General features: G+C 40.5%; 3 protein-coding genes and 1 long non-coding RNA gene across 5 annotated transcripts; 1 reads left to right on the top strand and 3 right to left on the bottom strand.

Annotated features, from left to right (window-relative positions):
* Window positions 1-10,990: 10,990 nt before the first annotated feature.
* LOC122038875 lies at window positions 10,991-18,210 on the top strand. Its single transcript, XM_042598837.1, has 9 exons — window positions 10,991-11,141; window positions 11,225-11,277; window positions 11,455-11,614; window positions 11,758-12,776; window positions 14,571-14,744; window positions 14,821-14,937; window positions 16,657-16,836; window positions 17,556-17,602; window positions 17,761-18,210. The coding sequence occupies exons 2-9, from the start codon at window positions 11,230-11,232 to the stop codon at window positions 18,026-18,028; spliced, it is 2,013 nt and encodes a 670-aa protein (XP_042454771.1). The 5' UTR covers window positions 10,991-11,141; window positions 11,225-11,229; the 3' UTR covers window positions 18,029-18,210.
* Window positions 18,211-18,349: 139 nt separating this feature from the next.
* LOC122038876 (annexin-like protein RJ4) lies at window positions 18,350-20,928 on the bottom strand. Its single transcript, XM_042598838.1, has 6 exons — window positions 20,772-20,928; window positions 19,768-19,913; window positions 19,288-19,503; window positions 19,005-19,217; window positions 18,826-18,915; window positions 18,350-18,739 (listed from the first exon to the last, which is right to left on the bottom strand). The coding sequence occupies exons 1-6, from the start codon at window positions 20,845-20,847 to the stop codon at window positions 18,548-18,550; spliced, it is 933 nt and encodes a 310-aa protein (XP_042454772.1). The 5' UTR covers window positions 20,848-20,928; the 3' UTR covers window positions 18,350-18,547.
* A 2,759-nt stretch (window positions 20,929-23,687) lies between these two features.
* Window positions 23,688-24,350, bottom strand: LOC122013792. Of its 2 annotated transcripts, none has more exons than XR_006120600.1 (2): window positions 24,061-24,350; window positions 23,688-23,956 (listed from the first exon to the last, which is right to left on the bottom strand). It is a non-coding gene; the product is annotated as an uncharacterized LOC122013792 (long non-coding RNA). The 2 variants fall into 2 exon arrangements; XR_006120601.1 differs by having other exon boundaries at window positions 23,688-23,952.
* A 26,918-nt stretch (window positions 24,351-51,268) lies between these two features.
* LOC122038874 (annexin-like protein RJ4) lies at window positions 51,269-54,519 on the bottom strand. Its single transcript, XM_042598836.1, has 6 exons — window positions 54,230-54,519; window positions 52,678-52,823; window positions 52,277-52,492; window positions 51,993-52,205; window positions 51,816-51,905; window positions 51,269-51,707 (listed from the first exon to the last, which is right to left on the bottom strand). The coding sequence occupies exons 1-6, from the start codon at window positions 54,303-54,305 to the stop codon at window positions 51,516-51,518; spliced, it is 933 nt and encodes a 310-aa protein (XP_042454770.1). The 5' UTR covers window positions 54,306-54,519; the 3' UTR covers window positions 51,269-51,515.
* Between the last annotated feature and the right edge of the window lie 16,230 nt (window positions 54,520-70,749).

Genomic DNA, 70,749 nt, shown 5'->3' with positions numbered 1-70,749 from the left:
TCAGCTTAAAAACACGATCTTTCATGGAAAAAAAAGCAGGTCAAGGCCAGTTTCCATGACGACCAACCAGACAAAAAAAAAATCCCAAAATCTTGCTATTAATCAAATATATACGTGTGAAGAATGCCGCTAGGGTTCTCCCCAATCGCGAGTCGGGAAAGCTACGCCTTCGCGAGTGAAACACCACTAGGGTTCTTCGCGAAGCCTTCGAATGCCTTTGTATGTCAAAGTAGGTTTCACCGGATGACAATGGCTCTGCTAGGGTTTCGCGAGTTCGACGCTCATAGCGTGTGGTTTATTATTATATATTATCAATTCATCGTGCTGCCAGTGGCTTAACATAGTCAGCTTTTCTTGAACACTCTCTATTGCCAATTCTAAGCCACAAGAAGGTGATTATAATTTTTATGAGTTAAGGCCAAATCCATGTTATGAGAGTGCTTGAGGTTTTACAAATCTATTTGTCTGTTTTTTTTATTTAGTTGAGTGGTGTGACTTTAGAATAAATTATGAAATTTAAATTCTATATTTAACTTAGTGTCTTTTTTCGATTTTTTTTATTTTTTCCTTAGCAAGTACCCAAAAAATAAATGTGGGGATGTCACGAGTTCGATCCGGTCGCCCAATCGGCGCTTAAGAGTTATCGGCGCCGATCCCCTTCTCCCGACCGGCGACACGAGCAGCATCGGCCCGATCGACGAGAAGAAGCAAGGCGGCTTCATCGGAGAAGTACGGAGTCGACGAGAGCCAAGCACGAGAGGAGCAAGCCGTTCGCTCAGGAGGAGGAAATCCCGGAGCAACACCGCTCGAGGCGAGATCAACATCATAGCTAGCGGGCCAATCGGCGGGATTCCAACCGGGCCCGGAAGTCACACGCCTGGCGGTTAGAAATCCATGCGGTGGGCTACAGTCGGGAGCAGGCCAGCGGACCCGAGATCAGCTTTGGTCCCCGTGATCTCGAGGGAGTTGAAGTGCCGCACGATGACACACTCATCATTCGAGCGGTAATCGCCAATTACACTATTCATCGTATATTCGTTGACACAGACAACTCGGTCAATATCATTTTCAAGAAGGCGTTCGACCAGCTCTAAATTGACAGAGACGAACTGTTGCCAATGACGACCCCTCTATACGGGTTCACCGACAATGAAGTCTTGCCGATCAACCAAATCAAGATGGTCATCTCGCTCGGGGAGGAACCACTCCGGAGGACCAGGGCCACCAACTTCATCGTAGTAGATGCCCCCTCAGCCTACAATGTCATTTTGGGCCGTCCGACCCTCAATGAATTCCGAGCGGTCGTTTCAACTTTCTGCCAGAAGATTAAGTTCCCGGTAGAAGATCGAGTTGGTAAAGTAAAAGGGGATCAGCTGGCTGATCAAAGATGCTATGTTGAGATGGTCAAGACCGAGGCCAAGACCGCTCGGAAGGCAACTCGGATGGAGGTAAGCACCATAACCGAGAAGCCTCCTACTTTGATTTATGAAGAGAAAGAAGAGGTGCAGATACATCCGGGCCGAGCGGAGGCAACGACCTTCATAGCGTCTGGCCTAGAAGCCGAGCTGATCAGTTGTCTTCAGTTGAACCATGATGTCGTCGCATGGTCAACACATGAGCTGCCTGGCATTTCCCTGAGCGTCGCGCAACATGAACTCCACGTCCGACCAGATGCTCGGTCGGTGAAGCAGAGGAAGAGAGACTTCAGTGCTGAGCAGAATCTAATCATCCGGGCGAAGATTGAGAAGCTGCTGGAGGCTGACCACATACGAGAAGTTCAGTTCCCGAGCTGGCTCGCCAATGTGGTGCTAGTCTCCAAGCCGGGCAATAAATGGAGGGTCTGCATCGACTTCCGGGATCTCAACAAGGCATGCCTGAAGGACTTCTATCCCTTGCCCCGGATAGATCAGATGGTAAACTCTACGATCGGGTGCGAGCTGATATGCATGCTGGACGCATATCAGGGGTATCATCAAGTGCCGCTCACCCGTGAAGACCAAGAGAAAGTCAGCTTCATCACCGCCGACGGTACGTACTGCTACAACGTAATGTCGTTCGACTTGAAGAACGCAGGAGTCACCTACCAAAGGTTGATGAACAGAGTCTTCCGACGGCAGATCGGCCGCAACATGGAGGTATACGTCGACGATATATTAATTAAATCCCTCCGAGTCGCCGATCTCTGTGAGATATCGAGGAGACCTGCCAGACCCTACGGGCGTACGGGATCAAGTTGAATCCCCAGAAGTGGATGTTCGCTGTTAAAAGTGGGTGTTTCCTGGGGTATATCGTCACTGAACGGGACATTGAGGCAAACCCCAGCAAGGTGAAAGCACTCCAAGACATGCCACCACTAAGAAACCTGAAAGAAGCGTAATGCCTTACTGGTCGGATAGCAGCATTGTCGCGATCCATCTCCAAGTCTTCCGATCGGAGTCTTCCTTTCTTCAAAATCCTGCGCCGAGCCACCAAGTTCCAGTGGGACGAGGAGTGTAACCAAGCCTTTGAGGAGCTTAAAGCATATATGAACTCACTACCTGTACTAGCTAAGCCTACTGCTGGTGAGCCGTTCCGAATCTATTTGTCTTCAACTGAGCACGCTATCGGCTCGGCGTTGTTTCGGCAGAACGACAAAGAACAACCAGTATACTTCTTGAGTCATATATTAAAGGACGCTGAATCTCGCTACACTGGTCTTGAGAAGCTCACATTTGCATTGGTACTCGCCGCTCGGAGGCTCCGTCCTTACTTCCTCACTCACACTATCATTGTGATGACTAACAATCCTTTGGGAAGAGTCTTACTTAACCCAGAGGTGTCTGGTCGATTGATCAAATGGACAATGAAACTCAATGAGTTTGATATCCAATATCATCCCCGAATGCCCATCAAAGCGCAAGCCTTAGCTGACTTTGTCATGGAGGTGCAAAACCCTGAGCCCGACTCAGTATGGAAAATATATGTGGATGGGTCGTCCACCCGGCAAGGTAGCGGGATCGACATACTGCTTATCTCCCCACAAGAAGAGCGGGTGCAGTTGTCCGTTCGACTAGAGTACCGAGCAACTAACAATGAAGCTTAGTACGAGGCTCTTATAGCCGGCTTGCAAGCCGCTCGGTACGTCGACGCGGGCAGAATTCTTATCCACTCCGATTCTCAATTAGCCGCTCAGCAGCTGGTTGGAACATTCGAAATCAGTAACACGTGACTCAAGTTGTACGGTGAAGCCTTCGAAAAGCTGAAGACAAGCTTTCAGGAGGTAATCATCCAGAAGATCCCCCGAGCGGAGAACCAAACAGCGGACGAGCTGGCCAAATTGGCGAGCTCACTCTTGCCGATCATCATTACTCAGCTGATCGAGCAAGTATCTCTGGTGGCGCATGTCAATCGGATGGAGGGGCTCACTTTCCCCAGCGATTGGAGAACGACTATAATAGAGTTTCTACGATCGGGAGCTACGCCTTCCGATCGGGAAGAAGCTCGCTTATTAAGAAGAAGGGTCGGTCGCTTCACCTTAGTCGGGGACCAACTCTACAAGAAGGCCTTCTCCAGGCCATTGCTTAAATGCGTCGGGTCGAAAGACGCCGACTATATACTGCAAGAAGTACACCAAGGCTCCTGTGGAGGACATCCGGATGGCCGGTCGCTAGCAAGGAAGATTCTGTTGGCCGGGTATTTCTAGCCGACTCTACAGGAGGATGCCGCTCGGATAGTAGATAATTGCCTATCTTGCCAAAAGTATCACCATCTCTCCCATCGGCCGACCGAAGAGATGAAGGCTTCCACTGTGTCGTGCTCGTTCGACCAATGTGCCATGGACATTGTGGGACCCCTCCCCATGGCGATCGAGCAACGAAAGTTTTTGCTCTTTGCAGTATACTACTTCTTCAAGTGGGTTGAAGCCGAGCCGCTGGCGAAAATAATCGAGCAGATGGTCCAAAAGTTCATCTGGCAGCATATCATCTGTCGGTTTGACATTCCGCGTCGACTCGTCTCGGACAATGGTAGATAATTTGTCGAACGGAAACTCAAGAAGTGGTGCAAGGAGTATGACATCCAATAGGTCTTCACCTCCGTGGCGTACCCTCAGAGCAACAGACAGGTTGAAGTCGCCAATCGGGAGATCTTGTGGATTTTGCGAGTTCGGCTCGACCATATCGGAGGGAGCTGGGTGGACAAGCTCCCCAGCGTGTTGTGGGTCATCCGCACGCCCCCTAAGGAAGGAACGGGTGTAACCCCGTTCCACCTTGTATACGACGGTGAAGCGGTCATCCCGGTCGAGGTCGGAGTCGAATCCAATCGAATACAACACTATAGCGAAGACAACGCCGAGCGGAGGCTTCTGGAGCTGGTCTTTGTGGATGAGACACGGGACAAAGCATTCGTTAGGCTGATGGCTTATAGACAAAGAATGAGACAAAATTACAATCGACGTGTGATCCCGAGGTCGTTCCAGGTCGACGATCTCGTATGGAAGAAAGTGAAGCCGGTCGGCGATGTCACTAAATTGGAAGCTCCGTGGGTCGAACCGTTCAAAGTCGTGGAGAAACTCCGCTCTGGCGCTTACTACCTAGAAGATGAAGACAGGCGGCGATTAGAACACTCTTGGAGCACGAACCACCTCCAGCCGTACCAAGTTGGATGAAAAGTGCACCGATACTCTCCATTTTGCTTGTTTCCCTTGAGTGCAGGATCTGAATGAAAAACGAAAGGTTATCAGAATTCTCGTCGAGTGGCGACGTTAAACCCATGTCTCCATCGACGGTCGAGCGACGACCTTAAACCTGTATCTTCACCAAATCGTCGAGCGACGACGTTAAACCCATGTCTCCATCGACGGTCGAGCGGCGACCTTAAACCTGTTGGTGCGGTTACCACTAACGGTCTAACCCATATTTTGATGAATGACAAAATAAGTTAAGTTAGTTTTGTTGTTAGTTTAACACTCTGACCGAGTGTGCAGGAAAAGTCCAGACAGGTCGACGGGCTGACCTGATGTCTGGCACGAAGCCCAACTAGGTCGACGGGTCGACTGGATAGCTGGCACGAAGTCCAAACGGGTCAACGGGCTAACCGGATGTTTGGCACGAAGCCTAGCTAGGTCGATGGACCAACCAGATAGCTGGTACGAAGTCCAAACAGATCAACGGGCTGACCAGACGTTTGACACGAAGCCCAGCTAGGTCGACAGGCCGACCGGATAGCTGGCACGAAGTCCAAACGGGTCGAAGGGCTGACCTAACATCTGGCAGGTAAGTAAAGGTAAGTCACTGGAGGAGAGTGACTGTGAGGACGCATTCTCGGGAAGGGAACTTAGGCGCCGATCCGACTTAGAACCATTTCGAAACTCTAAGTCGAGATCTTGACTAGATTCCGGTCTCGGAAAGACGGAATCTAATTAATATTATTTCTGTTTATTATAACTGTGCTAATAATCTGTTTTGCAGGAGATATAAGTGCCTCGGACTAACGTTTTCTTGCAGGTAGGAAATCGCTTGAAAATAGGGTCCGAGCGCCCGGGAGGTACCCGGGCGCCCGGAGGCAAAAATATATCCACTTCGTGATGTCGACACGTGGAGTTCGCTGGTTGGCTCGGCTACGTCACAACCAGGGCACCCTGAAGGTTCCAGGTGCCCCGAACCTCATATATAAGGAGGGTCAAGGCTGGAGTTAGAACAACAACTCAGAATCCGCTCTCCTGTGCTCCTGCGACGCTGCGAAGCTTCGACAATGCACTACTCTTAGTTTCTTTCTCTGTTAGTATTGCTTTAATTTTTCAGTGGCATTCATGTACTTAGTTTGTAATAATTTTCCGAATTGCTAGTGAATTGTCCATTGAAAGCACCCTTGTGTGCGGGCATTGGAGTAGGAGTCGTCAAATGCTCCGAACCAAGTAAATTGACTTTGTTAGCCGTGCTCTCTCTTTTTGTTTTCTGGTACGTACTCGTATTTGAAAAAAATTTTTGATATTCACCGTCCTCTATCGACTCTTCACGATCCAACAAAACCCCGGTCTTCACCAAATCGTCGAGCGGCGACGTTAAACCCATGTCTCCATTGACAGTCGAGCGACGACCTTAAACCCCGGTCTTCACCAAATCGTCGAGCGGTGACGTTAAACCCATGTCTCCATCGATAGTCGAGCAGCGACCTTAAACCCCAGTCTTCACCAAATCGTCGAGCGGCGACGTTAAACTCATGTCTCCATCGACGGTCGAGCGGCGACCTTAAACCCCGGTCTTCACCAAATCGTCGAGCGGCGACGCTAAACTCATATCTCCATCGACGGTCGAGCAACGACCGTAAACCCTGGTCTTCACCAAATCGTCGAGCGACGATGTTAAACCCATGTCTCCATCGATGGTCGAGCGACGACCTTAAACTCCTTCCTTTGAAGATCGTCTAGCGGAGACGTTAAAACCTAGAGTCGAGCGGCGACTATAAACCCCGGGGCATGATCCTAGCGAACATTTTAATAACGAGGATACGATCATAATAGTCGATCGGAACTATACAACCGAATACTTAATCGAAAAGATACCATATGGGGAAAGAGCACAAAAAGATTTCATTGATGATAAATTAATCACTACCGAACGACAGGAGTACAATCAAAGCTTACAAAAAGTATGCTCTCTATAAGCCCCACTCACTCAATATAATCAAATGCTTCGTCGGGAATAGACTCGAGAAGCTGGACGCGATCGACATCCTTGTCGGACAGAGTTTCAGAAATGTGGGCGTTCGTCCTAAGCTGGAGGAGCGTAGCTTCGATTGCCAACTCAAACGAGTGGACAATCCGGTTGGTCGCCTTCTCCAAGAATTGATCCGAGCGGAGGTATTGTTGCTTCAAGACCGCAAAGCGACTCGGCTCAACCTCCTGATAGGCATTCAGGGCAGTATGGGAGGCCTCCAACTCCTCTTCGAGGCGCTTCACTTGGTCTTTAAGTTCAACCTCTATAGCCGAGCGACTCTCTCGCTTGGCAGTCAGCAGACCATCCGTGTTTTTGAGCTTCTCGGCTAGCTGCCGAGCATCCTGATTCTTTTGCTCCATGTCGGCGATAGATCGTTGTTTCCTTTTAGTAGCCAGCTCGAGTTTATGATCATGTGTCTTCAATTGCGCCTCGATCTGACCCATCTTACTAGCATGTTCGGCCGACTTCTGCTGCTCTTCGGTGAGAAGTTGTTGGGCCTTCTCTAGCTTGACCTTCGTACGGGCGACCGACGGTCCCTGGGAGGAGGAGGTTCCAGAAATTTTGAGCTTCTTCAGCTCGTCCTCCACTTGTGCCAACCGCTGGCACATGGTGATGTTCTCCACCCAGAACTTCAATCAAACATTAGTGCTAATTGGAGGTAAAACATAAATTGATAAAGTTAAGAATACTAACCCCGGTGGATATTTCCAGATGGTTGTCAGCGAGCGCGTCGGGAGGTTTCACCGTCGCTCGTGCCCTTGCTTCCTCCCAGACGCGGGTGAGCCAACCTCGAATGCAAACTTGATGCTGGGGGGGGGGGGGGGGGGGGGGGGCTGGGCTGGTCGCCCGGTGCCAAGAAGTCCTCTGTCGACAGGCGGAGTGTAGCAGTGATGGATTGTCGCCCGCTTGGCGCCGATTGAGTGGAGGCCGACGGGTCGGAAGCTTGAGCAGGAGGGACCGGTAGAATAGCGGACCGTGTCACCTTCCGCTTAGCTAGCGGCAAGACAATGATCGGCTGAACGACAAGCGACTCCGATAGTTCAGCCAAGGATGGAGTCCGCTCGGAGGAAGTGACCTCCACTATTACGGGAGCAGCTGGAAACAGGGTGCCCCCCTGCAAAGGCTTGGATGGCCAAGGTGGCGAAACGGGAAGACGCGCCCGTCTGGCGTCTCTTGCGGGTGAGCGACACATCATCGCCTGAGGACCCCGAGCCCTCAACAAGGACGACAGGTGGCACTTCTGGGGTCGGGCGTGGGTTAGCCGTCCCTCCTACGCTGGGCGTCCGCTCGGCTGTCCCTTCACCCATAGTCGGGGTTTCCCCAACTGTACCTTCCTGCGAGCCAACAGGAGTCAAGCCGAGTCGCTCCATCTCCTTGGCAGCAGCTGCTTCAATCTCAGCTTGCTTCGCTTTCATTATGCCGGTCGCCCGAGCGCACATCATGACATCGGCTGCAAAAGAAGAATAGAATCAATTAGACTCAAAGGAAGAAGACTAAGAAATTTCATATCTATGCTGCTCGGGAGTCTTGCTCGGATCGGACTCAGCCCGAACGCATACATCACACTCTTCGACAATAATTTGTGAATGTCGAATTTCAACCCGACCATCATATTAGTAGCGTGGAGATAGTCAGGTTGAGTCTTGTACTTCTTCAGATTAGGTTTAGTAGGGAGCCCGACCTGCCATTTGGTCTGGAAGCTCGGCCGTTCGGGGAGTCTCAAATAGAAGAAGTACTCCTTCCAGTGTTTGTTGGAGGAGGACATCTTGTTGAAGAAGACCAAACTGATGCGGGATTGGAATAGGTAAGTTCCCAGCTCGGATTGTTTGGGGTAGTAAAAATAGTGGAAGACTCGGGGGGTCAATGGGATGTTGTGCACTCGGAACAACACCACCACGCCGCACAGTAGGCGGAAGGAATTGGGGACGAGCTAGGCGAGCGGGACGCGAAAGTAGTTGCAAACTTCAATTATGAAGGGGTGGATGAGAAACTGAAAACTGACCACAAATTGGCTACGGAAGAAACAAACTATGTCGGTCGGCGGGTCATTGGGCCGGTCGGACGGGGAGGCTAAGATTATTTCATGGTCGGACGGGAGGTCAAAAGTGTTTATCAGATGCGCGACGTCGCCCACATCGAACCTAGTGTCCATGGTAGTGTACCAGGGACTGGGAGCGGGGTTGGACGGCTGCGAAGAGCTCGCCATCGCCGAAAAATGAAAAGGCAGAAAGTTTGACTGGAAAAATGACCGGAAAAACGCAGGAAAATGGAAGTGGTGGAGGGAACAGTGGAAAAAGCAGCAATGGAGAGGGAAAAGGAGAGCTTACAAGAGGGGGAAGATCGCTGGAGCACTGAACACAGAAGAATCGTCGGAGTAGAAACAAAGATCACTGGAGCAATGGACGCAGAGGAACCGTCGGGAAGCACGAAGAAGGCGTAGAAGGGAAGGCGGTGCTGAGTCTTTATAAAGGTGGGCGCGGCTAGCCGGAGCTGTCCGATCTAGGGCACGAGACTTGGAGCGCACATCTGACCGTTGACTTCAAACTGCCAAACGTCACATCAGCAGCTGTCACCTCGGACGTGCGGTGGTTGCGCCGGTGACACGTGGCGTCTTCCCATAGGGTAGCATTTAATTGGCGTAGGCATGTGCTCAGCCTTAATGGGGATGATTTACGCGTATTCTGAGGAGATTCGGGCGGCGTCGACATTAACCGCCCGGCTCGCGCCCCCCAGGGGCGCTAAGGAAAAAAAATACAAGTACAAAGGCTCAACGCGCAGATCGGTATAGAGAGATCAATTTTGCATGGGCCAACCGGAATCCAACCAGCTTATTGGCTGATTAGCCAATTGGCCACCAGACTACTGTCCAGTCAGTCGGACTTGCAGCCTCCTTCGACTAGACTTGAGGGGGAGGCATGTGATCTGGTGGTAAGGTAGGGCCCGACCGACGGGAGGTCAAAATGGTCAACGTCCAAGGCAGGTGCCCGAGCGGGAGAACTACCTTCCCGCTCGGCAGGGGGAGTAGCCGGTCCGACACTTCGGTAGCTCGGTCAGACACCGAGCTTCCGACGCTCATGAAGCTCAATTAGGGGAGGCACGAAGGTCGAGCGTCTGTCCCGCTCGACCAAACAATGCAGCCTTGACCCGACAGGCAGGACTCCCTCGCCCGATGGGGTGTAGCCGGCAGCAGCTCATCAACTAAGCGGACGCTCGACCCGGCCGTCGCATCGCCCAGACGACAGACTTGTCGAGTGGCTCTCCCGCTCGGCTCAATAACAGACAAAGAGAGTAGTTGACAATATCTTTCTAGGGACCAGTGTCACCGACAGGCGACATGGTCGGCGACGTGGTCAGATAGAGGATCGTACGGTGGGAGCTTCCACTGTCACGTCAGGGATATGCTCCGGCTATTAAGGTATGACGTCAGACACACTTTTCTGATACGTCATTTCTAGGTATGCTTTGAGAAGTGTGCATGTCTCGGGAAGCGTGTGCGCGCCTCTCAGGAGCCCTATATAAAGACCCCCAGACTTCGACGGAGGGTATGCGTTTCACTACTGTAGCTACAGTTACGCTGCTACTTCTTCTTCTACTTCATTCTTCATTCATCGTTGTCTGTCTTGAGCGTCGGAGGGTCATCGCCAGGAAACCCCTCCCTGGCTCGACACTAACGACTTTGTGGTTGCTTGCTTAGCTCGTCGGAGGTCCGCATCGCCTTCAGACGACATCCAGTCAACGTGAGCTTCATTTTTCCAGCGTCCGTCTACTCGCATTCGGACAAGATAGATATATATATATATATATGATATGTGGATGCCATGCTTTTTTGAATATGATAATGGATATTATAATTCCCATCAATACAAATGTCGTCCTTAGGAAGTGGGAATAAATTTTTCATGACGAATAGAATTTGGGGTAGTGTAAGATCGAATTAAACATCTAGTAAATTTAAATTAACAATTATTATAATTCCCTTTTCAGTTTAGTACGAGTTAAAATAATCACTTTTTAATATATATCTAATTTATCTCAATTATTCAAACAAAAATTTAAGAGAAATATTTTTCATTTATCTATGTCTATGAAATTATCGATTTCAACTGAATTTGTTAAAAATAAAATAGATTTTTTTAATCTTTTATATATTTTTCCAATTGAGTTAGAAAACTTATTTATTTTATTTGCCCTACAATTATGAAGTATTTATAGATATAAATGGAACTAATAAAGACGGTCTTTTTAATATAAAAAATTATTTATTTATCTTTTTCTCTCTTACCTCCACTGCTTTGATAAACACAACAAAACAAACAAAATTGAATCCATTAGTCGTCGAGGATTACCAAAAAGAAAAAGGAAAATACAAAGCAGAAGTCGCTCAACGCCAGGTTATCCCCAATCTCGATGATCTTCTCTGTCTTCTGGGTCTAACGATTTCCGCTGGTTAGTTTTCCCCTTTCGATCGACCAGTGACGATCGGAGTCCGTCGATTTCAATTAATTTATCGCCCAATTGTTCGTATGCAGAAACCATGACTCTCAAATCAGTGCTTCGTGTGCTGCAAGATATCTTCCCTCAGGTGAGAAGACGTTTATGGTCAACCTATGATTATATCTGGTTTTTAGGCTACGAAAAATTTTCGCTTTCCCGGGAATATTGTATTGATGCTGCTTAGTCTGACTGAAGGAACTCATCTGGTGTACTTACTTTGTGACGATTTCCTAGTGTCTTCAGTCGATCTTTTGCTGCACTGCAGATTGATCTTCGGATACTTCGGGCCGTTGCAGTAGAATTTTTTCAAGATGTTGATGGTGCAGTGGAGTTCGTTCTGACTGATGTCTTACCAATCATAGATGAACCAACGGAACCACCTTATGATCCTTGTATCGCTTTTGATGTCTTGCAGCCACCAAATCGTAGGTGTCGTTCTTTTCATTTCACGAGCGAGAAGGAACTTAAAGAGGCACATCTACATTGTGCTGTCATTGTGACTCTTCCTCGTTCTATTTTTGTTGTTCTTTTTCTCGCTTCTAAAGTTTTTTTTTTTTTCATTATAAAGAAGTAGGTGGGCACTCACACGTTGAAGGTGCTAACGAGGTGAATTGTCATAGTGACACTGCTGCAGAAACCAAAAATCTTCTACTTTCTGAACCAAAAACTGAGTTTGAAATGGATCTTGTTACTAAGCACAAAAATAATGCTCAAGCAGTCCCAGATATGCACTTATCACTACTTTCTGAACCAAATACTGTAGTATTGGAAATGGATCTTGTTACTAAGCACAGCAGAAATAGTCAACCAGATATGCTCTCCTTGGATGTAATGCTCTTTGGTAATTCTTCTGATGTTAACACCCTCCCAATGGATGAAGTGTTGGAAGCAAAAATGGATGAGCACAAAAGTAATGCTCATGCAGGGGTTCACTCACTTGACTTATTCTCTATAAATTCTTCTCATATTCTATACAAGGATGAAATGCTGGACAGAGAACTGAATCAAATAGGTAAGTCGTTGGAAACAAACTTTTTGCAGAACTCTGGGACCAAGTGTCAGTTTCTGGATGCTACTAGTGTTCAAGGACATTTCAACACAAATGTGGATGGCACTATAAGAGCTTCAGAATGTACATCTGTAGTTTCATCTGGAGCCTTTCAACACATCCAAGATGCAACTGAGTGTGAATCAGAAACGAAGAATGATTTAAACAGCTGCTGTATGCATTATGAAGAACAGTCATTTGGATCATACAATTGTGAGGTGAAAATCAAAGATAAATCCATCTGTGAAGATAATAATTCACTGCCTGCTGCTTTTGCCAATGTTAAGAAATTCCCATCAACTCATGAAATTTCCCAAGATCTGTTATGTAGAATCTCAGGAGTTCAATGTAGTCCATTGTCCCCAGATGATTTTGAAGTACACGAATCTGAGCACCTAAGTGTGAATGGTGTTGGTGTGTTGCCTTGTGACAATAAGAATTTATCTGCTATTGATGAGCTCCAAGCAAAGGTGGCTACAGTAGAAGATACTTTCAACATAGACTTCCTTAACGGTGTTCTTGAAGCTCAAAACAAAAATGTAGGTAACGTGCAAAGTATGGTGCTACTCTTTGGATTTATTCACTATCATTCTTCTGATTTCATTCTCATTTATCCAAATTACATTTTTCTTTTGATCTTTAAAAAATCTTGCTAGTGATGTAACATGAAATAAAGATGTCCTCGCATGAATCTTTTAGTTATTTCTTCTGAGCATATTGATGGACATTTATGCTTAATAAAGTGCTATGAAAATCTCTATTTACATTCCAAACTGTGATTGTTAATATAAGGACACAATCAACAACAAGAAGAAGAAGCCAAGAGTTCAAACTACTTGGGCTACCACCATTAGTTTTATATGGCCAAGATTCATGTTTACAAGGTATTGACATTGTTTTTATCATAGATACATGAATCTAACTCTATTATGGAACTCCGCGTGGTTAATTTTCATGCTCAGATTTTGTTCGTGTTTGTATTGTTCCCAAATCTAATGCAATGCTCAATATTTTTTTATCTAGACTTGGATTTACATTGTTGGTCATATCTAAGGAAAAAAATAAAGTTCAAGAATCTAAGTCCAATTTGGTCCATGCTTAGACCATTCAGGTATCATTATTATATTATATCAACACTTGATCAGTATGTTAGTCCAGTTTTGCATGTCCTAAGTTGCATGTTGTTGATGCAGAAAGAATGTATAGTTAATAGAATCTAAATTTAGTAAATATATTCAAAACAAAATAATACCCATCTTGCTTTGTTACTCTACTAACTTGTATGGACCCATTTGATGATGTATTATTTTGCTCCAGACCATTTGTTTCATCCCTGTGAACCTGTTCTGGATGGTTCATAGTTTGGTTTGTTAACATGAATCAGCCAGTCATAGTTATTTTGTGTTTATCATGTTTTTTGACAGTCTTAAATGACTGTTCAAGCCTTGTTACCAGAGTGAGCTATAGTTTTCTCACCTTCTCATTTGATCGTTCAGATATTAGCCAGAAGTAGCCTGAAGTATGCAATTTATATATGGGTAGGTAGAGTATACAAATTTGTCTCCTTCTAGGTGGTATTCTGTTTCTTTTGTCATTACTCTTAATTGGTTTGATGTTCGAATCTGTGTCTCGTTATGCTGTTTTATTTAAAAACATGTTTTGTCATAAATCAATTTTGTATTATCTTTGTTTCTAGTTTGTGTTTGAACCATAGATCATTTTTATCACCAATTGTAATTTTTTTTTAACACAGACAAAAGAACGACCAGTTTAGTCTGTTTGAATATTGAATCCAAGTTATTCTTTTGTAAGATGTTCTCCTTTTGGGATTAATTTCAGTTTACTCCAAGTGTACTTGTCATGACACAGACTAGCTGTTCAGCTGTTGTTTTAACATGTTTACTTACACAATTTTTGTGGAATATTGTAAACTAAGTCCTGGTTAATGTACTGAATTCTTGGGGAAAACAAAGATAATGCTATATTTGAAATCTTGTAGGGTACTTGAGTCAGTAATGATAGGGCAAGTGAAACAAAAGGAAATTTACTATGTTCACATTAATCTTTGAAAAGGAAGGCACACATGCAACTGGGATTGATTCTTCTGTCTGAAGGCGATCAATCAAAAAAGAATGAAAGATTGCTTAATCAAATGCCCAAGTTATCAGCATATCTGTATTATAAATGTCGGATGGGAATATTCATGCGTCATTTAAGGACAATAACTTTTATTTGGAGATTAAAAGGAAAAGCAACGATTTTGATTTCTCATAAAGCATACATTTATAATTTCATAAAAACAGTTGCCTTTTGCTGATCAACCACCATTGCAGAAAACATTGGCATCTGCTCTGAATTTGGCAAATGAGATGTTGAGAGAGGTAAAGCTTCATAAAGAGAGAGCTGTGCTTGCTAAAAGAGAAGCCTCCACTGCCTCTCAAGATGTATTGGAAAAGGTGGAGGAGCTAAGACACATGATAACATGTGCAAGGGCCACAAATGACAAGGTTGTCTTCCATGTGCACTGTGCTTACTCTAGTTTGACAATAAGGTAGGCTCTCATACTTGCCCATTTTTTAGCAGAAAGCTGAAGATATCCGAGCTGAAACTTTTTCTCTAGCATATCAAAGTTCAGAGCTTCTATCTCAGCTTAATCTCATCTCAGGTGAAATAGAAAAGTACCTTTCTATTGTACACAAGGTGAGAAATAATTGTTATTCCACTTTATGTTATACCATATTTTGTCCTGTACATCAATTTCTAGTTTCCAACCATTATTGCTTCCCATGGATAAGCATAAAAAATTTGCTTGCCAATATATTTTTACTGTTACCCTTGTCTTTATCATACAATTGGAATTCTTTACAAATTTTATAGGAGCTTCAACTTTGATCTAACACTCTGTTTTTACATGCCAATGCCACCTGTCTCTTTCATTTATTATTGCCAATGATTAATTATACTAAAGATAGTGAAAAACATGATAGAAATAAGTAGGATCAGATAAACTGACTGGAGCCCCTAGGAAAAGAAAAAACTAAATCTCATGATAATCAAATTATGAAATCTAATTATGATTCATTTGTAGTTTATTTTCTGATTGTATCTTAATTTATGCTGCTGTACAGAAAAAAAGTGAATTCCATTTATTTGGCAAATCCGCAACTGCATTAATTTCTTTGCTAGCACAGTGGTCTCTCTGGTGTCAGAATTGCCATAACTTCCAATTTAATGGCAGTTTTTTAGTTAGCTGCAAAATTTATCCATTCCTTGATGTCTGGTAAACTGTGGTGTGAAATGATCCAAGCTGAACCTGTTATTGAATAGATATCAGGTACATGAGCAACTGCTTGTAGAATATCGGATCTATTGCAAATCCATGTGATCTTGTTGAAATAAAACTGATGTAAACAGGAAATTACAAAGAGCACACATTAGAAATGCCTAGCTCCCACCAAGGTATGCAGTGATTTGAGCTGTGTAGACAAAATTTTCATTTTGATTATTGACCAGCATGCGAGAAGCTCTGAAATCCTTAGTGTGTGAGAAACTTAGTGGCTGCTATCATCATGAGAAGCTTTGAGCCTCCGAACCACTCAATTTTTCTTCGGCATTGTTCAATCCTTTGTTGTAATCTTCTACAAGAAGCTTTGAATTGTTCATTGCGAAAAGTTCTGAATCATTCATCCTTTGTCATGAGAAGCCGCAAATCATTAATCCTTGTCACGAGAAGGTATGTGCCAACTTCCCCTGTGTGCCAAAATCCTAGTTAAGCTTCCTCCTCTATCGCTAGCGAGGGAGATAATACCAAAATGTGTTGTAACTCGCATTTCTCCAGCGTCAGTGATGCCTCCTCTAAGTACGCCTCTTCTTCCTCCTCCCTATTGGAGAGGTCAACACCATTTGTCGGCATGACTGAAACGACACACACCAGTTTCATTCCAACCAACGACTGAATCCACAGCTCAAGGGATTTTAAACCTTAGAGACATATTCTTCGCACTGAATTACAATGGGTTATGGTGTTGAAAAAATAGGTGTACAAGAATTCTTTTCCAATGTGTTCAAACTTCATGATTGCAAATATGTGAATGATAATAGCTTTATTATGTCTGACTATTGTTCCTTGTATCAGGTACAGAAGCATTAGTTGTTTCATTTCTTCTATTTTTTTCCCTTTGGTTAATATATGGTGCTGGCTATTTGTCATGTGCTAACATGTAACCTAACTTGTTTCCTTGCTTTTTTTTTTTTGATACCTTTAGAACCTTCTGTTTCACAGTTAGCACGTTGACTGGACATCAAATGGTCCTTTGTTCATTTGGATTCAGTTTAAAAGATATATATACAAGAGAAAATGTAAAATGCTCCTTAGAATTAGTAAGTTTTCTTTCTAATATCAGCTTCGAACTGTAACAGATTCATCAAACTCTAGATGCCCAGTTAGTGGCTGCCAAGGAAAAACAAGCAGAGGCCGAGAAGGAGAAGCTTGCAAAGGAAACCTTGGCTCACAAAATTCTAAATGAGCAAGAGGGCATCATGGATAGCTTAGCAAAAGAAGCAAGCCAGATCCAGAAGGAAGCAGAGAAGAATGCCAAGGTAATTAGGAACTAAGGATAATGATTAATTGCATATTTAATATCCACTAGAAGTAGAGAACACCAACATGATATAGCAACATATGATTGAGATGAATAACGGGGTTAGTACCTAGTTACAATGTTTGGCCAATTTAATTTGGATGTTCAGATTTGCAGTATCCCATCCAAGATTCATTTATCTTAAGTATACAAGAAATACCTTGGAATTATGAATCTCAAAAGGAATCATGAATATTATTTCTAATTTGTATTATTAGCGTTGCTAATATTATCTCTAACCTGATATTCCTTAATTTGAATAGTTCATGTTTTTTATTAATTATTGTAGGTTGCTAATCTGATTATACTTTTTGATTATTAAAGTTATTAAAATTATATGATATCATATAACAAATTTGAATCTGCATCGACTTTGTTAATAGTTTTAAAATAGCTAGAACAGATTCATAGTTTGTCCTGCAGGTTCATTCATTCTTCCTTTTTTAGGGGTTAAAATGTAATATACTTCAATGCAGAGGGTTTTTAATTATGGCATTCCTTGTTATTCTGTTATATACCAATGTCTTTAAGCATGGTTAAGCAGATATCCTGGATATAAAAAATGTGCTTATCAAATATTTTAATAAAACTTATAATGTTCATGGTAGAGAATCTGAGATTTATTTGTAACTGATTCATTTAGAAGTATCTTACTTTTCTTCTGTCACTGTGCTACAGTTGTGGGATTTCTTGATGGACCGTGGTTGCACTCTCGATAACCTATAGTAAGTCTGTCTAATTGCGGAAATAAATTATTCTTTGATAGCATATATAGTTCTTTTAGTCAGCAATTTTGATCTTTGCGTCCTTTTGGGTTTACCAATTCTTCTACAGTTGTACAATAGAAAATGCACAATCTAACAGACTGTTAACCTGATCACAGTGGAGAAATATTTGATGCCTTCAAGGATGTATTGTTACTGCAAGATAGTGTTGATGGGCGCATGCCTAACAACACCTCAAAATGCTCCACTTTTGAGAAGAATATCTTGTCTGGAGGCACACATCATTCTGTGCTAAATGAGAAAACTACCACAATTGACGAGGAAGCTTACCGCATCGATAAGAAGGAGCATTCTGATGATGACTGGGAGATGGTGGAAGATGAGGCTGAGCTAATGCCTAGTTTGATCGTATTACAGATTGTATAATACATGTTACATTAGCCGCCTATGGTGTTGAACAAACTCTTCATGTTGCACAACATTTAGCTTGGTGAAAAACTACAATTTCCATTTGCCGTAAATATAAATATATATTATTGTAAGAGAAGGAAAAGAAAATGTATCTTACAAACTTATTGTGAATAAATATATATTCACATTGCCTGCCATTTCTATATGAACTTGGCTGCCATAAAAAGAGAATAGAATGGATGGACCAGTAACAATTCAGAGATTGTAATTGACTAATTGTGTACAATAAAAAACAACAAAATTTCGTTCATTAAGAAGCAAAAGAAGACGACTATATATGAAGATTTATTCTTATATCGAGCTAGTTCATGCAACATCTCAACAACATAGCTGACAAACAGCAAACATGCCAAATTATTTAGCAAACCAAGCCAAGCTCTTCAAGCACTAGACAGATGCTGATAAAGAAAGTTTGCCTCAAGCACAAGCAAGTTCTGAAAGCAAAACTAGACCCACAAGAACACTGAGAGTAGATCAGACACCCAACAAAGCGAGAAGAAACGCCTCGTAGTCTCCAGAAGTCTTCTTAGCCACTGCATGTTCAAGGGGAACATTCTTCCTCTTATGAAACTTGTCTTTGATCTCCCCAAGATCTTTCTCAGCATGAAGTACGATAATGCGAGTCAGTGTGTCTTCATCTGATTTCTCGAGAGCAGCATCAAGAGCCTAAAACTCAAAAAACAATTAAGTTGTTACACAAGAAAAATGATGTAAATTGCGCGAGTTAGAACACTCATGGTTAATCTGTTCACCTCAACATAGTACAAGTGGGGATCGATGATGCAAGCAACCGCAGCTCGGAGTGCCAGTGCATATTCATCTGTAGAATCACCAGCCAAAGCCTGATCAAAGTATCAAAAAGGGTTAGTTCCCTAGAATAATTTCAGCTACAAAGAACTCGAGCGGTTGAAGTTCAAGATTCAATTGATACCTCTTCAATTGAAGTACCATATTCTTCTCTATAGCTATTGAAAGTGGCATAAATCTGTGCCTTGCTTCTAGTACCCAAGATTCTTATGATTTCGTCATGGTTCAGTTCATTATCCTTTATATGCTCTTGCAAAATTTTGGCTTCTGATTTCGCTAACTTCACATCAATATCCTCTCCGTCATAGCGGTATGTGCTTACGAGGCCAAACAATAGCTGAAAAGTGAAACTTCAGAAACCTTGCAACTTCATAGCAGATAGTAGTAATGGTTTCAGAGCAACATACCTTGCGCAAATCTCCAACAGTGTGAGCAGCAACATCTTCTTCCAGAGAGCGCCTAAATTTAACTTGGTACGCCTTTTTCACAGCTAGAAGCTCATTTGGTGAGTTGACACATGCAATTTCTATAATCACATGAGAATTAAAACTCTTCCTCAAAGCAATACAAGCCATCACGGCCTCTCTCTCGACTGGCTCAAAATTCCAGCGGTATACAGCTTTCTGAAGAATCAAACATAATCAGATACACCACTACAATGTGATAGTGTACATAAGCATATCACCGCATAACAAGCCACAAGTCCTATCAATCTACCATTAATTATGTACTTACATTCATAGTATCTGTTCAAGTCATATCTAAGTTCATGTCGATCTCTTCACATTTAGAAAATTTTCAAATAATTAATATTAGCTTCTGCAAATGATGTTGCCCCTACAGATAAAAACATTCATTGGACAATAAAGGTTGAGAAAAATAACCACCTCAAAGTTTCCTTTCAGTTCTGATTCAAGCTTTTTGGTGAGACTCTCGTTGTACAATTCCTCGTAAGCCAACTGAATCTGCTTTCTTTGGGTGGCATTTCTATGCGCTAAAATGTTGATCAGTGTCTTCTCATTAGTTCCCCATCCTGACACATGTAGATGTCGCGGTAAGGCTATTTAGCTTATACAAATTTTGCTTCACTATTTCTTCATAAATTTATATATGCTATTCAAAACTAGTGTATCTGAGCAAGGTATCGAAATACACTGTAGAAGAACTTGCATCTCTCTTATGCACAATGACATTATATGAGGCCTTGATGAACCCATTGCTAGACATTAGGCTTCAAAGGGACAAGGCTTCAGGGATGGACAAACAGAACACTTTTGCAAACTCTTACAAGGAGATTTCCAAAGAACATAACAATACTAGGAAACATAAATAACACATGGAAATGAAGACTATAATCTCTGTGCTCCTCTTTTATGAGTTTCATTATGGAATATCACATTATCAAAGGTTTGAAAAATCAATCTTCTATCAATTATTAAAAGAAGAAAAAATCTATGTAAATCAATTGGACAAGAAGAAAACAATTTCAGATATCAAACCAATTATTTGCCTGATCCATTAAATAAAAAAAACTCATTTCTTGAAGACTTCTTCCTTGGTCTGTGTTATGATCACAAAAACTATCAGAGATAACAAGTTCATATCACTTAGAAAGATGAAACCTCTCTATTTTCTGGGAAATATGTAGATTTATTTCTGATCGGTGTTAAAAAAAAGTAATCTTGAACTCATAGAGGAATGATCTAAGTAGATCTGCATACAACTGTGTGTTACTGCTACAGATATCTGATCGGCGTTAAAAAAAAGTCATCTTGAACTCACAGACAAATGATCAAGCATTAGATCTGCACCTGTGCGCTACTGCCAAAATAGCAATCAACCAAGACGGATTCAAAGCAACAAGCACATCAAGTTGAGAGAAAGTGAATACCATGGACGGCCTTGTGGATGCTCTCGGCGTCCTCAGCCGGGGAAGGAACTGGCTCGGGAACAGTGAGCGTCGCCATGGTCAAACCTTCTCTTGGCTTTGGGAAGAAAAAGTCCCACCACTGATCGGAGGAAGATGAGGGGTCATCAAACTATGGAGCGCATTTATAGAACTTTTGTCAGAGCACTCAGAGTCTACAGAGCTTTAATTTCCTGATATCTGAAAAAACCCTTAAACAGAAACGTATTTTGATAAAAGCCCTCATCGTATCTTTTTTTCCAGCTATTTCTAGCTGTAATATTTTTATTTCCGTAAAAATAATATTTTTTAAAAAATTATCAAAAAATTATCAAAAAATTATTTTAATATATTTTCATCCAAAACAAATACTCCAATTTTATTTTTTAATTTCGTACTTAAAATCTTATCTCTATTTTTAAAATTACTCTTGAAACGTAATATTCTTTCATTTTTTTATAAATATTCTATTTTTTTCTATTATATTATAGATTGTTCTTATGATAGACGAAAGCTATCCTTTTCTAATCAACTGTAATCAGCTGGATACTTTTGTTTTAAGAAAGATAATTTCAGGAGGCACTTTTTATAATTAATAGGGCTTCTTTGTAAAATGCCCGGACGTTTTAGATCTCCTTGATATCTGAGAAAAGGAGTCGTGGGCGGTGGATTCTGTGCCGCGTGTCAGATTTCGTGCATCGGTGTCGGTTTTAGACACGCACGGAGTGCCACTTGGCGATATAAATAGAATAGCGACATCATCGCCACATCGGCCACGACGCCAAACAAATCAACAAGCGCCAGGTGGCGATCAAACAACCATGAAATGAAATTTCCCCTAGAAACAAATACTAACAATAATTAAACATGTTCCAGTAATTTCTTTATACTACTCATCTCTAATATTTTTTTTTAAAAAATTAATAGTGATAATTAATACTAATTAGCTGTTGAAACGATAGTGATAATGATGTTCTTTTTGCCACATTATTAATATATTTTTTTTTAAAAAAAGAAAGGTATTGGATTAGGTGAGTCATATCTTCTGCCTTATCTGAAACAGTCAACATGACAGTGAATAATTCATAGTTTATTAATTATGAGTCTCCCACTCTATCCAAAAAAACAAAATAGTTTTTCTTAAAAAAAATAATTTTATTTTCTTAATCAACAGGTGGCCATATAATTTAAATAAAGTTAATAATTTTCCCCCATTCAATATGTCGTCTTGGAGGAAGGGAGAAAAAGGTAAATGTACTCAGTCAACAATATTTTTTTATCATCTAATTTTATTGATAGTTTGTGCTCGTCTATTTTGCAAAATTAAAGAGCATGGCATTAGAAGAGATCTTATATAACAAAGCTTCTAATTAGCAAGTAATTATATGAAGAATTTGTAGTAGAAAATTATAAAGAGGAATGATAAGGATCGAAATTAGAATTTTAAATGAGAAAATATTTTGCAATAGTGTAGATCTACGATAGTAATCAAAATATGTCCTTTTGATTCCCAATAAAAAACATGGTACAAATATTAAATGGAGGACCACGTTCGATTACAACTAATCAAAATTGATGTTTTTAAGTAGCCAATTGAATCTCCGGCAATTAGACAAGCAACCACATTTGAAAGTGGAACACATGTCCCTGGTGTAATTGTTGGGAAAAAAAAAAATATCAATACGTTCATCCCAACATCTCCGTCAGTCTATCCCAAAATGAAGAGGTAAATCATGGATAACTACTAGCCTTTGGAATAATGACTAACATATAAAGGAGATATTTACCTCGACTTTGCCGAGATTTGAACCTTAGATCTCATTGTGACAACACCTCATGCGTTAGTCACTAGACCCATCTGAGGGGATTAAAATGATAATCCCAGTCAGCCTCATTGACTATCTTTGGGGTGACCGGTCCGGTCCCAGGAAAATTTTCCACCAACCACCAGGGGTAAATCGGGAAGTGCACGCGGTTGTCAGCCCAGAAGCCCAACATCCTTTGATTACGCTCCCCATTTAGAGGAAAAATTCCTACAAATACGTCGTAGCTCGGGTTCGAACCGTGGGTACCTGTGACAACACCTCATGCGTTAGCCACTAGACCCATCTGAGGGGATTAAAATGATAATCCCAGTCAGCCTCATTGACTATCTCTGGGATGACCGGTCCGGTCCCACGAAAATTTTCCACCAACCACCAGGGGTAAATCGGGAAGTGCACGCGGTTGTCAGCCCAGAAGCCCAGCATCCTTTGATTACGCTCCCCATTTAGAGGAAAAATTCCTACAAATAAGTCGTAGCTGGGGTTCGAACCGTGGGTACCTGTGACAACACCTCATGCGTTAGCCACTAGACCCATCTGAGGGGATTAAAATGATAATCCCAGTCAGCCTCATTGACTATCTCTGGGGTGACCGGTCTGGTCCTACGAAAATTTTCCATCAACCACCAGGGGTAAATCGGGAAGTGCACGCGGTTGTCAGCCCAGAAGCCCAGCATCCTTTGATTACGCTCCCCATTTAGAGGAAAAATTCCTATAAATACGTTATAGATGGGGTTCGAACTGTGAGTACCTGAGAGATAATATGGATATTCAACCGTGGTACCATGACTCTGGAGACACATGTCCCTGGTGTAATGATGCGATGGTAGGAGGTGGGAAGAATTTCACTATGCTTTAGGGACAGGAATTGATATCTTTCATGTGTTTTAATATGCCACTTGATCTTCGATAGTTCTTTGCAAATCCTTTAGGTTTGAGAAAATTGACAGCAGGAAATTACATATTGATCATTAATTCATTGATACATTTCAGTTGCTTCAATATCTTTTTCCTAATTTTTTGACCTTTAGAATTAATCCGATGACATGACAAAATCTAAGAACTAATCAGACGAGAATGAGAATAAAAATGGCAATTCACTGCTCTGTTTACTCTGATCTTCTTACATTACATACACAAATAAATAGCTAAAAGAAGAAAGAATCAAACAAGGACGAAGCGGTTGAAATCTCCGAACCTGGCGGCGCCGGCGATTGCGTCGGCAGCCGAGAGGCACCACGACACCCAGTCTCCGAAAGCACTCCACACCATGCACACTACGTACGCTGCGAATTCTAAAGGCATCGCCATGGCCGCCAAAACCCCAAAACTGCTCCTGATTCCTTCCTTTCTCAAATTTATTACAGAGCAAATTGAGTCAGCAACGACAAATTAAAGAGGATAGAGATGACTGAGAGTAGAAGAAGAAGAAGAAGAAGAAGAAGAAAGACCACAATATATTGCTTCTTTGTCCTCTCTTTAATCGCACATCTAGCTGATGGATAGAAGAAGAAGAAGCAACTTGCTGATGCTTTCTCAATCATTTCAGCTAACTGCAGGTAAACACCTAACCGACAAGTGAACCATCAATCTATAACAAACGGTCAACTTGCGCGCAGTTATTAAAATCAACAACATCTCTCCTTTAAAAAAGTCTCCTTCATCCGTAAGTTTGGTTGGGCAGATTGATTGTTTAAAACGATCGCAATAAAAAGATGCTAAAAAAGGTGGCTTTTGTACGTTAATGGTCTGCTTAATTGCCCCTTTCCCAAATCACGGCTAGTGTTGCAGTTTCTTTTATTTCAAGACTGTACAAGTACTGAGGGGAAGCTTTTATGATCTTTGAGAATGTTTCTCCGATATTATATATGATCGTGATCAATTTTTGATATCATGGATGTGTTCATTAATGGGTTCTGTTGGTTCGAGCGGAATTTGTCACGGTAAAGAAGATTACTTTGATGGAGACTTTATATAAAGGATAAATACTACCTTATTCTAAAGGCCGAATTTAATTACAATATTTTAAAGAAAAAAAAATAAGTTGAGAGGTATTAATAAGAGTGGAGGGACAGCTAATTGCTTCAATAAAGGAGAGCCAGCTAACTTGGAAATGGACGTTACCACATTATTAATTCATTATTAATTATTATATATATATATACATTATCACAGTTAAATTTTCATTTTGACTATTGATCAGCATGCGAGAAGCTCTGAAATGCTTAGTGTGTGAGAAACTTAGTGGCTGCTGTCTATCATGAGAAGCTTCGAGTCTCCGAACCACTCAATTCTTCTTCAGCATTGCTCAATCGTTTGTTGTCGTCTTCTACAAGAAGTTTTGAATTGTTGATCGTGAAAAGCTCTACATCATTCCTCTGTAATTGATCTCGTGGTAAGATGGGATCCTCCCAATAAGAGGTCAACATGGTTAATGTTCTAGACAGACGTTCGAGCGGACGAATTATCTTCCCGATCAATAGGAAGAGTAGCCGACTCGACACTTCGAAAGCTCGGTCAGACATTGAGCTTCCGGCACTCACAAAGCTCAGCAGGGAGAAACGAAGGCCGAGCGATCTCCCCGCTCGGCTAAGCAATGAATGCCGTCTCGACTTGGCAGACATGGCTTCCCCGCTACGGTAGGGTGGCGCCGAGTAGCAGGTCATCGACCGAGCGGGCACTCGGCCCGGCCATTGTATTACCCAGACGACAAACTGGCCGAGCGACTCTCCCGCTTGACCCAGTAACAGACAAAAGGAGCAGTTGGCGATATCTTTCTAGGGACCAACATCATCGACAGGCGACACGGTCGACAGCATAGTCAGACAGAAAATCGTACGGTGGAAGCTTTCATTGTCACGTCAGGGATATGCTCGAGCTATTGAGGTATGACGTCAGACATGCTTTTCTGATACGTCCTTTCCAGGTATGCTTCGGGAAATGTGCACGTTTCGAGAAACGTGCACGTGCCTCCCGGGAGCCCTATATAAGGACCTCCAGGCTTCGACGGAGGTAGGTCCACTACTGTAGCTACAGTTATGCTGCTGCTCTTTCTTCTCCACTTCATTCTTCATTCACTTGCCGTTGCCTGACTTGAGCGTCGGAGGGCCATCATCGGGGAACCCCTCCCTGGCTCGACACTAACGACTTGTGGTTGCAGGTTTAGTTTGGCAGAGATCCACGTCGCCTTCAGTCAACACCCGATCAGCGTGAGCGCCACCTTCCCAGCGCCCGTCGACTCATCTTCGGGCATGAACAAATTTGGTGCCGTCTGTGGGAACGCACCTGAATCCGAGCTGAGGAGATAGAAGAAGCTGGATGTCTCCACACCGTGACGCTCACTCCATAGGAGCTCGATGCGCTCATTCAAGTGCAAGCGACAAAGATAGCTGAACAGCAGCAACAAAAGGCATTAGCCGATCGTCTGGCGCAGCAAGCGACGTCGGCCTCAGGGGATCGGGCGGCGCACGAGGATTGGCCGGAGCAGCTTTCCATCTGGGGACAAAACAAGATGTCATTCGACACTCCAGGAGAAGTTCCACCATTGCCCATTCCGTTTCACCGGGTGTTATTTCACACCCTCAGAAATCGCTCAGGCCAACCAGGATCGGGGTTCTTCCTCAGATGAGGCTCCCGTACGGGACACAAGAAAAGGCAAAGCGCCCCGAGCTGATTCGTCGCTCGAGCGGGTCAACCGACAATTCTCCGAGGCCATTCTACAAGATCCATTGCCGAGGCACTACGCTCCCTTGGTGATCGACGAACATAACGGGTCGACCGACCCGGACGACCATCTCGGCAAGTTTGATAACGCCGCCACTCTGCATCAGTACACAGATGGAGTCAAGTGCCGAGTATTCCTTACCACGCTCTCCGGCTCGGCACAGCAGTGGTTTCGGAGGTTACCGGATGGGTCAATCAAGAGCTTTAAGGACTTCCGAATGGATTTCCTTCACCACTTCGCGAGTAGCAGACGTTATCAGAAAACAAGCGTCAGCCTATTCTCCATGAAGCAAGGCCAGAGGGAGACTCTTCGAGCCTACATCCAATGCTTCAACCAGGTGGCAATGGATATCCCCTCGGTCTCGTCTGAGACCATGATGAATGCGTTCACGCAAGGGCTTGTGGACGGGGACTTCTTCCGATCGCTCGTCCGGAAGCCACCCCACGACTACGACCACATGTTGAAGAAGGCCAATGAGTACATAAACATGGAGGAAGCCCAGGCGCCAAGAAGGAAGTGTTAGTGCGGGTAGCACTGACGGTCTAACCTAGGTTTTGATGAATGACAAATGGGTTAAGTTAGTTTTGTTGTTGTCTGACACTTTGATCGAGTGTGCAGGAGAAGTCCAGACAGGTCGACGGGCTGACCGGATGTCTGGCACGAAGCCCAGCTAGGTCGACGGGCTGACCGGATAGCTGGCGAGAAGTCCAAGCGGGTCGACGGGCTGACCGGACGCTTGGCAAGAAATCCAGCTAGGTCGATGGGCTGACCGGATAGCTGGCGAGAAGTTCAGACGGGTCGAAGGGCTGACCGGACGTCTGACAGGTAAGTGAGGTAAGTCACTGGAGGGGAGTGACTGTGAGGACGCGTTCCCGGGAAGGGAACATTAGGCGTCGATCCGGCTTAGATCCATTTCGGAAATCTAAGCCGAGATCGTGACTAGATTCCGGTCTTGGAAAGACGGAATCTAAGTCATACTTTTTTCTGTTAATTCATACTTTATAAATTGTGCTAACAATCTGTGTTGCAGGATATATTTTGCCTCGGACTAACCTTGTTTTGCAGGAGAAGGAATCTCTGGAAAAAGGTGGTCCGGGCGCCCGGAGGCAACTTTTATCCTCTGCGTCGCCTCGCCACGTGGAGCATCCTGACTGGACTTGCCACGTCGCACCAGGGCGCCCGGAAGGGATCCAGGCGCCCGGAGCAGCATATAAAAGAAGCCCCAGGGGTGGAGCTTCAAACAACAACTGAAAACTCTTCGACTGCTAGTCCTGCTGCTCTACGCTCCTACGACGCTAAAAAGCTCCGACAAAGTGCTCCTTCTTCGTTGGTTAATTTCCTTGTCGGTATTACTTTGTTTCATTAGCATTTCCTGTACGCTTTTTGTAATCATATTCGAATTGCTAGTGATTGCCCAACGAAAGTGGTCAAGGACCACGGGCCTTCGAGTAGGAGTCGTCATAGACTCCGAACGAAGTAAAATCAACTGTGTTCATTTACTTTTCCGCTGCGTACTTTTACACTCGAATTTTCGAATCGATATTCACCCCCCCTCTATCGAACGATCACGGTCCTACAAGTGGTATCAGAGCAGGTACCGCTCTAATTTGGTGCAACCACCAATCAGACAGGGGGTGAAAAATTATTTTTTTTTTGGTTTTCAGTTTTACGAATTTTTTTTCTGTTGCAATTAAATCTAAATTGGTGCAACACCAATTTAGATACTTCTATAATTTTTTTTCTTTCGCACTACTAATCCAAGACCAAGTCTTAGAATTTTTGTTTTTCTCTTCTTTCTTCTGTGCGCAGGACTAAAATGTCTCAGACAGAAGGATTCAGCACAGTACGACCTCCACTCTTCAACGGGGACGATTTTCTGTACTGGAAGGAGCGCATGGAGGTCTACCTCAAAACAGACTTCGACCAGTGGATGAGCGTTACGAGACCCTATAAAATTCCAGCGGACAACTCCGGGAATATACTGGATCCTGAAAACTGGACAGCAGATTTGAAGAAAAAGGCGTCAACAGAAAATAAAGCAATCAACACTCTACAGTGCGGATTAACAAGAGAAGAACTGAACAGAGTCGGTCCACAAAAAAACGCTAAAGAGCTGTGGGACAAATTGATCGAGCTGCACGAGGGAACGAGCGACGCCAAGGTAACAAAACGAGACCTGCTTTTGAATAAAATTCTTAATATAAAAATGCAGGAAGGTGAAACGGTGAATCAACTCCACGCGAGGATCAAGGACATCCTCAACGGGCTTCATGCGATAGGCCACCAAATGGAAAATAGAGACTTAATAAGGTGCGCATTAAATGCTTTTCCACGCAATAGTTTGTGGGCATCAATCGTAGATGCCTACAAAATTTCTAAAAATCTTTCTAAGTTAAAATTAGACGAGCTTTTCTGTGAATTAGAATTACATGAACAAACTAATGCTGGAGCCGAGAAAGGTATAGCTTTATTTGCAGGTTCCTCCAAAGAAAAGAAAAGCAAGCCTGAATTTGAAGAAGATTCCGACCAAGACTCCGAAGACGAAGAACACCTGGTGAACTTGGTAAGAAAAATGTTCACCAGGAGAAAAAGGAGTTTCAGCAAAAAGGACCTTCAAAAGATCAGTTCTCCCTCAGAACAAAGGAACGTGACTTGCTTCGGTTGCAATAAAAAGGGACACTACAAGAACGAATGCCCAAAACTGAAGTTTGACAAACCAAAGCCAACCAAAAAGAAGGCACTCAAAGCAACGTGGGACGACTCCTCGGACGAATCGGAGGAAGAAGAGTAGAAACATCAGAGCCATCTCGCACTGATGACCCACGAAGCTGAAACAAAAGATGAGTCGGAAGATGAAGACGGGTCTGAACCCGAAACAAGCCACGAGTCCGTACTCGTTTCCAAAGGCCCGAATGAGGTATATTTTAATTTAAACATTTTTTTTTTAGAATTATTTCCTGTTTAAATAGTAAATTAATTAAAATAGAAAATGAAAACAAATCACTTCTTGAGGAAAATCAAAACCTCAAGGAACAAATCAAAAATTCAAATCCAACTCAAGATCTAACACTTGAGGAGGAGAATTTATTATTAAAAAATGAGATTAACAATTTAAAAGAAATGTTACAAAAATTCACAACAAGATCAAAAAATCTAGACTTAATCCTAAATAATCAAAAAGCATGCTATAATAAAACCGGACTAGGATATAAGTCGAATTCAAATAAAACCTTCAAATCATTAATAACTCAATACAAATCAACCAATCTAGCTTGGGTTCCGAAAGCGTGCTTAACCACGCAAATAGGACTTAATCAATATTATATACCTAAAGAAAAAATACATTATATAAAATCGAATAAACCAAACCAAAATCCAAAATACAAACCTAAATCAAATTCAAAATCTAAACACTTTAAAAATCAACAAAATTATCACCAAGTTAACCATAACTACAAAAGGAATCGACACAAACCTAAAACCAAAATTTAAATTAATGACCAATAATTCAGGGGGAGGCTCCAGAATAGCTGGCACCTCCAAAACTAACTTATCCGACAGGGTAACCTAAAACAAACTAACCCGGCAGGGTAATTATGATTAGAGACCGAGTTTAACTTGAATCATCGTATTGGTGAAGTTTTTGGATGATAGTACGTTAGGGAAACTTGGGCATCGCATGTCTAGAAAGATATGAGTTCGATCTGGTGCATTTGGCCAAGTGGAACTGACCGAAGCTACCCTTAAATGAATCCTAACCAGTTAGACCAGGATTTAGTACTAAGCTCCGTGGATAGGACTATTCGGAAAACCTCGAAAGGTTGGTTACTTCTAATGATGTCCATGTGACTCACCAAGCTTAGAAGTTTATTCGAATATTGCCTATTTGTGGAAACCAAAGCTAAATCTGAATCTAACACAAGTTAAACCAAAAACTCCATAATTAACAATCCAATTTCATCTCACAAAATCATAGGATTCCTTGATTGATAATATAGATCGGGTGAGATGAATAAAGCTTAAATTTTAAACTTAAAAATTAATTTCAAAATTTTAATTTCAAACTTAAAAATTAATTTTAAAATTTTAATTTTAAACTTAAAAATTAATTTCAAAATTTCAATTTTAAACTTAAAAATTAATTTCAAAATTTTAATTTTAAACTTAAAAATCAATTTCAAAATTTTAATTTTAAACTTAAAAATTAATTTCAAATTTTCAATTTTAAACTTAAAAATTAATTTCAAAATTTCAATTTTAAACTTAAAAATCAATTTCAAAATTTTAATTTTAAACTTAAAAATTAATTTCAAAATTTTAATTTTAAACTTAAAAATTAATTTCAAAATTTTAATTTTAAACTTAAAAAATTAATTTCAAAATTTCAATTTTAAACTTAAAAATCAATTTCAAAATTTTAATTTTAAACTTAAAAATTAATTTCAAAATTTTAATCTTAAACTTAAAAATCAATTTCAAAATTTTAATCTTAAACTTAAAAATCAATTTCAAAATTTTAATTTTAAACTTAAAAATTAATTTCAAAATTTTAATTTTAAACTTAAAAATTAATTTCAAAATTTTAATTTTAAACTTAAAAATTAATTTCAAAATTTCAATTTTAAACTTAAAAATCAATTTCAAAATTTTAATTTTAAACTTAAAAATTAATTTCAAAATTTTAATTTTAAACTTAAAAATTAATTTCAAAATTTTAATTTTAAACTTAAAAATTAATTTCAAAATTTTAATTCAAACTTAAAAATTAATTTCAAAATTTCAATTTTAAACTTAAAAATTAATTTCAAAATTTCAATTTTAAACTTAAAAATTAATTTCAAAATTTCAATTTTAAACTTAAAAATTAATTTCAAAATTTCAATTTTAAACTTAAAAATTAATTTCAAAATTTCAATTTTAAACTTAAAAATCAATTTCAAAATTTTAATTTTAAACTTAAAAATTAATTTCAAAATTTTAATTTTAAACTTAAAAATCAATTTCAAAATTTTAATCTTAAACTTAAAAATCAATTTCAAAATTTTAATTTTAAACTTAAAAATTAATTTCAAATTTTCAATTTTAAATTTAAAAATTAATTTCAAAATTTCAATTTTAAACTTAAAAATTTTAATTTTAAACTTAAAAATCAATTTCAAAATTTTAATTTTAAACTTAAAAATTAATTTCAAAATTTTAATTTTAAACTTAAAAATTAATTTCAAAATTTCAATTGTAAACTTAAAAATTAATTTCAAAATTTTAATTTTAAAAATTAATTTCAAAATTTCAATTTTAAACTTAAAAATTAATTCAAAATTTCAATTTTCAACTTAAAAATTAATTTCAAAATTTTAATTTTAAACTTAAAAATCAATTTCAAAATTTTAATTTTAAACTTAAAAATTAATTTCAAAATTTTAATTTCAATTTTAAACTTAAAAATTAATTTTAATTTTAAACTTAAAACTTAATTTCAAAATTTTAAACTTAAAAATTAATTTCAAAATTTTTTTTACTTAAAAATTAAATTCAAAACTTTAAAATTAATTTCAAAAAATTAATTTCAAACTTAAAAATTAAATTTCAAGATTTTAATTTCAAACTTAAAACTTAATTTCAAAAAAAAAAAAAAAAAGGGCACCCCTGATATTCACTTCCGGGGTGCCCGGAAGGGAATCCGGGCGCCCCGCCTAAAATCAACTCCGGGCGCCCGAAATGGCTCTAGGCGCTCGGAGCTCCCTATAAATAAGGGGCAGCAGGCGCCCCCAACCCTTGCCCTACTAAAACTTCACTTTTGCCAAGGTTCACTCCGAACCTCAGTGCGAGAGTATTTTAAATCAAAATTTTCTTGCGGTGAAGACGCTGCTGCGATTCAACCGAGGTTGTAAGATCTAAATTTGTCGATGGCTCCTCGGTAAAACTTTTTCCCCTCTCTAAAAATTTATTAGAATTTGTCTTCTCATTTTTTCTTAGAATATCTTTTTTATATACAGTAGGAAACGAACAAATACTGGCGCTGGACCCTCTAATGCTAGCACTGACCCTAGGTTTCCCACAGATGAACTAAGGATTAAGTTTGAGTCAACCGTTTATAAGGCCATTAGGACTACCTGCATAGATAGATCGTTCTTTCTAGGTTCATGTCCCTCAGTTATAGAGGTTATAAACCACTATAACTTAAAGAACCTTGTCGAATGTACCAGTCCAGTAAACATAAGTCTGTGTGCTGAATTTTGCAATAACCTAGTGAAAGTAGACGATCTCACCTATACCACTAGGGCAGCGGGTACTGATATCATATTTTCCCCTACGACTATCTGAGAGTGTTTAGAGTTACGTCCATCTACTTGTTCTTTCTTGTGCTATCCTCCCAGGGATCTACCATTCGGAGATCCCTACTCACATATTACTCTCGATACGATTTATTCGTATTTTTTTGGGGGAGAGCGAGATCCCACTGTGACCCAGTTTAGGTCGGTAGAACTTCGAGTCCAGGACTACGCTCTTTATAGGGTCTTAGTCCTTTGCATTTTACCACTGACTACTCGGGACATCGCTGTGATGCGCTCATTCCATTCATTTTTACTCTATGCCCTGAGTCATAGGTTAGATATTGACATCAGCCTACATATCTTCTCCACCATTATCTACTCGGCTGGATACGTGACTGATAGACGAGTCCACATGCCATTCTGTCACATTCTGACAGCCTATATGTCCTCGTTGCACATTGATGTCACTAGAGGAGACATTGCCTATATGACCGAGTTCGATGTTATAGTAGCTCGGAACTTCTCTCTAGCTGGTATCCACGTAGATAGGGATGACGGGACTTTGTCTTGGCGGAGGGGGGCACAGCACCAGCCCGAGTTCATGCTCGCACTGTTTCCAGAGGAAGCCGCACCGGCTCCACCACCGCCCCCAGCTCGAGCACCACGTCACGCTCCCTGCACTCTAGCCGACCGTATGACCGGACTAGAGAGAGCTATGGCGAGTCTCCAGCAGGAGAACTCTGATTTTCATCGGGACATACGGCGAGAGGTTGCCGAGTTACGAGCTGCCAGGGAGACCCGACACACTGAGCTGATGGCGCTTCTCCGATCCTTGGGATCTGGACCACCCCCTTCATCATCTCAGTAGCTCCAGTTATGACTCACTTCTGTAGCTACACTACCTGTAAAATATTTTGGATCTATCTAGTGATATTTCAGACCTGCATTGATTATGTTCTATCTTGGTAGTCTAGGAATTTTGAATTTCAAAATACTTTCAAAATTATTGCTTTCAAATTATAAGTTAAACTTGTTTATTTTCAAAACTTTCCATTTTTAGATTTTCAAAAACAGTTTTGGCCTTAGACTAGTTTTGAATCCTCAGAAAGCATGTACCCATAGGACTAGTTTTTGAGCATCTCACCAACACCCTAGTTTTACCTTGCTTGTGTTTGACAAACATAGAAAGGGGTGAGATGCATAGGCCAACTGTCTGGACTTAAGATGCTTATTTCAGTGCATCGGCATAAGTCTGGACGTTAAATACAAATAAGACATTAATCAGATTAAGTTCATCAGTCAAGTCAAACACTGACTGCTTATAATCAACTTAATCTGACTAACCAAGTGAAAGCTACTTTATTCTGATAGTTAGTTAGTACCTAATTGGTTAGACAGCTGTTTAATTTTAAGTGTCACGTTCAGGGGGAGAAATTAATTAAAATTTTGTATATCTTTGTACATCTATTTTAAAACTAACTTATTTTTGAACACTAGTTTTCAAAAAGTTAAATTCAACTGAGTGCTTGAAAAATTGGAAGTTTAAAAATCCCACCTAATTTTTAAACTTGATTTTAAAGTTGAAAATTATTACAATTTAAACTTATTCAGTTTTGTAACATATGCTTGAAAATTAAACTTTCCAAACTTAGCTTTTATCAAATTAGCCTTAACAAATTTATTTTGGCTAAAATTTTACTTGTTTTTTAAAAAATTAAAAATTCTTGCTTTGTTTTGAAAAATCAAATTTGAAAACTAGATTCAACTTAGTGTTTGAAAATTGGAATTTGAAAATTAGATTTTACCTTTTGAAAAGTAAATATTACTTAAAATCTAAATTTGAAAATCTGATTTGAAAATTTTACACGTTTGAAAAATTAAACTTGATTAACTTTAAACTTATACTTTTTAAAATTCATTATTGCAAATATTATCTTTTGAAAATTACTCTGCAATCTAAGTTTTTCATAACTTAGCTACTTGTCAAAAGCTAAAAAGTAAACTTTAAAGCAAATTTTTTTATGTTTTAATCTAAGACTCCCCCAGGTCAACTTGACTACTTTTAACTTGGTTTTAAAAATTATACTTTTATCAGTATCTTTGAATTTTGAATCAAACTTAGATATTTTGCAAAATTAACTGTGTCTTAAATTAACAAATTTTTACAGTAACTCTATACTATGCTTGTTTACCCTTGCCTATTTTTTTTGATGAATGCCAAAGGGGGAGGGTTAGGTGGTTAAGTTAGCTAAACCAAATTGAAAACACCAAAACTAACTTTAAAAAACCATGTACCTGTTTTACTTATTTTTTGCAGTCTTTTTACTAACTTAACCAGATTGTCATTCCATCAAAAAGGGGGAGATTGTTGGTGCGGGTAGCACTGACGGTCTAACCTAGGTTTTGATGAATGACAAATGGGTTAAGTTAGTTTTGTTGTTGTCTGACACTTTGATCGAGTGTGCAGGAGAAGTCCAGACAGGTCGACGGGCTGACCGGATGTCTGGCACGAAGCCCAGCTAGGTCGACGGGCTGACCGGATAGCTGGCGAGAAGTCCAAGCGGGTCGACGGGCTGACCGGAAAGCTAGGTCGATGGGCTGACCGGATAGCTGGCGAGAAGTGCAGACGGGTCGAAGGGCTGACCGGACGTCTGACAGGTAAGTGAGGTAAGTCACTGGAGGGGAGTGACTGCGAGGACGCCTTCCCGGGAAGGGAACATTAGGCGTCGATCCGGCTTAGATCCATTTCAGAAATCTAAGCCGAGATCGTGACTAGATTCCGGTCTTGGAAAGACGGAATCTAAGTCATACTTTTTTCTGTTAATTCATACTTTATAAATTGTGCTAACAATCTGTGTTGCAGGATATATTTTACCTCGGACTAACCTTGTTTTGCAGGAGAAGGAATCTCTGGAAAAAGGTGGTCCGGGCGCCCGGAGGGGATCCGGGCGCCCGGAAGGGATCCGGGCGCCCGGAGGGGATCCGGGCGCCCGGAAGGGATCCGGGCGCTCGGAGGCAACTTTTATCCTCTGCATCGCCTCGCCACGTGGAGCATCCTGACTGGACTTGCCACGTCGCACCAGGGCGCCCGGAAGGGATCCAGGCGCTCGGAGCAGCATATAAAAGAAGCCCCAGGGGTGGAGCTTCAAACAACAACTGAAAACTCTTCGACTGCTAGTCCTGCTGCTCTACGCTCCTACGACGCTAACAAAGTTCCGACAAAGTGCTCCTTCTTCGTTGGTTAATTTCCTTGTCGGTATTACTTTGTTTCATTAGCATTTCCTGTACGCTTTTTGTAATCATATTCGAATTGCTAGTGATTGCCCAACGAAAGTGGTCAAGGACCACGGGCCTTCGAGTAGGAGTCGTCACAGGCTCCGAACGAAGTAAAATCAACTGTGTTCATTTACTTTCCCGCTGCGTACTTTTACACTCGAATTTTCGAATCGATATTCACCCCCCTCTATCGAACGATCACGGTCCTACAGGAAGAAGGCTCCATCCGAACCATCGGCGCCAACCGAGAGACGACCGTCGTCCAGCCATCAGCCGCCGAGAGGGCCACAGGCCGAAGGAGTGCGGTCACACCAGGAAAGCAAGGTCGCACGCCGTCCAGCATGTTGCCGCAGAGCGGTCGAGACCCAAGGGGAAGGTATGGACCCCTTTGTTCTACTCGTTCCATTAGTCTGCAACTCATAACACCCGCGACTGTCATGGGTTCAACCCGGTCGCCGACCGGTGCCTAGGAGTTATCGTCACCAATCCCCCTCTCCTGAACGGCGACACGAGTATCATCATTCCGAGCGGAGAGAAGAAGCAAGGCGATCCCTGAGGCCGCCTCATCGGAGGAGCGCAGAGACGGCAAGAGCCAGGCGAGAGCGAAACAGGTCGTCCGCTCGGGAGGAGGAGAACAGGAGCAATGCTGCTCGAGGGGAGATCAACATCATAGCTGGCGGGCCGACCGGCGAAGATTCCAACCGAACTAGGAAGTCACACGCTCAGCGGTTAGAAATCCATGCGATGGACTGCAGTCTAGAGTAAGCCAGTGGACCCGAGATTAGCTTCGGTCCTCGTGATCTCGAGGGAGTTGAAGTGTCACACGACGACACACTCATTATTCGAGCGGTATTAGTCAATCACACTAATCACCATATATTCGTTGACACAGGCAGCTCGATCAATATCATTTTCAAGAAGGCATTCGACCAGCTCCAAATTGACCGAGGCGAGCTGTTACCAATGACAACCCCTCTATATGGGTTTAACAGTAATGAAGTCTTGCCGATTGGCAGATCAAGATGGCCATCTCGCTCGGGGAGGAACCACTTCGGAGGATGAGGGCCACCAACTTTATCGTAGTAGATGCCCCCTCAGCCTACAATGCCCTCTTGGGTTGACCGACCCTCAATGAATTCTGGACGGTTGTCTCAACCTTCTGCCAGAAGATCAAGTTCCCGGTGGAGGATCAGGTCGGAGAAGTAAGAGGAGATCAGTTGGCTGCTTGGCGCTGCTACGTCAAGATGGTTAAAACGGAAGCAAAGTCCCTAGGAAAACGCCCCGGATGGAGGTAAGTGCCATAACCGAGAAGCCTTCCACTTTAATTTATGAAGAAAAGGAGGAAGTACAGATACATCCGGGCCGAGCAGAGGCGACAACTTTCATAGCGTCTGACTTGGAGGCCAAGTAGAAGACCAAGTTGATCAGATGCCTTTAGCAGAACCATGATGTCTTCGCATGGTCAACACATGAGCTGCTCGTCATTTCCTCGAGCGTCGCGCAGCATGAGCTCCACGTCCGACCGGACGCTCGACAGGTGAAGCAGAGAAAGAGAGAATTCAGTGCTGAATAGAACCTGATTATCCGTACAGAGATTGAGAAGCTATTGGATGCCGACCACATACGCGAAGTTCAGTTTTCGAGCTGGCTCGCCAATGTGGTGCTGGTCTCCAAGCCGGGTAATAAATGGAGGGTTTGCATCGAATTCCGGGATCTTAACAAGCCGTGTCTAAAGGAATTTTATCCCTTGCCCAGAATCAATTAGATGGTAGACTCCACGGCCGGGTGTGAGCTGATATGCATGTTGGACGCATATCAGGGGTATCATTAAATGCCGCTCGCCTGCGAAGAGCAAGAGAAAGTTAGCTTCATCACCGTCGACGGTACCTACTACTACAACGTAATGTCGTTCGACTTGAAGAATGCAGGAGCCACCTACCAGAGGCTGATGAACAAAGTCTTCCGGCGGCAGATCGACGCAACATGGAGGTATATGTCAACGACATATTAATTAAATCCCTCTGAGCTACCGATCTTTATGCAGATATTAAGGAGATCTGCCAGACCCTCCGGACATATGGAATAAAGTTAAATCCTCAGAAGTGTTTGTTCGGCGCTAAAAGTGGGTGCTTCCTGAGGTATATCGTCACCGAGCGGGGCATTAAGGAAAACCCCAGCAAGCTTAAGGTAAAGGCACTCCAAGATATGCTACCACCAAGAAACTTGAGGAAAGCTCAGCGCCTCACCGGCCGAATAACAGCATTATCACGATTCATCTTCAAGTCGTCCGACCGAAGCCTTCCTTTCTTCAAGATTCTGCGCCGAGCCACAAAGTTTCAGTGGGACGAGGAGTGTGACCAGACTTTCGAGGAACTTAAAACATATCTAAACTCATTACCTATACTAGCTAAGCCTACTGTCGGTGAACCGCTACGGATCTATTTGTCCTCGACTGAGCACACTGTCGGCTCGGTGTTGGTTCGACAGAACGGCGAGGAACAACCAATGTACTTCTTGAGTCATATATTAAAGGATGTTGAATCTCGCTACACTGGTCTTGAGAAGTTCGCATTTGCATTGGTACTCGTCGCTCGGAGGCTTCGTCCTTATTTCCTCGCTCACACTATCGTGGTAATGACCAACAACCCTCTAGGAAGAGTCCTGCTTAACCTAGAGGCATCCGACTGGCTGATCAAATGGATAACAGAGCTCAGCGAGTTCGATATCTAATATCAGCCCCGAACGACCATCAAAGCACAGTCCTTAGCCGACTTAGCCGACTTTGTCACGGAGGTACAAAACCCTGAACCCGACTCGGTCTGAAAAATATGTGTGGATGGGTCGCCCACCCGGCAGGGTAGTGAGATTGACATATTGCTTATCTTCCTACAAAAAGAGTGGGTGCAGTTGTCCGTTCGACTAGAGTACCGGGCAACTAACAACGAAGCCGAGTATGAGGCTCTTATAGCCGGCCTACAAGCCGCTCGGCACGTTGGCGCTGGCAGGGTGCTTATCCATTCTGATTCTCAATTAGCCGCTCAACAGCTGGTGAGAGCATTCGAGATCAGTAATATGCGGCTCAAGTTGTATGCCGAAACATTTGAAAAGCTGAAGGCAAACTTTCAGGAGGTAATCATCCAGAAGATCCCTCGAGCGGAGAACCAAGCGGCGGACGAGCTGGCCAAATTGGCGAGCTCACTCTCGTCGATCGCCATTACTCAGCTGATTGAGCAAGTATCCTTGGTGGCGCACGTCGATCGGATGGAGGGGCTCACTTTCCCTGGCAATTGGAGAACGGCCATAGCAGAGTTTCTAAGATCTAGAGTTACACCGTCCAATCAGGAGGAAGCCCGCTTATTGAGAAGAAGAGTCGGTCGTTTCACCCTCGTCGGGGACCAGTTCTATAAGAAGGCCTTCTCCAGGTCATTGCTTAAATGTGTCAGATCAGAGGACACCGACTATATACTACGGGAGGTACACCAAGGCTCCTGTGGGGGGCATCCGGGCGGTCGGTCGCTAACAAGGAAGATTCTGTTGGCAGGGTACTTCTGGTCGACTCTACAGGAGGATGTCGCTCGGACAGTAACTAACTGCTTGTCCTGCCAGAAGTACCACCATGTCTCCCACCGGCCGACCGAAGAGATGAAGGCTTCCACTGTGTCATGCCCGTTCGACCAATGAGGCATGGATATTGTGGGACCCTTCCCTATGGCGACCGGACAACGAAAATTTTTGCTCGTCGCGGTAGACTACTTCTCCAAGTGGATTGAAGCCGAGCCGCTGGTGAAAATAACCGAGCAGATGGTCCAAAAGTTCATCAGTATATCATCTGTCGGTTCGGCATTCCGCGTCGACTCGTCTCAGACAATGGAAGACAATTCGTCGGACGGAAACTCAAGGAGTGGTGCGAGGAGTATGACATCCAACAGGCCTTCACCTCCGTGGCGTACACTAAGGGCAACGGACAGGCTGAAGTCGCCAATCGGGAGATCTTGCGGATTTTGCGAGTTTGACTCAACCATATCGGAGGGAGCTGGGTGGACGAGCTCCCTGGCGTGTTATGGGCAATCCGCACAACCCCTAAGGAAGGCACGGGTGTAACCCCGTTCCACCTTGTATACGGTGGTGAAGCTATCGTCCCGATCGAAGTCAGGGTCGACTCCAATCGGGTACAACACTACAGTGAAGATAATGCCGAGCAGAGGCTTCTGGAGCTAGACTTCGTGGATGAGACGCGTGTCAAAGCAACCATTTAGCTGATGGCTTATAGGCAAAGGATAAGGCAGAACTACAATCGACGAGTGATCCCGAGGTCGTTCCAAGTCGGCGACCTCGTGTGGAAGAAGGTGAAGTTGATCGGCGACGTCACTAAACAAGAAGCTCTGTGGGTCGGACCATTCAAAGTCGTGGAGAAGCTCCACTTTGCCACCTACTACCTAGAGGATGAAGACGGGTAGGAACTAGTGTTGGTTGCTACTCGGAAAGCCTAATAGTTCCATTGTACAAAAATTTTGTACAAAGGTCTGAACCTTTTCCTAGCTACCATGTGTTCTTTTAAATTAAACTTGGATCGCCTGCGAAACTTAACACGTTTGATCCAAAGTTTAATTTATTTGTTCTTTTAGGTTTAGACTTGGATCTCCTGCGGAACTTAACACTTTCGATCCAAATCACCTAGGTTATTAATTTCATTAAATATTAATTTCTAAAATTGGCTTCCAGGACTGCATGGCGAGACACATGACCTTCTTGGATATGGGAACAACCACCACCGCCTAGACAAAGCCTTTTAAGGAAAACTAATATTTAATTTCCTTAAATAAGTTTAGGTCAACCTAAAAGAACAATCAAATCACAAGGAAAAGAAAAAACAAAAGAACACAACATCGAAAATAAATTCGAAATACTAGAATCGCATGCCTCTTGTATTTGGTATTTTTACATGAAGATAAAACTAGTATGAAGCGGAAATTAAATACTAGTATACCTTTTCTTTTGCAAGCAAAAACCTCTAGGTCTTCTACCGTATTCCTCTTCTAATCCCGGACGTTGTGTGGGCAACGATCTTCCGAGACGAGAACCACCAAGGCACCTTCTTCTTCCTTCCTTCAAGTTTCGGCCAAGCCTATCTTTTATAGGATGAAGAACTTTTTTCACCAACCAAGCTCCAAGGGATGCAAGCTTTCTCTCCTTCTTCCTCAAGCTAGATCCGGCCACCTCCTCCAAGCTCTAAGAGATAAAGGAATTCGGCCACACAAGAGGAAGAGAGAAAAGGAGAAGGGCCGGCCACACCAAGGAAGAAAAGAGGGAGAAAATAGAATAGAGCTGTTCACAATGAAGCCTCCTCTACCCCCTCTTTTATAATCCTTGGTCTTGGCAAATAAGAAAAATTTAATAAAAACTTCCTTAATTCTTTTACCATTGAAAAAGAAAATTTATTTAATTAAAACAATTTTCTTCTCATCAATTCATATGGTCGGCCACCACAAGCTATAAACAAGGAGAGTTTTAATTAATTAAAACGTCCTAATTTGTCTCTAGAAAATTATAAAATTTCTCCAATAATTTAATCCCTTCATGGTTAGTAAAAAGGAAATTTTATAAATTAAAATATTTCTTTTAAACATGTGGATAAAAAGAAAGTTATCTCTAAAAATTAAAATCTCTTTTAATCTACAAATAAGGAAAGATATCAAATCTTTTCTTAATCTTTTGTAGAAACTTATAAAAGAGAATATTTAATTTTTAAACTCTCTTTTAAATCATGAACATGGTTAAAAGGGAAAGTTTTCTTAAAATTTAAAATACTCCTTTTAATCAACAAATAAGGAAAGATTTCAAATTTTAAACTCTCTTTTAAACATGTAGATGATTTACAAATAAGGAAAGTTTTTACCAAAAAATTAAAACCATCCTTTTAATCTACAAATAAAGAAAGAGATTAATCTCTTCTCTTAATCTTTTGTAGAAAGCTATAAAAGGAAATTTTTAATTTTTAAACTCTCTTTTAAAAATATGATATCCACATAAGAAATAATTTTAATAAAAATCCTTTTTAATATTCTAGTGGCCGACCACCTAAGCTTGGGACCTAAGTTTTGGCCGGCCACCAACTTGGCTCATCCACTTGGTTTTTGCCGGCCCTAGCTTGGGTTCCAAGCTAGCTTGGCCGACCCCATTGGATGTGTAAGAAGGTGGGTATGTGGTGGGTATAAATCTCTATATACAAGAGGCTACGATAGGGAGGAGGAATTGATTTTGGTCTCCCGATGAAATTAAGCATCCCGTGTTCGCCCTGAACACACAACTTAATTTCATCAATAATAATTCATTCCACTAAAGAACTATTATTGAACTACCGCACCAATCCAAAATTACATTTTGGGCTCCTTCTTATTATGAGTGTGTTAGTCTCCCTGTGTTTAAGATGTCGAATGTCCACTAATTAAGTGAGTTACTGACAACTCATTTAATTAATATCTTAGTCCAAGAGTAGTACCACTCAACCTTATCGTCATGTCGGACTAAGTCCACCTGCAGGGTTTAACATGACAATCCTTATAAGCTCCTCTTGGGGACATTCTCAACCTAGATTACTAGGACACAGTTTCCTTCTATAATCAACAACACACACTATAAATGATATCATTTCCCAACTTATCGGGCTTATTGATTTATCGAACTAAATCTCACCCATTGATAAATTAAAGAAATAAATATCAAATATATGTGCTTGTTATTATATTAGGATTAAGAGCACACACTTCCATAATAACTGAGGTCTTTGTTCCTTTATAAAGTCAGTATAAAAAGAAACGACCTCTAATGGTCCTACTCAATACACTCTTAGTGTACTAGTGTAATTATATAGTTAAGATAAACTAATACCTAATTACACTACGACCTTCCAATGGTTTGCTCCTTTCCATCTTGGTCGTGAACTACTGTTTATAATTTATAAAGTACTGATAACATGATCCTCTGTGTGTGACACCACACACCATGTTATCTACAATATAAATTAATTGAACAACTACATTTATCATAAATGTAGACATTTGACCAATGTGATTCTTATTTCTAGATAAATGTTTATACCAAAAGCTAGACTTTTAGTATACATCCTAACAACTAGAACGTCCTTGGAGCGCGAACCATCTCCAGCCGTACCGAGCTGGATGAAAGGTGTGGCAATGTAATTGATGTGTACTTTCCATTTTACTTGTTTCCTTTGAGCGCAGGATTGGAATGAAAAAAAGAAAAGGTTATCAAAATTCTCATCGAGTGGCAACGTTAAACCCATGTCTCCATCAACGGTCGAGCGACGACCTTAAACCCCGGTCTTCACCAAATTGTCGAGCGGCGATGTTAAACCCATGTCTCCATTAACAGTCGAGCAGCGACCTTAAACCCCGGTCTTCACCAAATCGTCGAGCGGTGATGTTAAACCCATGTCTCCATCAACGGTTGAGCGGCGACCTTAAACCCTGGTCTTCACCAAATCGTCGAGCGACGACGTTAAACCCATGTCTCTATCAACAGTCGAGCAACGACCTTAAACCCCTATCTTCACCAAATCATCGAGCGGCGACGTTAAACCCATGTCTCCACCGACGGTCGAGCGACGACCTTAAACCCCTGTCTTCACCAAATCGCCGAGCGAGGACGTTAAACCCATGTCTCCACCGACAGTTGAGCGGCGACCTTAAACTCCTGTTTTCACCAAATCGTCGAGCGGCGACATTAAACCCATATCTCCATCGACAGTTGAGCGACGACCTTAAACTCCTGCCTTAGAAGATCGTCTAGTGGAGACGTTAAAACCCAGAGTCGAGCGGCGACTATAAACCTCGGAGGTATGATCCTAGCAAATCTTTCAATACTGAAAGTATGGTTGTAATAGCCGATCGGAACTACATAGCCGAATACCAGCAGAAAGATAGCATATGAAGAAAGGACACAAAAAGATTTCATTGATAATAGGTTAAACACTGCCGAACGGTAGGAGTACATTCAAAGCTTATAAAAATATGCTCTCTACAAGTCTCTCGCTCACTCAATATAATCAAAGGCTTCGTCGGGAATAGACTCGAGGAGCTGGACGCAGTCGACATCCTTGTCGGACAGAGCTTCAGAAATATGGCCATTCGTCTTCAGCTGGATAAGCGTAGCGTCGATGGCCTGCTCGAACGAGCGGCCAATTCGGTTGGTCTCCTTCTCCAGAAATTAGTCCGAGTGGAGGTACTGTTGCCTCAGGACCGCAAAGCGGCCCGGTTCGGCCTCCTGGTAGGCTGTCAACGCCGCCCGGGAGGTCCCCAGATCCTCTTCATGGCGCTTCACTTGATCCTGAAGCTCCCCTTCCTTAGCTGAGCTGCTCTCCCGCTTGGCAACCAGGGAGCCCTCTGCCTTCTTCAGCTTCTCAGCCAACTGCCGAGCATCCTGGTTTTTCTGCTCCAGGTCGGTGATGACTCGTTGTTTCATTTTGGAAGCCAGCTCGAGTTTATGATCGTAGGTCTTCAATTGTGCCTCGATCTGGCCCAGCCTGTTGGTCTGCTCGGCCGACTTCTGCTGCTCCTCCGTAAAAAGTTGTTGGGCCCTTTTCAGGTCGGCCTGCAAGCATGTGGTCGGTGGCCCCTAGGAGGAGGAAGCTTCGGAAATCTTGAGCTTCTTCAGCTCATCCTCCACCTGAGCCAACCGTTGGCACATGGCGATGTTCTCCACCTAAAACTGCAAGCAAGCATTAGTGCCGATCGGAGGTAAATCATGAGTTGATAGTTGAGAATACTAACCCTGGTGGACATCTCCAGGTGACTATCGGCAAGTGCGCTAGGGGGTTTTACCACCACTCGTGCCCTTGCTGTAGGATCGAAAAGAATTTAGATATCTCCATAATGGTATGATATTGTTCACTTTGGGCCTAAGCCCTCATGGTTTTATTCTTGGGCTATACCCAAAATGCCTTATGCCAATGGAGATATTTTTCTCTTATAAACCTATGATTTTTCCCATGTGTTTTTAATGTGGGACTATATTTGCAACCTTGCAACCCCAACAATCCCCCCTTAAACAAAGGACCACAGGCTTCCCACGTTCGATCCTCGACCCACCAAGTCTTCCTACCCCTCTGTCCACCCGACCTACTAGGACTTCCTTGCCTAGTCACAACTAGGACTTTCTGCCTGGTGTCTGATTCTCTTGATTCAAACATAGGAGCTCCCACTTTCTTTGTTCGAGGTCAATATTGTACCCACATGACTCAATCAGACCATAACTCTTGTGCACAGTCGACGGTTAAACCTTCTGGCAGTCCAGGCTCTAATATCAATTGTAGGATCGAAAAGAATTTAGATATCTCCACAATGACATGATATTGTCCACTTTGGGCCTAAGCCCTCATGGTTTTGCTCTTGGGCTCTACCCAAAAGGCCTCATGCCAATGGAGATATCTTTCTCTTATAAACCTACGATATTTCCCATGTGTTTTCAATGTGAGACTATGTTTGTAACCTTGCAACCCCAACACTTGCTTCCTCCCATACGCGGGCGAGCCGACCACGAATGTAGACTTAATGCCGAGGAGAGCTGGGTTGGTCGCCAGGTGCCAGAAGGTCCTCCGTCGGAAGGCGAAGCGTGGTAGTGATGGATTGTCTCCCGCTAGGCGCCAATTGAGCAGAGGCCGATGGGCCGGAAGCTTGAGCAGGAGGGACTGGTAGGATAGCGAACTGTGTCACCTTCCGCCTAGCTGGTGGTAAAGAAGTGATTGGCTGAACGGCGAGCGGCTCCGATAGCTCAGCCAAAGATGGAGTCTCAAGAAGAAGAAGTACTCCTTCCAGTATTTGTTGGAGGAGGACATTTTGTCAAAGAAGACCAAGTCGATGCGAGATTGGAACAAATAAGTGCCCAGCTCAGACTGTTTGAGTTGTGAAAGTAGTGGAAGACCTAAGGAGTCAGTGGAATGTTGTGCACTCGGAACAACACTACCAAGCCGCACAGCAGGTAGAAAGAGTTAGGGACGAGCTGGGCGAGCGGGACACGGAAGTAGTTGCAGACCCGGTTATGAAGGGGTGGACGGGAAACCGAAGACCGATCACAAATTGGTCTCGGAAAAAGCAAACTGTGTCGATCGGTGGGTCATTGGGCCGGTCGGACGGGGAGGATAAAGCTATTTCATGGTCGGACGGGAGGTCATAGGCGTTTATCAGACTTGCGGCGTCGCCCGTGTCAAACCGAGTCTCCATGGTAGCGTACCAGAGACTGGGAGCGGGGTCGGACGGCTGCGAGGAACTCGCCATGGTCGGGAAACGGAAAGGCTGAAGGTTTGAAGGGAAAGATGGCCGGAAAACACAGAAAGCTGGAAAATACGGTTGCGGAATAGAAGCAGTGGGAAAGCAACAATGGAGAGGGAAAGCTTACGAGAGGGAGAAGACCATCGCAGGGAGCAAGGAATCGCCGCAGCAAAGAGCCGAGGATCGCCGGAGCACTGGACACTGAAGAACCATCGAGGCAAAATCGTCGGAGAGCACGAAGAAAACATAGAGGAAGAAATGGCGACACTGAGGCTTTATAAAGATGGGCGCGATCGACCGGAGCTATTCGATCTAGGGCACGGGACTCGGAGCGCACATCCGTCCGTTGAATTCGAACCGTCAAACGTCACATCAGCAACTGTCACCTCGGACGTGCGGCGGCTACGCAGCGACACGTGGCATCCTCCCACAGGGCAACATTTAATGGGCATGGGCGCGTGCTCGGCCTTAATGGGGGTGATTTACACGAATCCCTAGGAGATTTAGGCGGCGTCAGCATTGACTGCCCAGCTCACGCTCCTCCAGAAGCGATGGGGAAAAAAGCTCACGCGTCAGTATATCAAAGTACAAAGGCTCAATGCGCCGACTGGCAGAGAGAGATCGACCCTACATGGGCCGAACGGGATGCAACCTGTCTATTAGTTAATCCACCAATCGGTCACCAGACTACTTGTCCAGTCAGTCGGACTTGCAGCCTCCTTCGACTAGACTTGAGGAGGAGACATGTGATCCGGTGGTAGGGTGGGGCCCTCCCAGCAAGAGGTCAAGGTGGTCAATGTTCTAGGCAGACGTCCGAGCGGGCGAACTGCCTTCCCGATCAGCAGGAAGAGTAGTCGACCCGACACTTCGACATCTCGGTCAGATATCGAGCTTCCAGCGATCACAAAGCTCAGCAGGGAGGAATGAAGGCCGAGCGGTCCCCCCGCTCGGCTAAGCAATGGATGCCGCCTCGACCCAACAGACAGGGCTCCTCCGCTGCGGTAGGGCGGCGCCGAGTAGCAGGTCATCGGCCGAGCGGCTCTCCCGCTCGGCCCAGTAACAGACAAAAGGAGCAGTTGGCGATATCTTCCTAGGAAGCAACGTCATCAACAGGCGGCACAGTCGGCGGCATGGTCAGACAGAGATTCGTACAGTGGAAGCTTCCACTGTCACGTCAAGGATATGCTCGGACTATTGAGGTATGACGTCAGACATGTTTTTTTGATACGTCTTTTCCAGGTATACATAGGGGAGCGTGCACATCTCGGGAAGCGTGCACGCGCCTCCCGAGAGTCCTATATAAGGACCTCAGACTTCGACGGAAGTAGGTTCACTACTGTAGTTACAGTTACACTGTTGCTCTTTCTTCTCCACTTCCTTCTTCATTCATTTGCCATTGCCTGACTTGAGCGTCGGAGGGTCATCGTCGGGAAATCCTTATTGGCTTGACACTAATGATTTGTGGTTGCAGATTTAGCTTGGCAGAGATCCACGTCACTTTCAGTCAACACCTGATTAGCGTGAGCGCCACCTTTCTAGCGTTCGTCGTCTCATCTTCGGGCAGGAGCAGTAATCATGAGAAGCTACAAAACAATAATTGTTTAATTTGTGACGAGAAGCTAGGTGACAGTTCCTCATGTGTGCCAAAATCCTATTTAAGCTTCCTCCTCTAGCACTAGCTCGCAAGGGAGATACCAAGACGTTTAGAACCTTCTGTTGGCAGTTTGCACACTGACTGGACATCAAATGATCCTTTGTTCATTTGGATTCAGTTTAAAAGAGAATATAAAATGCTCCTTAGAATTAGCAGGTTTTCTTTCTAATATCAGCTTCGAACTGTAACAGATTCATCAAACTCTAGATGCCCAATTAGTGGCTGCCAAGGAAAAACAAGCAGATGCCGAGAAGGAGAAGCTTGCAAAGGAAACTTTGGCTCACAAAATTCTAAATGAGCAAGAGGGCATCATGGATAGCTTAGCAAAAGAAGCAAGCCAGATCCAGATGTTAGGATGTATACTAAAAGCTTAACTTTTGGTATAAATATTTATCTAGAAATAAGAATCACATTGGTCAAATGTCTACATTTACGATAAATGTAGTTGCTCAATTAATTTATATTGTAGATAACATGGTGTGTGGTGTCACACACAGAAGATCATGTTATCAGTACCTTATAAATTATAAACAGTAGCTCACGACCATGATGGAAAGGAACAAACCATTGGAAGGTCGTAGTGTAATTAGGTGTTAGTTTATCTTAACTATATAATTACACTAGTACACTAAGAGTGTATTGAGTAGGACCATTAGAAGTCGTTTTCTTTTATACTGACTTTATAAAGAAACAAAGACCTCAGTTATTATGGAAGTGTGTGCTCTTAATCCTAATATAATAACAAGCACATATATTTGATATTTATTTCTTTAATTTATTAATGGGTGAGATTTAGTTCGATGAATCAATAAGCCTGATAAGTTGGGAAATGATATCACTTATAGTGTGTGTTGTTGATTATAGAAGGAAACTGTGTCCTAGTAATCTAGGTTGAGAATGTTCCCAAGAGGAGCTCATAAGGATTGTCATGTTAAACCCTGCAGGTGGACTTAGTCCGACATGATGATGAGGTTGAGTGGTACTACTCTTGGACTAAGAAATTAATTAAGTGAGTTGTCAGTAACTCATTTAATTAGTGGACATTCGACATCTTAAACACAGGGAGATTAACACACTCATAATAAGAAGGAGCCCAAAATGTAATTTGGGATTGATGCGGTAGTTCAATAATAGTTCTTTAGTGGAATGAATTATTATTGATGAAATTAAGTTGTGTGTTCGGGGCGAATACGGGAAGCTTAATTTCATCGGGAGACCAAAACCAATTTCTCCTCTCGGTCCCTATCATAGCCTCTGAATATATAAAGTAGTGTATCCATCTAAGCTCATCTTATAATCCTTGTTATTGGTATAACTATCCAAAAATGCTCTATATTATTGTGAACAACGTGAACAGCAAGTTCATATTTACTTGCTGTGAGATGTCGTTTGCTTAAAACGTGAGAAGCAGCAACTCATATTTTTGCTTGGCAAATTAAGTCACGTTTTTGCTTGGCAATGAAGTCAACGTGAGAAGCAGCAACTCATATTTTTTGCTTGGCAATTAAGTCACGTTTTTGCTTGGCAATGAAGTCATTGTGAGAAGCTTGCCAATTGCCAACGTGATCACATGGAATTAAGAGGAAAAGAATTTTAATTAAAATATTTCTTTTTGTGGAGAGATGTTTTAAAAGGAAGTTTTAAATTTTAATTAAAATTTTTCTTATTTGTAAATCATCCACATGTTTAAAGGAGATATTTTAATTTATAAAATTTCCTTTTTACAAACCACCATGAAGGGAAAAAAATATTGGAGAATTTCCGGAAGCAAATAAGGAAGTTTTAATTTGTGTTTAAAATTTTATTTGCTTGGAGATTTGGTTGTGACCGGCCATATGATTTAAGAAAAGATTTTTAATTTTAATTAATTAAATTTTCCTTTTCATGACAAAGGAATTAAGGAAATTTTTATTAAAATTTCCTTATTTGCCAAGACCAAGGAATATAAAAGAGGAGGTAGAGGTGCCTTCATGGCTAACGACTCTATTATTTTTCTTCTTCTCTTTTTCTTCTTTGGTGTGGCCGGCCCTAGGGCCTCTTCTCCTTCTCTTTTCTTCCTCCTTTGTGGCCGGTGGCATCAACATAAGAGAAGTCCATGGTGGCCGGTTCTAGCTAGGAGAAGAAGGAGAGAAAGGAGGCTTCGTTTCTAGCATCCCTTGGAGCTTGGTGGTGGCCGAACCTCATCCTTTCATGGAGCTTTTGTGGTGGCCGAATATTGCTTGGAGAAGAAGGTGGCTTAGGTGGATTCTCATCTCGATAGATCGTTGCCCACACAACGTCCGAGGTTAGAAGAGGAATACGATAGAAGATCAAGAGGTCTTTCAAAAGGTATAACTAGTATTTTTCTTTTCCGCATCATACTAGTTATTTTTGGAAATAATATCAAATACAAGAGGCATACGATTTTAGTGTTTCGAATTTGTTTTCGATATAGTGTTCTTTTGTTTTTCTTTTCCTTGTGATTTGATTGTTCTTTTCGGTTGACCTAAAGTTATTTTAGGAAATTAAATATTAACTTTCTATAAAAGGTTTTGTCTAGTCGGTGGTGGTTGCTCCCATATCCAAGAAGGCCATGTGGCTCGCCACGTCAGTACTGGGAACCGATTATGGAAATTAATATTTAATGGAATTAATAATTTAAGGTGATTTGGGTCGAACGTGTTAAGTTCCGCAGGAGATCCAAGTCAAAACCTAAAAGAACAAATAGATTAAGTTTTGGATCAAACGTGTTAAGTTCTGCAGACGATCCAAAATTTAATTTAAAAGAACACATGGTAGCTAGGAAAAGGTTCAGTCCTTTGTACAAAATTTTTGTACAGTGGAACCTCTAGGCTTTCCAAGTAGCAACCGACACCAGAAGGAAACAGAGAAGAATGCCAAGGTAATTAGGAACTATCAGTAACAATTCAGACATTATAATTGTGCATAAAAAACAACAAGACACAATTTCAGTTTTTTGATTTCTAAGTGGATAATCTTTTCATTAAAAAGAACACAGTTCAAACTTCACAAATTTTACATTATAATCTTTTATGAGAATGAGTTGTTCAAAATAATGAGTCCTAAACCAGTTTGTAGCAAGAGTTCTCCACACAGAAATTGCAACTTTACGAGAGTTTGGGGTTCACTGAAAAAGTGTAATATTTCCTCAGTTCACAACAAGAAGAAGGAAATTAAGCATCATCCAGAATCTATTGCAGCTAGCTATCACTAAAGAACTTGCTCAAGATTTCTGAGGGTGATATATTTTCTTGCTGGTGTTTGAGTCGAAGTTATTCTGGCTTATGAATTTGTTTTTCTAGAGCAGGCTTCGCACTTGCTCAGGTTTGGATTCTCTTCCTACTATTAATTATACTGTGTTCCACTGAAACACCCATTGGTATGTTATCCTTTCATTTGCTGTTCGACATTGACATTTCTTTGGCTAAGAAGCAAAAGAAGAAAGAAGACAAGACATAGAGATTTATTCTTCATATCGAGCTAGTTCATACAACATCACAACAACAAGACTCCAACATAGCTAGACAAACAGCAAAGAAACCAAATTATTTAGCACACCAAACCAAGCTCTTCAAGCACTAGACAGATGCTGATAAAGAAAGTTTGCCTCGAGCACAAGCAAGGTCTGAAGGCAAAACTTGACCCACAAGAACACTGAAAGAGCAGAGTTGTCGAAGACGCATTAGGTGTTTCAGGCACCCAATAAAGCGATGAGAAAGCCCTCGTAATCTCCAGAAGTCTTTTTTTCCACTACTTGTTCAAGGAGAACATTCTTCTGCTTATGAAACTTATCTTTGATCTCCCCGAGATCTTTCTCGGCGCGCATTACGATAACGCGAGTCAGTGCGTCTTCATCTGATTTCTCGAGAGCAGCATCAAGGACCTAAAACTCAAAAACAACTCATGGTCAGAACTCATGGATTTTCAGTGCATCACACAAGAAAAACGATGTCCATTATGCCAAGTTAGAACTCATGGTTAATCTGTCCACCTCGACAAAGTACAAGTGGGGATCGATGATGCAAGCAACCGCTGCTTGGAGTGCCAGTGCAAATTCACCTGTAGATTTACCAGCCAAAGCCTGATCAAAGTATAAAGAGACTTAGTTCCCTAGAATAATTTCAGCTACAAGAACTCGAGCGGTTGTAGTTCAAGATTCAATCGAGACCTCTTGAATCGAAGTACCATATTCTTCTCTGTAGCTATTGAAAGTAGCATTAACCTGTGCCTTGCCTCTAGTACCCACGATTCTTATGATTTCGCTATGGTTCAGTTCATTATCCTTTATATGCTTTTGCAAAATCTTGGCTTCTGATTTAGCTAACCTCGCATCAATATCCTTTCCATCGTAGTGGTATGTGCTTACGAGTGCAAAGAGTAGCTGCAAAAAGTGAAACTTCAGAGTCTTGCGACTTAATAGTAGATAGTAGTAATGTTTTCAGAGCAACATACCTTGCGCAAATCTCCATCAGTGTGAGCAGCCACATCTTCTTCCAGAGAGCACCGATACTTAGCTTGGTACGCCTTTTTCACAACTAGAAGCTCGTTTGGCGAGTTGACGCATGCAATTTCTATGATCACACGGGGATTAAAAATCTTCTTCAAGGCAATATAAGCCATCACAGCCTCTCTCTCGACTGGTTCAAAATTCCAGCGGTATACTGCTTTCTGATGAGTCAAATATAATCAGATACACCACTAATTATGTACTTACATACGTAGTAGTATTGTTTAATGTCACATCTAAGTTCATGTCGATCTCTTCGCATTATAATATTAGCTTATGTGAATGATTTTGCCGCTATAGATAAAAACTTTCATCGGACAATATAAAGGTTGAGAAAAATAACTACCTCAAAGTGTCCTGACAGTACTGACTCGAGTTTTTTGGTGAGATCCTCCTTGGACAATTCCTTAAAAGCCAACTGAATCTGCTTTCTTTGGGCGGCATCTCTATGTGCTAAAATGCTGATCAGTGTCTGCCCGTTAACTATCCATCCTGAGACATGTAGAGTCGCGGTAAGGCTATTTAGCTTAGACAAATTTTGCTTCACAGTTTCTTTATGAACTTATATATGCTATTCCAGACCACTGTATCTGAGCAAGTATCGAAATAAGCCGTAGAAGAACGAAAAATGCAGCAGATAAATACAATAAAAATTTTGTTAGCCTTGTGCTTTAATGACATTAACCAAAGTCCTTGATGAAGCCAATGCTAGATATTAGTGATCCGGGAAGTAAATCAAAAGTTTCCACGTGTACTGGGATGGGTCAAAAGTCTGGTGTGGATCAACCCTGCTCAGGTTGCATTAGGCCATGAAAGTTATTATTCGGTTCAATTCCCCGACTCCAGGGGCTCAACTTCCCGACTCCTTCATATCGATCTATCCTAACTTCAGGGTTCAATTACCTTACTCCTTCATATCGATACACTTGCCTTCAAGGATTAGTAGTCTGATTTCCCGACAACTTATTTTGCTTAGTCAGCTCCACTCCTTTACTTCTCCAGTCAATCTATTATATTTGAGAGTATTCTAAGGCAATTGCTTTAGACATTATATTATTTATTTGATAAATAAAATTTACTGTTTGAGTGTGCATTCTATATATATATGATTCAATCTTAAACGATTAATAAAGTCCACAATATACTACATAGCATGAGAGAAATTATGATTGAATCATAATTAGTGGATATCTCATTATGTGTAATTATATAAGTATTGAAACATTTTCTAATAGATGAATCAATGAGATTGGATATCATTAATTATGTGAGACTAGTATATGTTATACTCCTTTGCTTATCCAAGCAGTCGATCCTCGCTAGCTGGAAACATTGAGATATTGAGAGTTAGCATGTGGATGTTAATTATGAGTAACTAGTTCATTAAATGTGAATTTAAATATTTTGGGTTGAACTCAGGTTCAAGTCAAATTCAAATTGGGTTTAAAAAAAATCCAACTCGACCTAATCCGATCCGATCCACTGAACATAATATTTTTATAAAAAAAATCAATGTAACCAATAAATATTTTAAATTTATTAACCAAACTTAACTTTTATTAAAAAATTAAAAATTCCAGATCTAATTTTAATAAAAAAATAAAAAAAATTAAAAACCAAATATAACTTAAAGTAAAAAAAAAAAAAAGTTATCAATCAAACTAAAATTTAACGTGTAAAAAATTAAAAACTATTAAATTTAATTTTAACCTACAAAAAGTAATCAAATCTAAAAACTTAAAAATTATTCACCTAAAAATTTAAAATTACCTATTAAAATAAATCTTGATTAAAATTTATTTAAATCATAATTTTAAATATTGACCTTGAGCATGCCTCGGCAATCAACAAGACGGATTCAAAGCAGCAAACTCATCAAGTTAAGAGAAAGTGAAAACCTTGGCAGGCCTTGTGGATGGCCTCGGCGTCCTCAGCCGGGGAAGGAACTGGCTTGGGAACAGTGAGCGTCGCCATGGTCAAACCTTCTCTTGGTTTTGGGAAGAAAAAGGCCTACCACGCTGATCGGAGGAAGATGAGAGACCATCAAACTATGGAGCGCATTTATAGAACTTTTTTCAGAGCACTCAGAGTCTACGAGCTTTAATTTGCTGATATCTGAGAAAACCCTTAAAAATCAAGGCATTTGATAAATTGTCTATGTCAGTATTATTAGTGTCCATTTCTCAGAGTCTCCATTTCTCTCGCTTATCCTTCCATTTCGCTCAACCCATCCAAGCAGAGGATTATATTACCTATCTAATTGAGATTAAATATGTCTTTATTTAATTGTCTATGTCAGTATTATTAGTGTTATTTGTAGCTGGGTGCCTGGGTCGTATATTATTATCATTTATGGTCAAGTGCTCCATAATCACCACCTTAATATGGATGAGCATTAAAGGCAATATATCCAACAAAAAAAAACAAGAAACACGAGGATGAATCAATAAATTTCAAAATAAATTATATTCTTCAATTAAAAAATTTAAAAAATAATCATGATTAATAAAATTAAAATAATACTCTTACTTCCTAGGTTACAATTTAATTATATTTTAATTACTGAATAAACTTGGATCATATCAACTGATTAGGAAAAATCAGAATCCTAATAAAAATAGAAAAAAAGGGTTTGTTCAAATGTTACACTTTACAAGTACTTAAAAAAAATTGAGAATAAAATATAGAAAATAGTTATTATAAGTGGAAACTAATAAGTTATCCTTTTAAGACCGAGTTAAATTACTGGGGAAATAATTGATATATTTCTCTTGATACCGAGTATTTCTTTGAGACCTTGTGTAGACTTTACGAAGAAAGAACTTTGCGAGTGACAGATAAATGCCTATTGCTGGAAGCATGAGGAATACGGTTAGATGACAATTGACTAAACTTAGAGATTGATACTTGAAAATGTTAAACCACTTATTTCACTGAGTACAAAGAACTTCTATTTAAGTCATACCTGATATGTTTCTCTTGGTATCGAGTATTTCTTTGAGACCTTGTATAAAATTTGAAAGGGAAGAACTTTGCGAGTAGCAGGTAAGTACCTATTGCCAGAAGTATGAGGAACACGGTTAGATGATGATTTGATTAAATTTGGAGATTGACACTTGAAAATGTTAAACCATTCATTGCACTGAGCACAAAGAACTTCTATTTAGGTCATACTCAAATAATTTTGTTATCTTGCTCATTAGTGAAACTACATATAGGATTAGATTGATTCATTAAGGATTATGATTAATCATTTACATACATAAATCTAGATTGCAGATTTTGCTTGAAGACAAACAAATGTTTAAGTTTAGGCTTATAATATGTGTAAATTATGCATGTTTTAAAGCATTGTTTGACATATATTTTCTTGCTTTTCATGAACATTACTTTTACTCTTTTGGTTCAGAGATATGCTCTTTTCTTATTTTTCATTGATAAGAGGCATTTTTGAAGCTAAAATGGAGCATAAAATTCTTGTAATGTGGAATTAGAACAAGGAGCAGGCTCTGACCATGTCCTATAACACGAGCGTGCTCCTATGGCTAAAGAAAAACAAATAATGGAGTGAAAAAAGGCTCAACCCAGGCATGATTGTGCCTCATTATCAAGCCTCATCATCGAGTCGGACATGAAGCATCTGAGAAGAAAAAGGCATTCGAAAGACCATCAAATTGAAATTTCAATCAAGGAATACGTTCTAGCCATGTTCCTTAACACATTCATGTTCCTTCATACAAAATTTGACGTAAGACGGAGTTCAAACAAAGTTTAGAGCCTCCAAAACATCCCAGTCATACTTTTTAGGCACAACCATGATAAAACTATAGAATTTCGAAGTGCAAACATGATCATGTCAGCCTCTGACTCAAACTACAAACTAAACTTGAATGACCATAACGTTCAGCTCGGTGTGAGTCACGGGATGTGCGACCTACCAAATGTAAATACTTTCAAAATCTACAAATTTGGTTCAGAGTGAAAATTGAGAAAACTGGGTCTAAGGGAAGAAAGATCTATTTTGGAGGATCCCTACAAATTTGGCAGATCTAGAAAGTTTGGAGAGTAAAAGGGTTAAGGAAACCCTTGTTTGTGTCATCTTGGACTAGGGCCTTAGCCTTATTCCTTGCAGGAGGGTTCTTCCCTTTCTAGGGAACTCTAGGACATTCATTTCTGTCGTCTCAACGATCCATCCAGCATCCAAGCGAGGAACTCATCCAAAGAGGTCATCATCACATTGATAAGCATTCTCCGTCTCTTCTCAATTTTGTTTTTGAGTGGTTGATTGCCTCATTTCATGTCTCTTGATTGTATTTCTTTTGCTATGGAATAAATCTTCGAATTCTAGGAGTAGAGAGTAGCTATGATGTGAATGTTGATATGTGAACTATGTATTGTTCCTTTCCCTAGTTTATGAAATGTTTACTTCTTGTTCCTGCTTGATTGAATGCGTGTGTTGAATGAATTAGGATGTGGAGAATTAGTTAGCATGTAAAGGAGATGCTCTAGATTGTATAATCGTGGTGCCTCATATGATAAAGAATATCCCTTTAGCGGACTTTCTAGAGTCATCACCTTGAAAATGGAGGGCTAATTTGCTGCAGGGGATTAACTAACTAGAGTTTAATGGGTTTGCACCAATTTGATATTAGGAAGTAGAGTGTGACAGGGTAACCCTTTAAACGGACTTTCTAGCATTACCTCTTTGCTTAATAGTGTTGAATTTGTGATAGGCACTCCAGTATAATTGTCATGGGTTCGTATCGGTTATTTGGTTAGAATCCCTAAAAGAAAGTAAACATGAAGGTAGCAAGGCGAAAAATACTTAGAGCATCAACTAGCATCTAACGAAACCGAAATCCTAGAATCATTTTCCCAATCCAACTTCTACATCGCTTGCTTTCCCTCGTCTTCATCTGCTCTAGACTCTCTCTCTTTCTCTTGCTCTCTTATTTACATGTAATTTTGATCTTTGGCTTAGAGACGGGTTGACGAGGGTACTAGAGATGAACGAGTCACTTTTTACCACATGTAATTTCGAGCCTAACTACCCTTGCAACTCTATTTTTTTTTAAAATTTCATATTTAAGAAAGAAGTTTTATTTCTATTTTTAAAATTACGTTTCCTTTTCCTGCTATGATATTTATTTATATTATCCTTGTTTATACTTATCTAGTTGACCTTAAATTTTCCTTTATTTAAGTTGTCTATGTCCATATTATGAGTATTCCTTATCGTTCGAGTTGGGTCGCATATTATTGTCATATAGAATCACATAGTCCATAATCACTACCAAAATATAGATGAGCATTAAAGACAATAAATCCAAAATAAAGTAAGAAACACGAGGATGAATCAATAAATTTAAAAATAAAGTATATTCTTTAATTAAAAAATAAAAACATATTTCAAAAATATGTTTTTTTAAAAAAATTAATTTTATTTTGATAATCCAGATATTTACGTCTCATGACCCAACTAGTACTCCTAATTCACCCACCAGATAAATTCGAAAACGTTCTCTTCATGCTATAATATTCATTTATATTACCCTTGTTTATACTTATTTATAAATTTCAAAATAAATTATATTCTTTGATTAAAATATCTACTTCTTACGATTGAACTAGTCTTAAAAATGAACTATTTTTCCTTCTAATTTGTCCATCAGGTGTATATATATATATATCTTAAGCTCCCTGTCTATGTCCGTATTTAATTATCGTTGCAGTTGGGTCGCATAGTATTGTCATATAGAATCACATAGTTCAATCACCACCTAAATATAGATGAGCATTAAAGACAATAAATCCAAAATAAATAAGAAACACGAGGATGAATCAATAAATTTCAAAATAAAGTATATTCTTTGATTAAAAAATAAAAACATAATTCAAAAAGTTTTTTTTAAAAATTAATTTGAAAGTATATATATATATATATATATATATATATATATATATATATATATATATATATATATATATATATATATATATATATATATACTATCGTTGCAGTTGGGTCGCATATTATTGTCATATAGGATCACATAGTCCATAATCACCACCGAAATATGAGCATTAAAGACAATAAATCCAAAATAAATAAGAAACACGAGGATGAATCAATAAATTTCAAAATAAAGTATATTCTTTGATTAAAAAATAAAAACATATTTCAATTTTTTTTAAAAAAATTAATTTTATTTTGATAATCCAGGTATTTATGCCTCATGACCCAACTACTCCGGATTCGCCCACCCAATAAATTCGAAAGCGTTCTCTTACTTTTATATATATATATATATATATATATATATATAAGCTTCTTGTTATGCTAATAGGATTTCAGGGTTGTGTTATAGTATTAAGCATAAAAAAAATTTTAAATCAAAAAATTTTTTTAGGTGTGCACAAGGTGTGCATGATAACATGACTCTCTCTCTCTCTCTTTTTATATATATATATAGAGAGAGAGAGAGAGAGAGAGAAGGGGGGGGGGGGGTAATATAGTGCCCGGTTCCCTGTCCGCGATCGTGAGTGCAGGATGCCTGGAAGTGATCCAGGTACCCTGACTTATCTAAGTCAAGGATGGGGCGGGGATGGGGAGTTGGGACCGTATCTGACCGTGTATGTATGTGTGTGGCCCGTGGCCCGTGTATGTATATATATATATATATATATAACCTAGGCATCCAGGCTTTGGCCGATCACTAGCCCTGGAGGTGGGAGGTCCTCCTCTTAGTTTGTCCATCGGGTACATCAAGAAATTCTTATAGTAATATGCTGACAATCGATCTTCGCGGTCTTGGCCGTCCCTATAAGGTCATTCCAATGTTGAGGCGAGTACTCTATTTGCGAAGGCAAAATCCCAATTTTTTCACACATGGGTACTTCGACCGAGGTCGCCTAGCACAAGTTTCCACCAAATTCAGTGTCAATGCATGCCCCAACAAAGGATCAAACTGTGGTCTCTCGTGTGCATCTGGAGCGTCTTTAACATGCACGCTAGCTCAAGGAGCCTTGTTTATACTTATCTAATTGACCTTAAACTTGCCTTTGTCTATGCTCATTTTGGTCATATTATTAAGTATCACTTGTCCTCATACATTGTAGTTGGTGTTGGTGCAATCAACCTATAGAGTTTTGATGTTTATGTGCCAATATATTTAATAAAGTTCGGTCAAGGTTGACCTAGCTAAGGAGAAGTCTAGTCAGGTCAATGCTGATTGGATGACTAGCAAGGGGAGTCTTGACTAAAGTTTAGATAAGTGTAAGAAGTCTATTGAGTGACTAGTCTTAACTAAAGGTTAGGCAAGGGTGAGAAATACTAAGTGACTAGTCTTAACTAGAGGTTAGGCAAGGGAGAAATCCTAATTGGAGATTAGGTAAATGAGAAACCCTAACCAGAGGTTAAGAAAGGGAAAATCCTAGGGGAAAGTAACCCAAGATAATGAGAAGTCTTGGAATATTGAACTTTAAGAGAAGGAAAAATCCTAGAGGGAGGTAACCCTAAGTAGTGAGAAGCCTTTGAGGAGTTAACTCCAAGTAAGTGTGTCTGAAAGGTTTCTAGTCGACCATGCACGGTCGACCGGACCAACGAATCTTAAATGCTAGTAACACTACTTTAGTTTACTATTTTATATCTACTGTGTTAACTTAGTATTGCAGGAAAATCTTAGTCAGACACTAAGTAAGACTTGAGAAAGTTCAAACAGGTCTGGAGGACAAGATGTTTGGTGAGTAAGTTGAGGTAAATGATATGCATATTTTATGTAAGTATTTTATCATGTTTTGATGCATAGCTTGTACCATTTTATATGCATATATTTTAAAATTTTATGTCTGTGTACTTTATTTTGATATTTTCCTAGTTCAGAGAACTGCTTTCATGTTTTTCTTTTAATAGGGCATGAAAAGGAGCAAAAACAATGCTAAAAGGCCAACTTCTGAAGCCTTGTCAATGGCCATGGACGGCCATGACAGCTAGCACGACCCGTGCTGAATCCTAGGCTCTCTCTAGATCCAGCCATGGGCAACCGTGCTAGCTGACATAGCCGGTGCCAGCTGACACGGTAGTCTCAAAATGTAGATTTTTCACAGAACCCACCACAGGCGCCCATGCCCGTCGACACGACTCATAGTGAGCACCAAAGCAGCTCACAACACCCGACACAAGCGCCCGTGCCCGCCGGCATAGCCCATGGCGGCTCCTTAGAAAAATACTGTTTAAGCTGATTTATGGGGGTTTTGGAGGGGTTCTGCAATCTTGGACTAGGGGGCTCTAACCCTTCCTTAGGAGAGGGTTTTCCCCTCTTGGGGAAATCCTAGAGTAATCATCTTCATCCATCTCGACAATTCATCTATCTCTGAAGCAAGGATTTCATCCAAGAAGACCAGCAATATATTGATAAGCATTATCTTTTCTCTATTTTGTGTATTGAGTTGTAGATTACTATTTTCTTTATCTTTTGGTTGTATTTCCTTCTCCATATAGTAGATCTTCAGATTCTAGGACTAGGAAATAACTATGATATTATTGTTGATGCATGAATTATGTATTTAATTATTTCTATATGTTGGTATCCCAAGGTAGTTTTGATGTAATCAAACATGTTAAGTTAGATCTTGTTGTGTTCAACCCTGTGTTTAAGTGTGCAGGAACTTAGGAGCACAGGAAGTTGAGTGAAAGACCTAGCTAGCGAGAAGGATGACATAGGAGAAAGAGCCGATGGGCTCGGTGCGTCTGAGAGACGAGGTGCTGCGGAAGAGTACACCGGCGAATGAGAAGAGAATGTGCGGTGTTTCCGAGGGACGAGAAGACAGAGCCGAAGATTGCTCAAGGAGCAAAAGACGCAGCTATCCGAGGGACGAAAAGCTGTGGAAGAGTACGTTGGCGGACGAGAAGGAAGCAAGCAGCGATTCTGAGGGACGAGAAGCTGGACCGGAAGTTTGCTCGAGAAGGTCGGAAGTTGGGTTCGGGTGAGCCCTATCCGGATGGCCGAAATCACCCAAGTGAGTGGAGTCGGACTAGAAGACGGAGGCCCGGAGAGAAAGTCAACAAAATGTTGACTTTCAACCTTCAGGGCACCCGGACCAGGTCGGGGCGCTCGGACCAGTCCAGGGCGCCTAGACTCCGAGCACTCGGAACCCTTTCGAGTGCCCAGAACCCGATTCTTAGCCATTTCGACGTGGCATTTGAATGTTATACCGGGGATAGAATTCTATCCCATTCCAAGCGCCTGGAACGCTTCCTGAAGGCATTGGAATTCCGTTCTGTTTAAATTTTCCTGTATAAAAATTGTACAAGTACAGAACTTTTCCTAGCAACCCGCATGTTCGATCAGACATGTGTTTGATCAATCAAGCAAGTTCTTGACGGATCAAAGCACACCTTGATCGAAGTACAAGATCGCTGGTATCTTGTGTTGGTATTCAAAATTGATACAAAGAAAATCGAACTAATTACGCAGCAGAATTAAAGAACTAGTTGTACCTTTTATTTGTAGTTAAAGACCTCTTGATCTTCTACCATATTCCTCTCCTCTTCTTAGATGTCGTGTGGGCGACGATCTACCAAGACAACACCACCCTCCTTCTCTTCTTGGTTTCCAAACCGCCGGCTACAAAAGGAGGCTCTAGGATGGGGCACCTTCTAATCTTCTTTCTCTCCTTCCTCTTCTTCAAGACGACACCCACCAAGGAGTAGAGGGGGCGCCAACCCTTAGCAAGGTGGAGGAGACCGCCGACCCTAGGTAATGAGGAAGGGGCGCCGACCCTTGGTGGAGGTGGTGCTGGCCCTAGGTGGAAGTGACGCCAACCCTAGGTGAAGAGGAGGTGGTGCCGACCACAAGCAAGGGAGAAGGGAATTGTGGAAAATTAGGTTTAGGGGGTGATGAGCATAATCTGTCATACCCGCAAATCAAATTAACAAATTATATCCACTGAACCCGTTAACTACACAATGATGTTGTAATAACGAACCCAGGATCGAATCTCTCAAGGAACTAACGGTAGGATGTAATTTAGGGTTGTATGTCATTCCTATTTTTGGGGTTTTTAATATGGAATTGGGGTTTTGAATTTTGAATCTAAATCTAACAGTTGAAGAGCACAACAATTAAGAAGCTAATCTAATGCATAAATGAAATCTAACTAAATGCCAACGATTAATCCCCAACGCATTATCACGCTACGCCATGAGTTTCATCATCAACACAACTATACGAAAGAACGAAATAACAAAACACAATTAAATCTAATCTTAAGCATAGAATAAAATAACAAAACATAAGATAAATATGATCTAAAGCATCAATTTAAACCCTAACTTAGAACTTAAACACATAACAATTAACCAAGCACATATTAAACACAAATTAAACTTCAATAAGGAGATGAAATGCTAGATTACTTGCTAAAACATAATAAACATCAAAAGAAATATGTTCTGGCTGTAAAACCAGTAATAGAAAGAACTAAAGGATAAACCGTTCCAATCTCACAACCAATCTATCAAACTTCACACTCTTGCCGTCACACAAGAGGCCGAAGATGAGAACACCCAACTCCGGACATCAGTGGAGAATGTCAGTGGCGTATCAGATTGGAATTGCTCAGCTAAACCAGAGGAACGCCTCCGGTAAGCTAGAAACAACCCTAAATCGATGAATGGCCGAAAATCTGGAAATCTGCAATCTGGATCTCTGGATCTGAATGGAAGCTGTGGATTGCGGATGATTGCCAGATGAAGCTCAGGAACGCCGCCAAGCGTTGCTGATGGGAAGAGAAGTCTTAGAGTGGAGGAATGCCGCCAAATCTGAGGTGAACAGAGGATCGCAGAAACGGAAATTGCGTTAGAGGGAACGCCGGCCGATGGCTCCAGATGATTGGGATGAAGATGCCGTGAAGCTCTGCACCGAAGTCGTTGCTTGAAGATTTGATCGGAGAAGGAATCGGGGTCGGAAATCTTGGAGAAGCTCGCACGACGTGAAGAACAACGTGAGGAGATCGACAAAAATGAAGCACTGTAGCTTCTCATTTTAAATAAGATCTCAGATCTGAGATGGACGGCTTTGGAGCTCAATCAACGGTGAAAGATCACCTAAAATCTAATCCAAATGTATTGATCTTGATCAAGGGTCTGGATCTACTCTCCCTTAGATCGGATGGACAAGATTTTCAATAGATGGTTCAGATCTGTCCAATCTTTGATGAACGGTCCATAATGCTCCGTAGCTTGATCTTCTCATTTAAATTCTGATTCGAGCACAAATTCGGTTCGAATAAATCCACATCCAAGATCCTTTGATGCCTACAAAATAAGAATAAAAAATTAGCATCAAATAACACAAAAATAAGATAATTTATAATTAAGTCCAAGAATAAAGACAACGCATGAAATGTGATACAAATATAGGTTTTACCTATAAACATAACATCAAACCACACATGTATGAATCAAAATAATACAGTAAAATTATGGTTACTAAATTCCCCACACTTAGTCTTGAACGTCCCGTGAAACTAAAGAAAACCTAAAAATCATCTCCACAAAAAATTCATTAGCAATACCTAGAAGATAGTAAAAGGAATTTAATTAAGACCATCTAAAGATCACAACCAATCATGAATACAATCCAAACAATTATCAATAGCTATGGTAGTTTCAATCCAATTGAAAAATTAAGTAAGTTGCAATCTCACAAGGTATTCACCTATGCTATCTCTCACACTCAACATGTGTATAAGTGGAGCTCACTCAATGCAACTCACAACATTTCACTACCATAAGCTTGCTTATTTTCTAATTCTCCACCACTATAAAATATTGCATACATGAATCAAAAGGATTTTATCAACAAGAATTGAAATGGAATCAAGAGAAACAATTAAAGTGAATGAAATTGGCAAAAGAAAAGTATTTAATGAAGAAAGTGAGAAGATGAGAGTATTGGAGGAATATACTTGATGAGTTGACCATTTTGATGTGTAAAGAGATGAATACCATTTGTCGTTACCAATTCAAAAGATGAAGCTAACCTCTCCTTCAATTTGATGGCTAACATAGAATCTTGATACTCTATCTCCACATTTGATACTCTTTTGATTGCCACTGTTTTTTTTCCTGTTTTTAACACTTTAATTCCTGCACTAAACTCAAATAATCTCAATCAACTTATAAAGAAGAGTTCCCTTCCCCACACTTAAAACATTGGTCATCTCTGTCAATGGAACAAATCTCAGAATCAAACAAAACAATCAAAGATGCAAGGTTCTGTTATAATATGCCGCTACAGATTCCAGCATCAAGAATTGTGAGTCAAAGAAGATCAAAATTTCAGCTCCATGAAGTACCAATTCAAACTCCATGCACTTGCAACAAGCAGAATAGAACCTGCTGTCCTGTTAGCAACAGAATTCCAGCTCAAAATTCAGCAACTCAGAAATATATCTAGATTCAAGAATTCTAGGCAATTTCTTGCACCTTAAATCCAAACTTAAAATCATTCTCAAACAGATAAGAAACAAAAGTTGTCAAAAGAGAATTCCTGAATTTTAGAAACTTGCATATGCAGATTTTTGTCAGAAATCAAAGTTGTAACCTTAAGAAGTTCAGAAAAGTGCAGCTAGCCAATTCCAAAAATCAGCAACTTCTGCATTCTACAGTTCCAGTAAACTCAAGAAAATAATTCAAGTATCAGATGTAAAGAAATTTCAGATCTTCACAATTGCATCGAATCAATAACTCTTTTCCTTTCCTTCTCTTGTTTCAAACTTTTCTCTTCCTCCTTCTATTCCAACAGCACAAAATCAGAACCGACAATAGAACTGAGACTGATTTTGAATTCAAATTCATCATCCAATACAGTATTTTTCAGAATTTATTTCCTATTAGAATTAACTTAAACGTTTGGCACAAAGTTGTTTTGAAATAGAAATTGCTTTCGGCAGCAGAAACTAAGAGAAGTAATTCCAACTTGTATAATGGAGAGTTCAGTTTAACAAATGAATAAGAAATTAAAACATTCTACTGATTTCTTGCACTGCAGTGTAATTGATTCCAGGTTGTTGGAGCTCTTGAATTCCGACTCAAGTTATAAAGATTTCATATTACAAAATTCAGATCAGAAATGAGATTCCTGGATTCAATAGATGTATGAATTAGTAGACCAAATTCAGAAATCAGGCCAAAGTGGGTTTCTGAACCTTAGTTTCAGAATTTGAATTCAAAGAGATCTTAGTCGGCTTCATGAAAAGTTAAACTTGGAAGTAGACATCTTTTAGCACTGCATTAATAGCAATTGAATTCACCCTTATTCCTGATCAGAATTTGGGTTGAAAGGTTGGCACAACTAGCACATCTCCTGTATATTTTTCTCATTGCTGCAGTCACTTTATAACTTGAATTTCATCACTGTCTTCCTACATATTTGCTTCTACATCTAACAGCAGCCCTCAATTTACTGTCAATGGTCCTATTCTGGTATATACTCCTGTTTTGGTAACCAATGAAATTAGAATCTAGAAACCAGAATTCAGACATTCAACTTTCAGAATTATATCTCTTGCAGATTCTTAACAGACTAATCTGAGAATAAGCCCTCATTCCTACTCAAATGGATGTCAAGTCTTATATACTTTTGACCTATTTCCATCTGCAGCTGCATTTCCTTCTTGTGAGTTATTTCAGAGCTCAGTTAACTTCTCAATCAGGAGTTGTTTGACTGAAATTCCAGAAATATAGCTGATAGTTCCCTTGCTTATTAAGTATCCTTCATTAGAAGAAAAGTTTCTATCTTATCCCAGGTGCTAGGGATTCTACTTTCATCTCAAAACTTCTTCAACAACAACAGCTGCAAAGGAAAGAATAGAATTCAATAGCTTAGTTTGTTTCGATACATATTCTTTCTATCACTGTCCTCTTGCTCAAAAATTCCAGCAAAGCAATTATCATCAATTTTAAAGTTTCTTTACAGATTCGATCTTTACAAATTCAATTTTAAGGTCTCCATCAACATTATCAACAAAATCTTAAACCACACTAGGCCAAGAACAGTCTATGCTTCTATACAAACTTGTAAGATTTCTGAATTTTGGCACACCATTGATATAAAATCCTGCATTTTTGAATTTCCAGCTTTCACACCAATTCAATCTGAAATGTTCAACAAAAATTTGGCACACTAGAGACTTCAGTTGATACATTTAATTTCAGAAGTATAGTTGATGTAAATGATTTCAGATTTATCTGATTCAAAATTCAGTTTCAAAACCTCACTGTTGTGCTTCCATTTCCATATCATTCTATTGGCTATTTTATCTGAGAATATGAATCAGCAACACTTGTTTCAAACAAATCACATAAATTCTGAATTCAGGTTTAAATTCAAGCTTAAGAAATCCATGTATATCTGGCTCTAGAGATTCATATTCACAGGAACTCAAACTTTGAATTTGAACAAAACTTTTAACACCCTATTCGGATGGATCTCTTGGAATTTAAAGCTATTAAAAGTTCTTAGATATTTAGAAATCAATTTTAGGAAATATGGTTTTCAAACTCTACCTATGCAATTCTGTTTAAAGGCTTAGCTCCACACTTTTGTTCACTTATAGCAGCTTGATCATAGAATTCAATCTTGTTTTTGACCAGCAAATGGGTTGAAAAGTTGACACTAATTTCTTGAAACTTCAAATTCCTTGAGAACATAAAATAGCTTCACAAATATGCATTCATGATCTCAGTTCTGCAATTCTGTAAAATTCCAGCACTTCTATAGTTTGTTAACATGTCATAATTCTTCAGACTATTCTTTTCTTGCTTTTCTCTTGCACACTAACAGAAAACAATATCTTGGTTAAACTGTTCACACAACTCCTAACAACTACAACTTCAACAACAGAATCCAGGGATACAGTTTTAGAAATTTAATTCCAGTTTTGATTTATGGATGCCAGATTCCAGCTCCATACTTTGTTCTTTTATGAAGATAATCTGGTGAAATCCAATTTGTTTCATACTTCCTTTCCTTGGGCATATCTCTTACTGATCCTTGAACATTACAATTTTTGTTTTTAAACTTTAGGAATTTAATTCTGTTCTTGGCAAGTAAATTTCTGCATTTCAAGGATTGAGGAACCAGATTCATACATGAAAATATTTGATTTGTATCTTGTGTAGTTTAGCAATTGGATAAGTGTGGAGAATAACAATCTTTCTTACTTCTTGAACTTATCAATTTTCAGAGAGTTGTGCAAGAAATTTGGCACACAATAGTTTTAGGTCGATACATCATCCTTGACTTCCTTCTTGCAGGTTCCCATTTTTTTCAAAAATTCAACAGCTGGTAGACATTTGACACTCCTTTCTTTATTAGTTTGAATTCTGGACCTGACCTAATTGATGAACATCTGTTAATTCTTTTACATTGCAGATCATTATCTGGATCATGGATCTGTCACTGCATCCAAATCCATATCATTCTAACATACAAGTATAGCTCTGCCACTTCCTGCTTTTCTTCTCAGTTCTAAAATTCCCCAGTTTCAAAGAGTGGTAGATCTGTTTAGTGTGCAGAAACCACATTGTACCTCCCTCGCATCAACCAACAATACATTTGAAGATTCTTCTGCTAATGCATCTCATTCTCTTTTTCAATTTCTGAATTATCAGGGATACCACTTCTAGAAACATGATTAAGGTTAATGGAGTCTTGGTTTTTTTTAATTGAACCTTGTAGTAAAAAGTTTCAAAAATCTGATACAATGAGCCTATAGAAATCATGTCCAATTCTTGGCAAGCAGAATTTCTGCAATTCAGACTTCAGAGAATAAACTCAGCAGAAACTCTGAATTCCCAGCAACTTCAACTCCAGAACTGTACAAATAAAACAACCTTGGTGTCAACTCCCATCCTCCATTCAATTCTTTGAATTCCAATTGAAAAATTGCAAAACTTTTTCAATGACAGAAGCATCACTCAACATAGGACGTGTAGGAGCTCTACTTGGATTTAAAGATAAGAATCACAATTGATTAAACCCCTACATACAGTCCCACATCCAATTCTTCACAGATTGTTTCAGATTCAATCTTTATGATTTTTTTTTTCAGATTTTCAACTATTGAAACTTGAAGACCATTTGTCAATGAGGAATACAGATCTTTATTTGCATCGTTTACTGATCAGAGGGTTACAAGAAAAGCTTGGCACACAATTGATACTCTCTTGTCTGGCTTCTGCTTACTGCATTTTCGATGTCAACTTCCAAATGTTAATAGAGCTCCACAAATATTAAATCACCGCTTCTGAATTCCTGCAATGATCATATTCCACCTTGCTTTACTCCCTTCTTGAAAAACTTGAGAAATTCCTGATTTCAAATTTAAGTTGCTGTTGTTTTAACTCTTAGTTTCAGAAATGTAATTGCAGTTTCAAAAATCAAATTCAATGAGATTGCAGCTTTTAATTCATCAGAATTCAGCTTGCAAGGAAATTGTATTTGTCACAAGAGTATAGGACTGTAATAGATTCCTCACTGCCAGTTTCACATACTTGGAACAATTCTACAGTTTGATTCTCCATTTGTGCATCAATAACAACATTTCAGATATAAACTTTGCCATTCCAATAGATTCAGAAGTAACACTGATTGCTGAACAATTAAGGTTGCTTTTGGTAAACAACTTTAATAAGAATTGATACATAAACTTAGACAATTGTTTCTGAATCTGGAAATACAACAATACAACAATTTACAACCCTCAACAACCCTCTTACTTCTTAGGTGACCTCTCAACTATATTTTAGTTATTGGATAAACTCAGATCATGTCAACACATTAGGAAAAATCAGAACCCCAAAAGAAAAAAAGAGAGAAAAAAGAGTTTGTTCAATGTTGCACTTTGCAATCACTTAAAAAAAAGAATAATAAGGGATAAAAAATAGTTGTCATGAGTAGAAACTAATATGTTACCCCTTTGAGACTGAATTAAGTTATTGAGCAAACAACTGTTATGTTTCTCTTGATACTAAGTATTCCTTTAAGACCTTGTGTAGACTTTGAGTGGGATGTGTAGGTCCTGGTGAGGCTGGCTAGAGGGGGGGGGGGGGGGGGGGGGGGAATAGCCTGAAATAAAAATAATACCTTCTCGTTCTTTCAATTTAGATTTGTAGCACAATTATAATAAATTAATTAAACAACTAATAAAATAAAAGAGACGAAAGAATTACTTGATTACAACCTAGGTGGTTATTAATCCAAGGCAGATGAAAATACTATAAAGCCTCCTTCGTTGAAGGCGGAGAAGCCTCTTACACTCTTTGAACACTTAGAAATAAACTAGGAATTGATTACAAAAGTTGTTGATTAATTCCTAGCTTCAGGGGTCTTTTTATAGCTCCTGAAAAATTCTATCAGTGGGTGGAAAGCACCTTCAAGAGAGTTCAAGGCGCCTTCGAGTGGAAAACTTTATCCACCGAAGATAAGGTTTTATCTTCGGCTAACGGCTAGGGAAAGCACCTTCAACCGGCTGGAAGATGTCTTCGGCACTGTTCATGGAAGGCGTCTTCCAAGCCATTAAAGGCACCTTCCTTGCAGCAGATCAAGTCCTTAGTTGATATTTATCCTCGAACAGTTTTCTGCTTCAGCTTCTCGTCCCTCGGAAACACCACGCACTTTCTTCTTGTCCACCAGCGTACTCTTCCGTAGCACCTCATCCCTCAAACACACTGAACTCGTTGACTCTTTCTCACATCATCCTTCTTGCTAGCTATGTTTTTCTATTGACTTCTCGTACTCCTAGGTTATCGCACACTTAGACACAAGGGTCAAACACAACAGGACCTAACTTGATTTACTTGATCACACCAAAACTATCACGGGGTACTTACAATCTCTCTCTTTTTGATGTAAGCAACACAAGTTAAGTTAGGGAATAACAAACATAGTTAAATAATTTTAAGTATTTAAAAATACAAATTAGAATAATTAATATGAAAAATGATACCTCCCCTTAGACTTAATTTATAAATCTCCCCTTTGATCACATTAAAAATAAGGGTAAAGATTCTAAGGGAAACACAAATTATGACTAACATTTAGAAAAATTTTAAACTAAAAAATTCTTGCATCCATTTCTTAATATGTAAAATAGAAGTTATATCTTTAGCAAAATTAAATTTTTGAAGATTGACTTTTTGAGAATTTTTAGTATTAAAAATTAATATTTTTGTAAAAAATTTATAGAAAATTCAATAGCATTCAAAAAAAAATTAAAATATTTACTTTGATAGAAAACATGATATTTTATCACAAAAAAAATATAAAATTTTCAAAAATAACTCTGCAAAAATAATTTTAAATTTAAAGATATGATTTTTGTTGAGAAATTGATAAGAAATAATATATCG

The sequence above is a fragment of the Zingiber officinale genome, chromosome 1A, assembly GCF_018446385.1.
Source record: "Zingiber officinale cultivar Zhangliang chromosome 1A, Zo_v1.1, whole genome shotgun sequence".
Classification (NCBI taxonomy): Eukaryota; Viridiplantae; Streptophyta; class Magnoliopsida; order Zingiberales; family Zingiberaceae; genus Zingiber; species Zingiber officinale.
This window is presented reverse-complemented; position numbering and strand designations above follow the sequence as displayed.

Excerpts from the sequence above, each read along its gene's own strand:
- LOC122038876 (XM_042598838.1), bottom strand. The coding sequence starts at position 20,847 with ATGGCGACGCTCACTGTTCCCGAGCCAGTTCCTTCCCCGGCTGAGGAC. Across the intron at positions 19,504-19,767 it reads AACTGAAAGGAAACTTTGAG|AAAGCTGTATACCGCTGGAA; the intron begins GTGGTTATTTTT and ends TTGATTCTTCAG. Across the intron at positions 18,916-19,004 it reads ATGGTACTTCAATTGAAGAG|GCTTTGGCTGGTGATTCTAC; the intron begins GTATCAATTGAA and ends TACTTTGATCAG.
- LOC122038875 (XM_042598837.1), top strand. The coding sequence starts at position 11,230 with ATGACTCTCAAATCAGTGCTTCGTGTGCTGCAAGATATCTTCCCTCAG. Across the intron at positions 14,745-14,820 it reads CAAGGGCCACAAATGACAAG|AAAGCTGAAGATATCCGAGC; the intron begins GTTGTCTTCCAT and ends ATTTTTTAGCAG. Across the intron at positions 14,938-16,656 it reads ACCTTTCTATTGTACACAAG|ATTCATCAAACTCTAGATGC; the intron begins GTGAGAAATAAT and ends GAACTGTAACAG.
- LOC122038874 (XM_042598836.1), bottom strand. The coding sequence starts at position 54,305 with ATGGCGACGCTCACTGTTCCCAAGCCAGTTCCTTCCCCGGCTGAGGAC. Across the intron at positions 52,493-52,677 it reads TACTGTCAGGACACTTTGAG|AAAGCAGTATACCGCTGGAA; the intron begins GTAGTTATTTTT and ends TTGACTCATCAG. Across the intron at positions 52,206-52,276 it reads CTGATGGAGATTTGCGCAAG|CTACTCTTTGCACTCGTAAG; the intron begins GTATGTTGCTCT and ends CACTTTTTGCAG.